Raw genomic sequence first — 60,948 nt, 5'->3', positions numbered from 1 at the left:
TTCACAGATATATTACTGAAATGATTTCTGAAAATGCTCAAAAACTGCCAGAAGGAAACTAGAATTTAGACATTCAGATGTGGATTAAAAGAACTTGGATGGGAGAACTAATCTAAATTCTTATAGCAAGAGCCAGATCTATTTCCTTTAGTTTCATTTGATGCTATAAGCTTGCTGGATTACAAAATGAAACACATGAATTTTCCTGTGTGCATAAATGAGAATTAAAAATCATTGACTTTGGGTTTCGCTTTTATATGAAATAATCTTAATAAACAGGTTTGTAAGATCAAGTTGGTAATTTTAGGAACCTCTCCAAAAGTTCTCAGATAAAAAAAATAAAACAACAACAAACTTCAGCCAAGCAAGAAGATACCTTTTTTACAGGGACTCCTACAATTCTACTCTTCATAGAGAATATATACAACCCCCCAGGTATCTTTTTTTTTTCCTCCCATTGCATTATAAGGTCTAAACATAAATGATTTAAAATTACTGATATCTTGTACATATCCTTGATAACAGATTATTACAACTTTCTAGGGAAAAAGTACAGCAACCAGCATGCTGAAACAGTGATGCTTTGTTCATATTTTGGCTATAGGTTTGGCTTAAGAACTAGCACACCCTTCAGAATGGAAGAATTAATCTGCCTCCTATTTGATGGGGTTCAGAGCTAAGAAGGCTAACTAAGCATGGGGGACTGGAATTTCCTTGGGGGCATTCTGGAGGAAGTTCACATCCACTCCACCATGATTGGAAAGATCTGGCTCACCATCCTGTTCATATTTCGAATGCTTGTTCTGGGTGTAGCAGCTGAAGATGTCTGGAATGATGAGCAGTCTGGCTTCATCTGTAATACAGAACAACCCGGCTGCAGAAATGTGTGTTATGATCAGGCTTTTCCTATATCCCTCATTAGATACTGGGTTTTGCAGGTGATATTTGTGTCTTCACCATCCCTGGTCTACATGGGCCATGCTTTGTACCGACTGAGGGTTCTGGAGAAGGAGAGGCAGGTGAAGAAAGCTCAACTGAGAGGAGAACTGGAGGGGGTAGAGCTTGAAATGCCTGGGGACCGGAAGAGACTGGAGCAAGAACTTTATCAACTGGAGCAATGGAAACTAAATAAAGCTCCGCTCAGAGGAACCTTGCTTTGCACTTACGTGATACACATTTTCACTCGATCTGTGGTTGAAGTTGGGTTCATGATTGGACAGTATCTTCTATATGGATTTCATTTAGAGCCTCTATATAAATGCCAGGGCCATCCGTGTCCAAATATAATTGATTGTTTTGTCTCTAGACCTACAGAAAAGACGATATTTTTATTATTTATGCAGTCCATAGCTACTGTCTCAGTTTTCTTAAATGTTCTAGAAATTTGCCACCTAGGTTTTAAAAAGATTAAAAGAGGGATTTGGGGACAATATAAATTGAAGGACAAGCAAAATGAATTCTGTACAAACAAGTCAAAACAAAACCTTGCCAAATATCAAAACACATCTGCAAATTCACTGAAGCGACTCTCTTCTGCACCTGATTACAGTCTGTTAGTGGAGAAGCAAACACACAGAGCAGTGTACCCTAGTTTAAATTCATCTGTATATCAGACAGATCCTGATAGTCACCGTGGAAATGATGAGAGAGGCATTTCGAATGAACAGGAAACTGTACTTTCCAACAAGATGTGCACACTTAGTACTGCCTGTGGTCATCTTCAAAACGTCAGCTCAAGTAATAAAGAAGACACTCATAAAATCTCTGGAAAAGAAGTTAATGGTAACCAGGTGAGGGGAAAAAGAGAAAGTGACAGCGAAGACAGCAAAAGGAACCACTACCCTAGAGGTTACCGTTCTATTCCAGGTGATGCTATAGATCTGAATGATCATACCGGACAGTCACCCCAAACAGCTTTCTCTTTGCCTGCTAACTGCACCTGGAAACCAAAGTGGTTTTGTGCTACATGGGGTCCCTCTGCAGAAAATGAAAATCAGGCATTACCTCCTAAAGGTAACCTCAAGGGCCAGCTCAGAGAGAATCCAGTTAGAACCCTTCCTCCTTCACCGGGAGACTTCCAACCACCTGACATTCCAGACACTCCTGATTCTTTGGGAGTGTTGTCCTTTGAATCTGAGTTGGTCAGAACCTGTGACAACCCTGCTGCGAGTCCTCCACAACATTCTGTGTCACTGACAAACAATCTCATTAGTAGGCGGGCTCCCACCGACCTTCAAATCTGAATAGCTGTTGGCTTTTAGACAGTCTACATATTACATTATTACAGAAGTAGCCTAGTGACCGTGAAGCAGACAGAACAGATAAGGGCAGCTAGGAAGACCAGATGTTTAGCCAGACAACTGCAAACCCATTTAAAAAAGGGAAAATGGCTCTAATTCTGAACTGGGAAAGGAGTAGTTTCAAGTGCAAACACAGTTACCAAATTGGGATTACTTTTTCACGGGCTCTCTTCAAAATATGTGATAACTAATTTTGGGAAAAATCACATGTTCAGAATCGAAGCTAAATGGAACCAGGTTTTTCCTTGAAGGGAGCACAGCATTCAGAGACTGTCCTTGATCTATGTAATACCCTCTTTTAGTTATTCATCTTTTATTTCTGGATACCAGTTAAATCTTGCCCCTGGGACTGTAGTCTATAGTTTCCTTAGAGACTGCAACCTAATGTGTCTTGAATATAATCATAATGTTGCTATCTAGTAAATAAAAACTTAAAAAGATTGGTTGCTTTCTTTCACCAGTTTATAGCATCGTGATTCCATGCCAGGATCAGAGTCTTGGCTCTACAACTCACTGGTCATCTAACCTCGCCAGTTTACTAGCAGAACCTACCTTACAGGGAAGGTGTGAGGATTAAAATAAGAAACATAGGTGTTTAATGCACTGCGGGGCACACAGTAAACGCTCTAAAGCCTAGCTCTTATTAGCATATTAATGCTCATCCTCCGTAGGCCCACGTCCAGCGGGCACAAAACAAGGAAACTCCAAGCATAAAATCTGGAGCCGAAACATACGATTCTAAGCAGTCTTCAAGCCATTGGATACAAGGGTTGCCCTCGTCGGTCGCGTGCAATTTTTCTAGACGAGTCGACAAGCCAGCACAGATAGGCTGCCGCAGCACTTCCGAGGTTCCATTTGAGACAGGTCCGCCCACTCTCGGTGTCCAGAGACCCTCCTCTCAGGAACCAGTCCTAGAGCGCCAGGGCTCCGCAGGCCCCGCCCCCTGGCGCCACGCCTATCTTTAGCCCCACCTGGACTCCAGCTCTTTTCCAAAACCTAGCCTCCCGCTAAGCAACGGAATCTCTGGGAGACCGGAAGAGGAAGGAGAGGTGCTGCTTCATTAGCCAGAAGGGCGGGCGTACGCAGCCTCGTTCGGCTCAGCCCACCATGGGGCATTCAGAGCGTCCTGGTCGCCATGAAAACAGGCCACACCCCGGCGATCCCAGACCGTGCTTCGCAAGTGCGCAGGCGCATCCGCTCTTCCGCGCATGAGCAGTGCTGCTCCGAGCCCGCCAGCCACGGTCTCAGGCGCCAGCTACGCCGCTGCCGCTGTCACTATGGCCCATTACAAAGTGAGGGGGGCGCGGCGTGGCTGGGGGCGTGCGGGCGGTAGCCAGCCGCTGGTCGGCTCGGGTGGGAGTGGGGGTGCGCGCGCAGGTTTTGGGGGCTCGAGGTAGCGAGGCGGAGGCGGGGTTGCCGGACCCCCAGCGCCTTCTTCCTGCTCCGGCCCCCCGGCTTTGGCCACTGACCCGCCGTGTCTTCTCAGGCCGCCGACTCGAAACGCGAGCAGTTCCGGAGGTACTTGGAGAAGTCGGGGGTGCTGGACACGCTGACCAAGGGTGAGCATGGGCCAGGAGAGGGTTCCTCGTGCCCTAGTCGTGCTTCTCGGCGCTGCGTCCCTGTCGGGCCATGGCGTGGGGAAGGAGGGGAACAGGTGGGACCCGTCGAGGTCCGGAAAGGTGGGCCTCGGGGTTCAGCGGGGACCGACGCATGTCTGGCTGTAGGACGCCGCCCGGGTAGGGTAGCCGTGCTCACGCTACCACTCTCCCCGCGGGGAGTGAAACTCTTGCAGCTGTTGCAAAGTCCCTCCAACTTCCGTTGCTTTGCCTCGAGCAGCCGCAGTGAGCCTGTTTGCTAAAGACCTTGAGCGCCCAACTCCCCCCTGACAGTTTTTGCGGAGTCTTCAAAATCCTGTACAGAAGCACTTTTTGTCGAACAAAGGGCAGGTGGGAAAATAACGATTTGAAAGCAGGCTATAAAGTAGTTAAGTGCACCTAATACTCAAAAGTAGCGGTTTGGTTGTGGTTTTTCAAATCAACCCCATTTCGTAGTACATATAAATTCCTACTGTGTGCAGACTTCATAATTAAAGTAGAATTAGTTTAAAGAGCTCGAAAGCACATCAAAATGTTTATACTGTTTTCACTTTTTAAAATGGAAGCTGTTAAACTGTATCTCTTACTCTCGGGTTCATGATCCAAATAGATGAATAAGGTGCTTGAAACCAGACGGTTCCAAGAAATAGCGATTTCATTAGCTAAGCAGAAATGAGAATGCCTGTTATGGCTCCCTCAGCTTATTGGCTGGGCCTTTAAAGAGTGCAGGAGAGAAGATTTGGCAGGGATGATGATCTGGGTCCATATGAGAGGTAGAGTAACTATCTGGGAAATAATTTGATAACTGTTCTTTGGCTGGAAACAAAGGTTAAGGAAAAATTCTGGGAGAATAACAACTCTAGGTCTTCGGAGAAAGCAGGGCTTTTAATTCCCAAGGATGGGCTGGTAGTGTTGAATTGCTACCTACCTTAGGATCAGGTACCATTTTCCTACATCTTTGCAAATAAATTTCAGTAAACATAAAGGAACTACATGAAAGCACTGTGCTGTCATCCTGGGAAGTACCAGAGACTCTTGGAATTTCATCGACCTTCCCCTCTCCTCAATAAACTCCATAAGCTCATTTTTTTCATTTGTTTAACCATTTTATTCAGGTCTTTGTGTTAGGCACTGGGGATACAACAGTGGGAAAACAATAAGTCCCTGCTCTCAATGAGCTTATTTCCTAGCTGGGGGAGACAGATAACACTTAGCGTCAGCCAGTAGCACGTTATGAACAAAAATTAGCAAGGGGGATAAAGAGGGATGAATGCGCCTTTTTTATATAGAGGGGCAGGAAGAAGGCCTATCTTTAACAGTTGAGCAGGGACTTGAATGTAGCGTGATGTCAAGAGTTTTAGGAAGTGTATGGAGGCCAGAATGGCTGGATAGAGTGAATGGCACTGGTAAAGGGCAGAGAAGTGACTGTTTCCGGAGGTAAATGAAGATATTTAGATATTTGTGGCCATACAAGGATTTTCCTGCGTGAGAGATTAGAAACCACTGGAGTCTTCTTTTGCCTTGCTGACATCTATTGTATTCCCTCAACCTCCCTAGATTTCCAGTCTCCTAAATAATATCAGACAGAAGAGTATCTATTAATATGAGCTTTTTAAAGCCTGATTCTGTGTACTTCATACAGATTTAATTTATAATCCAGCTTATTTCCAAGACAATTTGGAACTACTAACATTAAAACGATCAGGAAGTGTTCCTGTTGTGGTGCAGTGGAAACAAATCCGACTAGTAACCATGAGGTTGCAGGTTGGATCTCTGGCCTCGCTCAGTGGGTTAAGGATCTGGCGTTGCTGTGGGCTGTGGTGTAGGTCACAGACGCCGCTCGGATTCAGCGTTGCTGTGGTGTAGGCCAGCAGCTGTAGCTCCGATTGGACCCCTAGCCTGGGAACCTCCATATGCGGTTTGTTGCGGCCCTAAAAAGCAAAAAAACAAAAAACAAACAAAAAAACTGATAAGGAGGTGTAAAGATAAAGATTTAAGTCATTTGGAAGAAGAGGCATTTTAGTTATTTTGAGCACTATATCAGCCTCTGAAAATCCTGGCTGCTAAGGCAAAAAGGGAAACACTGGGTAGAGAGTTCTTGTCTGTTTAAAAGGAAGTATATTTCGTCTACAGAAAAGCACAGGAAACTTGACATGGTCTGTAATTATCACCCTTGTAAGTACCACTGATAGAAATTGAGAAGCTAAAAGAAAGGGTAGGGGGAGAAGAGGGTTTTAAGAGTATTCTTGTCTTATAAAATTAGGATTTGGTAGAGATCATGGAAGAAACAGAGGTTTGAATATATAGTTTGAAGAAAAAGGTAATAGTAGAGGGATTAAAGTATATTGTAACATTGAGAGAAAACAGAAGGAGAGGAGAGGGAAATAGTGTGAATACACCAATTACTCAAAAATACCGCTCTAAGTACGTTTAGAAGAGCAACTATCAGAACTTAATGTAAGTTGTTAGTAGTAGTTTTCCATTTAATTTTTTATACTGTCTGTATTATTTTACTGAATCATTAAAACTTAAATAAAAGGGAAGCATGTAAATTGGTCTACCATAGTAGTTCTTAATTTGGTGTCTAGATATGCATATTTTTTTGTGTGTAGTTTTTGTCTTTTTCGGGTTTTTCAAAGAGGTCCATGCACAAAAAAATGAGCAATGGTTTAGAGAGATTTTTATCTAAATAGTGCATCTAAATAGTGTAATAGGAATTTGTTTAAGATGAAAAAGGTAGTGCTGACGTGAACTACTGGATATGAAACCACTAAAGTATTTAATATTGATTTGAGCACACTGATTACTGGTAAAGTTTTTGGTTGGTGGTTATTTAGCATGTTATGTGTGAAACTTCATTATTGAAGAACATTTTTGAAGTCAAAGCTTCCTCCTTCCAGTAATTAACCATAGCCTTCCAGAATTTTTCTCTACTGTACCTACCTTGTTTTCATCCCTCTATCACTTTAGTGCAGATCACTAACTTTTAATTAAAAAAAAAAATTTTTTTTTTGCTTTTTTTTTTAGGGCTGCACCTGCAGCATATGGAGGTTCCCAGGCTAGGGGTCTAATTAGAGCTACAGCTGCCAGCCTACGCCACAGCCACGCCAGATCCAAGCCCTGTCTTTGACCTCCATCACAGCTCATCGCAACACCAGATCCTTAACCCACTGAGCAAGGCCACGGGTCGAACCTGCAACCTCATGGTTCCTAGTCGGATTTGTTTCCACTGTGCCACAATGGGAACTCCAATTGCGTTCCTGCTTTCATTTATTTATTTTTTGTTTCTGTTTTTGCTTTTTAGGGCCAAACCTGGGGCATAAGGAAGTTCCCAGCTAGGGGTGGAATCAGATCCAAGGCTGCCAGCCTGCACTACAGCTCACAGCAATGCTGGGTCCTTAACCCACTGAGCGAGGCCACAGATTGAACCTGAATCCTCAGGGATATCATATCAGTTGGGTTCGTAACCTGATGAGCCACAACAGGAACTCTGCTTTCCTGCCTTTAGATCCTTGTCCCACCTGTCAGTCTTCCACACAGGAGTCAAGAGTGATCCTGTCATTCCGCTGCTTAAAACTGTTAATTACCTGCCATTTTGTCCTTAGGTTCAAGGGCTGACTGAACTTGCAGGATCCTGTAGTCTCCCCCACACCTCAGTTTTCCAGCTTCCTTTCCTGCTCCGCCCCCTGTTCACAACACCATCTAGCCATACTTGAATTTTCAGTTCCTTAATATGTTGTGCTTTTGCCCCTGGCCTTCCCTTTTTATCTGAAACCTTCATTGCCTAGGTTTCAGGTCTTATTTCCCTTCCTTGGGGAAGGCTTCCCTGCTGCCTTAGGCCGAGGTAGGCATTCTTCCAATGTGCTCCCATAACCCATTATCCTATATTGCTGCTTGATAACTTTTTTTTGGTCTAGTTCCTTGCTTATCTCTTGCACAAGACTTTAAATTCACTGAGAGCAAGGACCTTGTCTGTCTTGTTCACCATGGTATGGACAGTCCTGGCAGTGTGCATGGTGTATAATAGGCACTTCATATTTACTGGGTTATGGAATATAATTTCAAACATTTAAAGACTTTAATTGTTGTTTTTTCTGCTTTTTGATTTGCAGTATTGGTAGCCTTATATGAAGAACCTGAGAAACCTAATAGTGCTTTGGAGTATCCTTTTCACCTTCCAAGTCAGAAAAAGGCCTTCATTTTTTTTGAACTCTGATTTTTAAACATAGATAATAACTTTTAAAATACTTTCAATTTTTGAAAAAATTTGAGTATTTGGATTTTGATCTCTGGGTAAATATTGGTGGCAGGGTGGGGTGACTCTCATCAGAGAGTTATTTCAGAGGGCTATTTCACTAGTTTCATTCAGCTCAAGTAAATTCTTAACTTGATATTAGTTTTTTAAAGCATCACTTAGGAGCTGCTACCCCAGAAAACCCAGAAATAGAGCTGCTTCGCCTAGAATTGGCAGAAATGAAAGAGAAATATGAAGCTATTGTAGAAGAAAATAAAAAACTGAAAACAAAGGTAACATTTTTGAAAGAATTCATGTTAAAAATAAGTTCACCTTTAGTGATCATATGATCGCAACCTCACTAAAATGGACAGTAGGGGAGGGAGGAGGGTGAATATCAATCTCAGTTAGTTGCAAGGCCAAGTTGACGCCCTGTCGAGAAAACCACAGGCAAAGTGTAAATAGGATGAGCAAAGTGTGGTCAAGAAAAGGTTCTTGGGAACCTTCAACCAAAAGATGAGAATATTGGTTTATAGGTAAACAGAGATTTCTCAGAGTCTTAGGCAGCTGGTTTGAGTAGGACAGTACAAGGCCCCTGCTTTGTGAATGTCACCTTAGACTGGGCAGTGCATGTAGTGCACAGTCATATGTGGTGGCCCTGTAATGGTAACTCTGTAAACTTGTCTGCCCTTAAGTCTCTGTAAACTGGTTTGCACTCTTTGCCTAGTGCTGAAGTTTTTTCTTTGTTTAAACTCCTGTGAGAATTTTCATAAACTTCAAATGAGTCAACTTAAAGTCTTTGAGGTTTTACTGCATTCTGAATCACATAATGCATTTCACCTGACTCCAGGCATTTCTCATAATGTGTCTGATCTTCTCAACAAGTTTGTGAGATAAGTGAAACAGGCACACAGACTGTTTTATAGGTGAGGAAACTAAAGCGCAGTGAAGTCTAACTTCTCGAATCCCACAGCTAATTGGAATAACTCAAATCTTAGTTTTTGCAGGGAACCACAACTCAGCAAAGATTATGCATGCATTACTTTAAATTGTCCACAACGTGTAAATGCCAGATAACTTTTTCACATCCTTTAAGTCAAAGATGTTAGCTGCTCTTCATTGACTGGCTAGATTTTTTTTTTTTTTCCTGTTTTTTTTTTAGGGCCATATCCATGGCATATGGAGGTTCCCAGACTAGGGGTCAAATTGGCGCTGTAGCCACTGGCCTACACCACAGCCATAGCAATACCAGATTTGAGCTGCATCTGTGACCTACACCACAGCTCACGGCAACACCAGATCCTGAACCAACACCAGATCCTGAACCCACTGAGCGAGGCCAGGGATTGAACGTCCTCATGGATACGAGTCACATTCATTTCCGCTGAGCCATGACGAGAACGCCAACTGGCTAGATTAATATATGTCACATGATTCTTTTTTTTCTACTTTTTAGGAGAAAGTTCAGTAAACATATGGTGGAGAGGAAGAAAATACTATAAGCTACAACATCTTTTGGAAAGATATAGATTACTGGACATCAAGTATTTGTGCAGTGCAGTCATGACTGGCAATTAAATTTTAGTTTCCCAGTAATTTTAAAGGCTTAAATAAAAAGAGCTTTCATTAGGTTTAAACCATCACTGGGTGGTTTAAAAAGGATAGGATTTTAGTATAAACTCACTGATTCAGTAGTTAAATTGAATATAGTAGTTAGCTCATTTTGTTACTTTTAAGCTTTTTAAGTTTTTAAGTTCTTTACCCAATTTAGAATAAAATTCACCTAAATTCCTCTGTCTTTGCCCCATAGCTTGCTCAGTATGAACCACCTCAGGAGGAGAAGCGTGCTGAATAGGATTCTTCTCAGTTGAAAAGACCCTGAAAAATGGTTTTGTATGACTTGAATAGTTTGTATAGTCTATAATCTTTTCTGAACAGATGCTATAGCACTCTTTTAATATGTTAAATTCACCTATCACACTTTAACTGTTATAAACACATATACTTAGAATCACCAATAAAAACTCAATATAACTTTCTTTGGGTCTTAAAAGCAGGAGAATCAAAAGTGAATCCTGGAAAAAAAAAACAAAAAAAAACAAAAACAAAAACAGAACAGAGCCATCTAATTCATTACCTTAAAAGACATTCTGTTTATTAGTCTGACTAGGAATGATGGTACTGGTTGTACTTTAGCCAAGGAAGTTTAGCATGGAGCAGTTCCTTGGTTTAGCTCAGGATATGAGCACAGGTACGGTCATTCTTTAAAATGAAGATGCCGCTGTTGTTTATCTTCTCCATAGGCAGCTGGAGAGATCTGTGTGACATTGATGCTGTTGCATGGGGTCTCATGAATCTTCTGCTCTAGTTTATATTATGTGGAACAAATGACTCTTCTTTGCCACCACTTTGCCTTAGATAACTGTGTGTGTGCCAGTGTGGACTCTGACACCACCTTTCCTTCTATGCAATCATGCCCTATCTGATAATGTTGCCTTGCTTTGCTGTGTGCTTCAGCGGGTCCCAGTTGCACCTTGGCCTTTCTGTGTTGTTCAATTTGCTGTCATAGCAGTTACCCTTATTGTAATTTATATAACTTTAAAGAGGATCACACTGTTCCCCTGCCTTACTTAGTTGCTTAGTTGAACACAGAACAGAGGCAATATAAAATTCTGAGTTCATGCACAAGCTGGGATGAGAAGGGGAATGAGCCATATAATGTGGAAAATTATAGTTTGCGGGTATAATTATATAGTGCTTTTTTCCCTCAAAGTATTTTTCTAGCCTTGAATTCATTTTATCTTCATTATCCCTGTGAAGTAGGTAGGCAAGTATGAGGGGAGGTTGGGTGCTGAGTTTTTAGGCCAAAGACTGATATGAATACAAATTATTTGCTAACTGTAGAACCTTGGGCCCATCAGTTAATTGCTCTGAGATTCACTTTCCTCATCTGTTAAATAAGAATAATATCTGTGCTGCCTACCTCACAGGGTTGTTGTGAGGGTCAAATGGAATGTATGTGTAAGATTTGTAAATGGTAAAGCACTATATTCTTATTTGTTAGTCCTTTTTCCTTTCTTGGAAGACCTATAGTCAGATGTTTTGTGTAATACGGATCACTTAACTTTTCTTATTGATTGACTGGCATTATGAAGAAGTACTCCTACTTCATGTATTGTGTCCCTGTTGTTAGAGAACTGCTTTTATTTTTTGGTCAAAACAAATGCAGAATACAAAACAATCCAATGAAAGCTGGTTTAACTAGCAAAAGCTTCAGCACCTGCTGGACGCTGTGACTAAGCCAATTATAAGAGCATTTCAATCAGTCATGTTGGCAGGAATGTGGCAATGGTCTGTGCCTCTTCTAGTCACAAGTTTGTTTTTGGAGGGGAGCCAGATACTGTTGGAAGAACATTCACCTGAATTTTGGTTTATCTTTTACCAGTTTGAGTGCCTCCTGCATGGACAGCAGTGGGCTGAGTGCTAGGTGTTATAAAGATGAATGACTTGAAGTTAGTCATAAGACATGTATATAACCAATTACAATGTAGCATAGGATAGAAATAACAATAAAACATGGCCCCATGGGGGTTTTGGAAGAGAGGGATACTTGGCTTCCTTAAGCAATTGGTAATGACAGTCCCTTTGTGGATACAGGCAAGTAGAAACTTTTTCTGACAACCAACCCTCATTTGCTTTTTTCCCCCAATGGGATTGCCATTAGTATTTATGTAAGTCAGGTGACTGTTTCTTGAATGATCCTTTTGAACAGAATGGCAACCTGTGGGTTGGATAATCAGACTTAGGGGGAACTGACCTGCTTAAACTCCTTAAACCAGTCAGTGCTATATGTAAGAATTCAGGGTCAGCCTGGCCTCTGGAGGCCCTCTTCAACATTTCTGTCAAGGATCTGGATGAAGATAGTGTACAAGAAGATATTCAGTGGAGAAAAAAGGATCCGATCCATTCAGTTCCTGCTGTGCTTCAGCTGTCTTATCTATAAAATGTAGATTTCATGTCTTGCCTACCTCACAAGGTGTTGTAAGGATCAAATTAAATATTACGGATGTAAACAGTACCTTGCAAATTGTGAAGGTCTACATATGGGTCAGATGGTAGTAATGCCAATTCTGTAACTGCTGCATGGATTGAAATGAGCTTGGAGGTATTAACAACTTAGAGCACTTAAACTTCTTCATGGCCTAAACCAAAAAAGTTGAAATATCAAGTCTTATATTTAGGTTAAAAAATGCAGCTATACAAGTTTAGGCACTAAGATTTTTGACACAGTGCTACTAGATGCAGTGATAACCAGTGTGAACCCCTTATAATCTGGATATTTAAAAAAAAATTCGGAGTTCCCATCGTGGCGCAGTGGTTAACGAATCCGACTGGGAACCATGAGGTTGCGGGTTCGATCCCTGCCCTTGCTCAGTGGGTCCGGCGTTGCCCTGAGCTGTGGTGTAGGTCGCAGATGCGGCTCGGATCCCGCGTTGCTGTGGCTCTGGTGTAGGCTGGTGGCTACGGCTCTGATTAGACCCCTAGCCTGGGAATCTCCATATGCCATGGGAGCGGCCTAAGAAATAGCAAAAAGACCAAAAAAAAAAAAAAAAAAAATTCCGTTTGGGAAAACATTGATAGAAACATTACCCAGCTGCTAAGCAGTCACCCTGAAAGCTGTATTGGTTAGTACTGTGTTGTAGATGTCAGACATTTCATGATATTGATGAGCTGAACTGCATATAAAGGAGAGTACATTTGAAAATAGAAGGCTGGAGTTCCCATCGTGGCCCAGTGGTTAACGAATCCAACTAGGAACCATGAGGTTGCGGGTTCGGTCCCTGCCCTTACTCAGTGGGTTAACGATCCGGTGTTGCCGTGAACTGTGGTGTAGGTCGCAGATGCGGCTCGGATCCCGCGTTGCTGTGGCTCTGGCATAGGCTGGCAGCTACAGCTCCGATTCGACCCCTAGCCTGGGAACCTCCATATGCCACGGGAGTGGCCCAAGAAATGGCAAAAAAAACAAACAAAAAAAACAACAAAGAAAATAGAAGACTGTGCTGTTCATTATGGTAGCCACTAGCCACATCTGGCAACTAAAATGCCATTAAAAATTCAGTTCCTCAGTCACACTAGCAACATTTCCAGTGCTCAATCCACATTGGCTACTATGTTCAACAGTGTGGAGGTAGAACTTTTCTAATACAGAAAGTGCTACGGGTCATTACTGTAGAAGGAATGGCCGAAGGAATTGAGTATGGAATGTGGAACAGAAAACTTAGTGGGTAATGAAGACTAATATCTGAGATGCTGTCATGAAAAGGATGAAGCCCAGTGCTTCTACATTCCAGTGTTTAAGTGGCAGAGAGTGTAATTTGGGGCCTCAATAAGAGACAGACAAAATTTTACCACAGTGGAATTGACTGCCCATTGAGATAGTGAGCTCTCTTCCCTTGGAACTACTGAAGTGTATGCTGCATAATATCCATCAGTCAGACGCTGTGGAGTGGATTCTCTAGGTGAGAGGTTGGACAAGATGACCTCTACGGATGTGTCCCATCTTTAACTTGTAGATTCAGACATAACCAAGTCCCAAATTTGCATACATGCTTTCCTTTCATAATCAAAAAGTTAGTTTGCTTGGAACACTAGCATCACCACCCCCGCCCCCTTTAAGAGGAAGATCCTCTTTTGACAAATTTCCAGTTCTAAAGTCTGACTGAAAATTCCTCCCTCTAGCTTTCCCAAACATATCTGGTGACAAGCATTTGCTCCGGTTTGCTTTCATTATTCTTTCCTTTGGTCTCCCATCTGAACGAGGTCATAGAAGGGGCAGTGTTCTGTGGGAGGATAGAATTAATGAAGAAGTAGACTTTGACTAAGTGAGAAGCAGAGGGAATTAGGTCCTGTTCTTGAAGTGGCAGCAGTATTCATTGCCAGTGATTTGCTGAAGAAAGAGGATAAAACATTCTAGCTTGCTTGCGTGTGCTTTCCTATCAGGGTCCGGGTACCTGCTAAAACGAACTGTATCTCACTCTGGACTGCCTTGGTTGAGGCTGTGCCCACATTCTGTCAGGCTCCTCCTCTATACTCTTGCATATCCCAACCAGATCCACCCTTTTAGACCAGCTCAGACGCCAGCTCCTAAGAGACGTTTTCACCCACCCAACTCCCCGAGCTGTTTTATCTGTACCTTTGACCTTCCCAGTTCATACCTAGTACTGAAGGTACTTACGCAGAGGCCCAGGCTCTATTAATCTTGGAGCAACTTGAGGACAGGCAGGGTCCGAGTCGGTTCCAGTTTTGTGCCCCAGGACTTCGCGGGCATCAATAAATACTGGTTGGGCGAGCACAATAGTAGGAGGAGGGCAATCGTTTTTTTCTCCCAAGTGTCCAGAGAGCATCTGCTATTGCGATGGCCTCTGGAGCCCGAGGCAGGCAGGGGAGCGGTGAGAAGCAAGGCTGGGCAGGACCGAGGTGCGCGTCGGGGCGGAGGGCAGCGGGCTCGGCCCGGGCCGAGCCACCCTCCTCGTGACTCCTCCTCCCCCCTCCACAGCTCCGAGTCAGGTGATTCCGGGCACGTGACGGGCACCACCTACCCTGCTGCTCCCGAGTGGCAGCTCGGGTAGCCAATGAGAGGCTGGGCCCGGGCGCGGAGCCTATGAGAGCCGGGCTCCGGGGGGCGGGCCGCACGGCTGTGGCGGCTGCCGGGGGCGGCGGCGGCGGCAGCGGACTGGGGAGGCGGCGGCCTGGCTCGGCCTGGCCTGGCCTGTCAGGGCGCGGGCGGCGGCGGCTCCGGCTCCGGCTCCGGCACCATGTCCCTGCAGTACGGGGCAGAGGAGACGCCCCTCGCCGGCAGTTACGGCGCGGCGGACTCGTTCCCAAAGGACTTCGGCTACGGCGTGGAGGAGGAGGAAGAGGAGGCTGCAGCCGGGGGTGGCGGGGTTGGGGCGGGGGCCGGTGGAGGCTGTGGCCCGGGGGGTGCTGACAGCTCCAAGCCGAGGATTCTGCTCATGGGGCTCCGGCGCAGCGGCAAGTCTTCCATCCAGAAGGTGAGTGGGGCCGCGCCGGCCCCTCCGCCCCTCCCCCCTCCCCTCCCCGGGGGCGCGGGTGGCCGCAGGGCGGGGAGGCCCCGAGGAGGGCGTAGGCCGGGGTGGCCGGCTGGGCTGTCCCAGCGCGCTTTCTCTTCTCTTCTGGGAGCAGAGCCCGGGCGCGGCCGCAGCGGGGACCCCAGTCTCAGAGTCCACGCCCAGGTCTGCCGAGGCCGAGTGGGTCCCGTATTCCCCGAGTGGCCAGAGCGAGGCAGGTGCCTGTGGCTCCGCCCGGGATCTCGCCTCCTGGGACCCAGCCCCTCTTCCATTCACGAAACTGAGACGTGCTCCATGGTTCTAACTTGGAGAACTTCCTGGACTCCCTCCCTGGCCCTGGTTGAGTGTTCCTTTCACTTCAGGTGACCTCAGTTTGCAAGGGCTTCCCAGGTGAGCCCCAGGGAGCAGCATCAGAAAGAGTTGCGACTAACTCCCTAGCCCTTGTAATGCCCGCTCTTGTTACTAGTTTGAAGGAGACTTTACTGTGACGTTAGTGGGAATTGGGGGCACTTTTCCCACCTATTTTAGTATCTGTGGCCCGGTGAGCATAGTTACTAGTGATGTTGCCCGTTTGTATGTGGCTACAGGAATTTTCTGAGACCTGGAGAACATCTGCAGACCTATGCCAACTTTCACTTGGGGTCTGTCAGGAACGGATGGAGGGCTATGCACTTTTTGGTCAGGAGGACGTAGGGGCAGGATTGAGCTCTCAGCTATACCTCTTACACACAAAGTGAGCTGGTAGTAAAATGCTAGATCCCTGGTGTTTTGCCCTTTCCACTCTGTTGCAAAGGTCTCTCCAAAATAAAGGTCTCTGCGTGATATTATGTAGACATGATATTTTTTAAAAATAGCCTTCCGAATTGACTGAATTACTGTGTTTTATCTTGTCACCTTTATGGAGAAATCTGAGTACATTTTATGGTAGGTTTTTAGCAAAGTGATTTTAATTCTTTTCACTTGTTGCTCACTGCCTAAACCTTGGGAGTAACTGTCTGTTTTTCTTTTCTAGAAAGTAACAGTGAGGGGAAAATTAGTTTTGTGTTAGAATTGTATTGACTGTGATTATTTTAATTAACAGTTACCTTTACCATTTTTCTCTCATGGGAACTGTCTTTTCCCTGTCAACTCCCAAACTTAGCCCCTCCCAAATATATTCCTCCTCCTCCAGTTTTTGTTTTTGTTTTGTTTTCATTTTTGGTTGCCTCTGGACATATGGAGCTCCTGGTCTAGGGATCAGAGCTGAGCCACGGTCTTGACCTGAGCTGCAGTTGAGGCAGTGTTGGGGGTCTTTAACCCACTGTGCGGGATTGGGGATTGAACCCATGTTTCAGCACTCCCAAGATGCTGATACCATTGCACCACAGCCAGGGCTCCCCTCCTTCCCCAGTAACGTCACTTTTTACTTGGTATAATTTGCCGTAGTTTTATTTTCTTCCACAAGGCTGCAAATCCATTGAGGGCAGGAGTCTCGTCAGTTTCATTTCTGATTATTCCTCAGAGCCTGAAAGTTTTCAATGAACAAAACTTTTTCAACTTTAGCTATATACTTTGGTAATCTTAAAGTAGATTTTGGCAGAATTAATGCAGTTTAACAGAAAAAAAAATTGAACTGAGACGAGAGATGTTGCTTCTCCTAGTATCAAATACAGAGAAAATAGCAGAGAAGTTTCAGTTTTTCTGGTGATTTCATTTCATACTTTGGTGTCTTCTGTTGGAAGTTAAAGGATAATAAGTACTAGTGGATACACCATTCACTTTTTACTCCTTTTATTTTACTACTATTTTTTATGGCCGCACCTGTAGCATACAGAAGTTCCTGGGCTGGGGATTGAATCTGAGCTGCAGCTGCAACCTATGCCAGATCCTTAACCTACTATGCTGGGGCTGGAGATTGAACCTGTGTTTCAGCAGTAACCCAAGCTGCTGCAGTTGGATTCTTAACCCACTGAGCCACAGCGGGGCCTCCACTTTTTACCTCTTTTAAAATTTTTGCTTTAGGATGAAATTCTTTAAATTATGTTAATTCAGGGTGGAATTTTGTACTTTAAATACAAAGTTGGGTAGCCGTTAAATTGTCTTCTTTCTTTTAACAGGTGGTGTTTCATAAAATGTCGCCCAATGAGACCCTCTTTTTGGAAAGTACCAACAAGATTTACAAAGATGACATTTCTAATAGCTCCTTTGTGAATTTCCAAATATGGGATTTTCCTGGGCAAATGGACTTTTTTGACCCAACTTTTGACTATGAGATGATCTTCAGGGGAACAGGAGCATTGATATATGTCATTGATGCACAGGTAGTTAGAAATGATGATGTTTACTTCTCTGGTGGCAGAAGATATAGGAACAAAGGAAAGTTGTTTCTCGTCTTTGTCATGCGCTTCTTGCAGCTTATTTCTTTGCCAGTACGTTCCCTAACAGTGTGAGAGATGTACCTGCACAGGTGCTTAGGGAGCAGGTGTGCCATTGTATAAGTAAGGAATATCAAATGATTAGGGATATGGCTTACATCCCTGAGTTCCAGTGAATGGGTAGCCTTCCATTTTTGTTAGTGGTAGATATTGCTGTACTCTCTTAACTTCACCACATTGATGTCAGTCACTGAAGAGGTCTCATCAGTGCCCATAATAAAAGGAGGAATGTGAGAACCAAGTCCATAAATGTTAAAGTGCATAGTTTCTTTAATTGCCCAAATTGAGTTGAGTTTAACCAGTACTTGTTGAGGGCCTAGCCTTTGGCAGGCACTCAGACAAACGGGACATGTCTCTGTCCTTAAGAATCTTACGTTTTCTGAGCTTAAGCATTAGTTAGGAATGCTTTCTGAGTGACAGGCTCTGTAATGGGTGCTTTCACATACATGGTCTATTTACTTTCTTCTTCACAATACTGTGAGGTAGGTACTGTAATTCCAATTTTATGTTCGAGTAAACAGATCAGAGTCTAAGCAACCTGCTGAAAGTCACACATCTAATAAATGGCAGAGCTGGGATTACTTAAAAAAAATTCTATTGGGAAGAAATGTCCATTCCCCATTTCCTTTCCTTATATTATCCGTTTAAAAAATTACAAGTATTAACTTGGTAGTTGAATTTTTTTATCCTGAGAGATTGAGGATTTAGTGGTATAAGTTAATGTGTTTGGATGTTTGAATATTTCTGAATAATTAGGATAATATATTTTCTGTGGTTGGGGAAAGAGGTGGTTTGAGGCTTTCTTAATGCAAGATTTCTTTTTAAAAAATATTTTGTTCTGACTTACAGGATGACTACATGGAGGCTTTAACAAGACTTCACATTACTGTTTCTAAAGCCTACAAAGTTAATCCAGACATGAATTTTGAGGTTTTTATTCACAAAGTTGATGGTCTGTCTGATGATCACAAAATAGAAACACAGAGGGATATTCATCAAAGGGCCAATGATGACCTTGCAGATGCTGGGCTAGAAAAACTCCACCTTAGGTAACAACCTGTGTGTTTGATATGAGAGCCCTGAAAAGTGTGTAAATGTATTCCCATCTCTGTCATTACAAACACGTAGCTCTCTGTTACCCGTATACCCTCCCCAGATCTATGATGTTTTTGATCTTTTCTTTGTTGAATTCAAGCGGTTTTGGGAGCCCGATGTTACTGAAAAGTTATTTTTCCACTTTTTTGTATTTTCCCAGAGGTTGAAGTCACGTGAAGTGTTTCTCTTGGTGCGTTTACAAATTCATCTCAAGAGACTGGAGTCAGGCTGTTTCCTCATGGTGTAAATCTGCTTTGGGACTCCCCTCTCTTGGTTTCATCATTTTTTTTTCCCTTCTTGCTTCAGTTCAGGGAATCTCTGTCTCGTTGATTGGAGAACTCTGTAGCTTGAATTTTCACAGTATCTCTTTCAGTAGGAAGAACCTTTTAAAGAGGGTACAGTTTTAAGTCTGGATTCTTATGTATCTGGTTTATGTTTTTGAAAACATTGTCTGCTTTTATGCATCTCTAAAAATTGGGTTAGGCGAATGTGTCCTATAAATCTGCTTAGGGCTGCTATGAAGTTTAAAGAACTGCTGATTCATAATTAAATGTCATTAAGAAATTTATTATTAAACCATATCTGCTAGAGAGATTTGATGATTTGTGTACTTGCATTCTAAAAGTGTGTGAAGAATATCTCCTACATCCTTTGTATTTACTTTTATGGTTTAGGTAGAAATGAGTAATAAAAAGTACCTAAGAAAATGTTCTTTTGATGATATAAACAGCTTAAAGGGGAAGCAGTGGAGAGACAAACCATAGCTATTTCCTTATCCCTGGTCTGTTACAATGACTTCCCTATATAGACTCAAGCCAAGCCCCATCCCTACCCCTAATATTCTCTAGGGCCCCTGGCTCAAGAGCTTTCTGTTATTCTCTTAGGAAACCACATGGAAAAGCTCATTGACCTCTTGTTTGCCTGTATTAAACTATGTACAAGTAATTTATGCTTTAAAAAAATTCAGCAATATTTGTAAGAGGAAATGAGAGTACCTTCCCATAAAATTCCTCAGTCTTGTTTTTTTCCCACCATGAATAATGGATTTTAAGCCATGGTTGTGCTGTTCCCCAGAGCCCATGGGAACCCTTCTGATCCTCCCTAAACTTCATCTGTGTCTCTTCCTGGGGCATCCCACCTCAGTGGTACACACCATCCCTTCCCCCCAGTTCTTTATGGGGCTCCAGGCCATGTTAGTTTTGCATTAAGCTTTTATTAATTACCAGCAAGCTTATGGATGAGGCTTGAGTAGATTTTCAGTTTCCAGAAACTCAGCTTACTAAATTGCCCTGTGCCTTGGAGGTTCTTCCTGGTCCCCATCCACCTCCAAGCTGCACATTTCCTGCAGGACCGTCTTGAATTGCTCGTCTAAAATATTCCTTTGTCCTTAGTGTCTGAGGGGAGATCATTTTGGTCTCACCTGTCCTGTTGTTCTAACATCTAGATTAGAGCCCCATCCAGGTTGGATTTTTAGGTGTGCTCTTTGAAAGTATCTTTAAATTACCCATGAAGTGTGATATAAACAGTTCTATGTCTCTGACTTTGTAATGCGTGTTTTAATTACATCATGGATACAACTATGGATGAAGAGTATACTTCCTGAGTGACAAGGCAGGTAGAATTAGCCACGCTATTTAAACTGTTAAAGGCCTCTCTCGTTTAAATATGTGTTTTGTTAAATCTACAAAATTTACTTCGCTGTATATCCTTTTCAGGCCTCCAGATAGCTGTTCCATTCTCTATAGAGCCTCAACTCCCATCTTCCTTAATGTGTTATTTACATAAAATTCTAAGCACCAATTTAATTTTTCATTTGTTCAGCAGATGTTTATGAGCACTCTTTAGGGCATTGGGGCTGCAGCTGTGAGCAAGGGCAGCAAAGTTTCTGCCCTCATGGAGCTTACATTCTGAAGAATGTGACAGCTCAAAAACACTTACAGATAAATGTATAGTAGGGAGTTCCCATTATGGCTCAGTGGGTTATGGAACCTGACTGGTATCCATGAGGATGTGGGTTTGATCCCTGGCCTTGCTCAGTGGGTTAAGGATCCAGCGTTGCCATGAGCTTTTGATGTAGGTCGCAGGTGTGACTCAGGCGTTGCCATGAGCTGTGGTGTAGCTTGCAGACGTGGCTTGGATCCTACATTGCTGTGTCTGTTGCTTAGGCCCGCAGCTGCAGCTCCAATGCGACCCCTAGCCTGGGAACTTCTGTATGCTGCAGCTGTGGCCCTAAAAAGAAGAAAAAAAAATGTATAGTGTAATTTTAAGTTCTTAGTGCTATGAAAAAAAACAAGCCAGGGGAAAGGGGCTGAAGGCACTGGGTACAGGGGTAGTATTTTAGGTGAGGGAATCAGGAAAGAACGTTCTGAGGAGGTAACATTTTAGTAGAAACCTGAATAATACTCTTATGTAGTAAATATTATCTATCTCCTCTGAGCTTTTTCTTGGGTTTCGTCAGTGATGGCCTTAAGAAATCAAGCTTTTTGGATCAGATTGTAAAGACTTAGGTGAATATCAGGTTTTTGCACCTGAAAATGCATTCCTAGGTACCACCTCAGTTACCTCAGTTTGAATGCAATAAAGGGATGGAGAGCTACAGGCCAGGTGGGGAAACTGCATTTGTCATCTTGAATGTTGTGGATGGTGCACAGGAAAAGAGGCTTCATTTGAACTTGATGAAATCAAATGTTAAGAAATTTAAGCTTTTATATGTTAATGACAATTGTCACTGGACTTAAGATAGTTTTCAAATTAATCAAACTATTGTGTTTTTCAGCTTTTATTTGACTAGTATCTATGACCATTCAATATTTGAAGCCTTCAGTAAGGTGGTGCAGAAACTTATTCCACAACTGCCAACCCTGGAAAACCTATTAAATATCTTTATATCAGTAAGTGAGCTGTTTACTTCACTGTAGTTACTGATTCTGTTTTTGCCGAGCTGTATTCGTATTATCAAAGTCTCCAAAAAAAAAAAAAAGGGCTTGAATTAGTCTGAATCAAGCTTAGAGACTAATGATACACTTAAATGTAAAGTAACTAATAAAAACAGTTAAAAAAGGGCTTGCTTGAGTTATTTTCTGCATTTTCCTTAGAAGTCCCTTCCCCCTCCTTTTTGTCTTAAAATGACCTGGTGAAGAATTTCCTTGTGTTTTCCTAATTGACAATGTCTTCATGATACCTGTTTACTGAAGGAAGAGTAGAAACTGGAATAGACAGGGTTTTGGGAATTCGGCTCAACTTAATCTCTGCCTTATTGGAAGTCACATTGAAAAATTGATCCCTTCCTTGTTAACTGTAATCTCAGTGTCATTTTTCACATTTCGTATTTTGAGGATTCAGCTTAATAAAAAAGGATAGTCCTACAATAAATTTAGCATTCTGCCAGTCTATTTTCCAAACATTGCTTTGAAGGATTCAATGTGTAGTGATCCCCAATTCTCTGGGCTTTTGGCTTATGTTAGATGTTGTTGTCAAACCATTCTTTTATGGTTTGCTAATTGCCATATAAAGCCTCTGTGGTAGCAGGTCATTCGAACTGGAGATTGATTATTGCCACAAAAAAAGGATTGTTGAAAATGTAGCATGGCTTGATTCCCCCCCCCCCCCGGAGGATTTTTTGGGTAGTTTTCGGTGGTGTCTTAAAAGTTAATTCATTTTAAGAAATAGGAGGAAGGAAAAAACAAGTGCGACTGGTACAGTTTTGTCAGTAAATCAGAGCAGAGAAGTAATTCCACATTTATTCTTGAGTTAAGAGAACTGTCCCCTAACCAAGTACTATTTGTTTTTTTGGTATTCAGTTGTATAATCAGTATGTTAATCAGTGATTCAAGATATTCGATAAGTTTCCAAATTGTGATTCTTAAAAAAAACTGAACAGTTCCTTAATTTTGTTTTTTCAAGAATTCAGGTATTGAAAAAGCTTTTCTCTTCGATGTTGTCAGCAAAATCTACATTGCAACCGACAGTTCTCCTGTGGATATGCAGTCTTATGAACTTTGCTGTGACATGATTGATGTTGTAATTGATGTGTCTTGTATATATGGGTAAGTGGTACCTGTATTTCTGCAAGATCTCAGACAAGTGGAAAACTTACCAGCTTGATTTGTCCTGGGGATTCATTTCTGAGGCATCTGTCAAGTACTGTATGAAGAATTGCTCTGACCATAGTACTTCAACTTGGAGATGGTTTCTCTGTAGGTATGCTGCTGGGTCCTCCTCCTTCAGACTGGAAGAGCAGCTGAAAAAGCGTGACTAGTGCCAGACTTAGCACTGGAAGTTTTGCCTGCTATTATTTGGGAAGTTTGTATTATGTCTTCTCACCACTGCAACTTAGATCTAAAACATTCTCAATTACAAAGTATGTACTGGTCCCTAATTTGACCTTAGGCTTTATGGGATTGAGGGATCCTTAACCTTTCGGAGAGCTCAGAAACAAAGAAATCAGAATTCTGGATGTCATGAGGTCCCACAGTGGCACAACTGGATCAGCAGCGTCTTGGGAGCGCTGGGATACAGGTTCGATCCTCAGCCCGGCACAGTGAGTTAAGGATCCGGTGTTGCCACAGTTGTGGCTTAGGTCTTGACTGTGGCTTGGATCTGATCCCTGGCCTGGGAACTCCATAAGCTGCAAGGTGGCCAGAAAGGGGGAAAAAAAAATCCTGGGTGTGAGATGAACTTAGATTGGATCCTACTGTATAGCACAGGGAACTATATTTAGTCACTTGTGATGGAACATGATGGAGGATAATGTGAGAAAAAGAATATTGTATATACGATTGGGTCACTTTGCTGTAAAGTAGAAATTTGACAACTCTGTAAATCATCTATAATGGAAAAAATAAAAATCATAAAAAAAAGATGTGACCCATACACCTAAGTTTCCAAAATAAGTCTCTGAAATATAAACTCTTCTTTTATGTAAATTCACCAAACTCTATACAGAAATTTGTAAAAGCTAGCAAAGAAGTGATTTTGTAGAAAAGTCCAAAGGACAGGTGGAAACTTTGCAAAACTTATCGGTATTTCAAAAGCCAGTAACCTCTGCAGCCTCTCATAGCTCTGATTCATCTCATGTTTTAATGCCAGCACTCTCAAGGCACTTTTTTTCTTTTTTCTTTTTGCTTTTTAGGGCTGCATCTGTGGCATATGGAAGTTCCCAGGCTGGGGGCTGAATCGGAGCTGCAGCTGCTGGCTTACACCACAGCCACAACCACTTGGGATCCGAGCTACCTCTGAGACCTACATTGCAGCTTTTGGCAACACCAGAGCTTTAACCCACTGAACGAACCCAAGGATCGAACCCACGTCCTCATGGATACTAGTTGGGTTCCTAACCCACTTAACCACAATGGGAACTCCCCCAAGGCACTTTTCTTGATGCTCTGACATTACCTTTGCTTTCTGAAACCTTTGTCCTTTATCTGTTGTTCCTCTCTGCTCCACCTGGTCAAAATTCCTCTCATCTCTCTGTCCCTACCCTTCACCTTGGTTTTTCTGCCTAATTTGTCAGTGTTTCTCTCCAGCTGCCTCTGAGTAGGAAAATGCATTTGTTTTATCTGTTTGTTACCTGTCTGTTCTTCTCTTCCATGCCTATTTTTCACTCTTGTGATTATGCATTCTCCTTTTTTTAATCCTTTCCATAGTGAAAATGAGGTGTTTCTGTAGGTTATGCAGGAAAGTTTTATGTTCCCGTTCCTAGTTTTAAAAATAGATGAATAGAACATTTGCTCGCTCCTTCCTCCCTCCCTTCTTTCCTTCCTTCCCTCCATCCTTCGCCCCCCTCTTCTTTCTTTTCTTTTTAAGGCTGCACCTGCAGCATACAGAAGTTCCCAGGCTAGGGGTTGAATTGGAGCTGCAGCTGCCAGCAGCCACGACTACACCAAATCTGAGCTGCATCTGCAGCCTACATGCGGTTGTGGCAATACGGGATCCTTAACCCACTGAGTGAGGCCAGGGATTGAACCTGCATCCTCATGGACACTGTGCTGGATTCTTAACCTACTGAGCACAGTGGGAACTCCCAGAACATTTGCTTTTTCTTTAAAATAAATCAAAATTGTATAAACCAGTTTTTATAATTAAAAAATTAAACTTAGTTGTTAAGTTCATTTTCAGTATAAGATACATTGAAACCACATTTTACATTATAAAGTACAATATTAAGGAGTTGTTGCTCAGTGGGTCAAGAAACTGACATAGTGTCTATGAGGATGTGGGTTCAATCCCTGGCCTCACTCAGGTGGATTAAGGTTTTGGGCTGCTGCAGGCTGTGGCATAGGACACAGATGTGGCTCAATCCAGTGTTGCTGTGGCTGGGGCCTAGGCCTCAGCTGCAGCTCTGATTCCATCCCTAGCCCAGGAATTTCAAGTACAGAAAGGAGAAATAGCCATCATTTCACTGTTCTTCATGCAGTCTACGTATGCAATTTGGTGTGCTTTATTGAAGTTCAGTTTGCTTCTTACTTGACTCTTGTTTTACATTTTTTAAAGGAGGACTCTGTGTAATTCAGACAATTCTAGTCTAATAAATGAAATAGTTTTCAGACTCTGTATGGTTCACTTTGCAGCCATGAGATTTTCACAGGCTCTTTGGTAGACTGTATTTGTTTTAGTTTTTGTACTTATGCCTTTTTTACTAATAGTGGTTTTCATATTTGGGGTCCTTTCTTATTGGGAGATGGTGTCAGCACAGCTGAATATAAGGGAAGATTGGAAGCCTGCTGTGTTCTATGCATCCTAGTAAACAGGATGGTGTGAACACATGGAATACTGCAGCAGAGTTTGGACACCTGTACCTAAACCCGATTTCTGTTCCACTGTGGCTGAGTCAGCATTCTTCTTTCTCAAAAGATGTTCAGGAAACTGGGTGGAAAGATTTGTCATTGTGCAAACGTGACAAAATGCCTAATTGGGAAACCTCTAACGACCGGTACTTTGTTTTAAAACAGGTTAAAGGAAGATGGAAGTGGAAGTGCTTATGACAAAGAATCTATGGCCATCATCAAGCTGAATAATACAACTGTTCTTTATTTAAAGGAGGTGACTAAATTTTTGGCACTGGTCTGCATTCTTAGGGAAGAAAGTTTTGAACGAAAAGGTAATGGCATTTGAAAAAAAATGTCTTTAGGATTTCCCTGGTGGCTTGGTGGGTGAAGGGTCTGGTGTTGTCGCTGCTGTGGCTTGGGTGACTGCTGTGATGTGGGTTTGATCCCTGGTCTGGGAACTTCTGCATGCTGCAGGTGTGGCCAAAAAGCTGTTTTTTTATATAAGGTCTTTGTCATAATTTCTTCGGTTCTTGAAAACAAGAGGCTTTACCAGCTCAAACTACTTTGGCGCCTTTTCGTCCATGTAGAGTCCAGAATTTCTCCGTCTTTCTTTGGTCTTTTACTTTAAATCAAGTTTTTTATTCCAGCCTCTCTCATTTCAGACCCTTCTGATACCTGTCTAACTGCCTGTGGTTTGGTTTCCACCTGAACCAGTCTGCTGAGACTGTTTGAGAGGTTTCCAGGTCACTGTCCTGCTGCCTTCTGTGGCCTCTCCAGCCTTCCGAAGTGTGACCCTGTCAGTCCCGCCTTCTTAAAGCTTTCCTCTCTCTTTGCTTCCCTGAAATGGAACTCTCTGGGTTCTTCTATGTATTTGTGTCTCTGGCCACCTGTCCCACAGTTTCCATTTTCCTTTTGCTCAGTTCTGAGTGTCCTTCGGAGCCAGGTCTCCCACTCACTTTTTCACTTGCTGTCCTGGTCAGTGCACCTCACCAGGCTTTGTTTAATCTCCTCTGTGGAGTTGATTGAAACAGTCACACCTCCAGCTCTGACTTGGACCAGTTTCCCCATTGGGATCTCTTAGTAAGACATCTTCGCTTAAATGTTTGATTGCTCTCTTGTCCATGGTGTCACAAACCGATGAATGTTTTCCACTTTCTTTCACGACTCGCCTGGCTGCCCTACTTCTGTTACTAGTTATGCTGTATTTCTAGTGTCCAAGCTGGGATATGTGGTAGTCAGGTAATTGTGTGGTATAATTGCTCAAGAGGCCCTTGCAGATGATTTCAAAGTGGGGGTTCTGTGTTGCCCTTTTCCCATTCTTTTAATTTTAACCAAATCTTTTTTTTTTTTTTTTTGGCTTTTTAGGGGTGCACACACACATATGGAAATTCCCGGGCTAGGGATTGAATTGGAGCTGCAGCTGTTGGCCTGTGCCACAGCCACAGCAATGCGGGATCTGAGCCGAGTCTGCAACCTACACCACAGCTCACAGCAACTTGGGATCTTTAGCCCACTGAGCAAGGCCAGAGATCAAACCTGCATCCTCATGGATACTGGTTGGGTTCATAACCTGCTGAGCCACGATGGGAATGCCTAACCAGATATTACCATTTATTTCTTGTTTCTCGGGTTTCCTTTCCATTTCCTCTGTCAGTGACTCCAGGTCCTCCTCCCTCCAGGCCTGTGGTACTGCATTCATTGCATATATTGAGGGCTCAGTATGTGTCACCTTTTATTCTAAGGGCAGTCTCCTGTTCAGAAAGTTACTTTTACCATGTTTTTAACTACTCAAGGATCTACTGTAGCCCTCTTGTGTTCATCGCAACCAGCCCCTGCTCTTTTGCCTGGTTGTAATATTAATATTGTATGAATTAGTATTATTTCACTAATGTTGATAGGAACAAAGTATTCCAGATATACACAGTTCTTTGGGTTAAAATAATGTGTGTGTTCATCTTTCAGCTTAAGAATTGAAACATGACAAATACACATTTGTCCACTGTGTGTTTCTCAGTTGAAACCCCCTCTTGCGCTCTGTTGAATGCGGTGTTTTGTTTTTCCTGTGCATGATTTAGTCTTTTACTTCATATCTGTCCTTAAACAATATAAGGTATTGTGTATCTTTGTGTAAATGATGTCAAGTTGTAAATCGTCTTCAGCTTACTCGTTCTTCTTCCCTGGAGGTTGCTTTTGATATTGTTCCATGTCCATAGCATGTAGCTCTGGTTCATTCATTTTCACTGCCCCACAGTATTCTGTGGATTGCATATACCACAGTTTATTTTCTTCTTGCTGGACATTTAGATGATTTTTAAGTTACAAATAGTTTTGCAAGAAATGCTCATGCACCAGCTTGTCTTTGCACATACGGAGTCTTTCTCTAGAGTAAGCATTTAGGAGTGGAATTTAGAGAAGACATACATCTTCCACTTTGTTAGGCATGACTGAATTGCTCTCCAAAGTGGCTTTATCATTTTCATCCCTGGCACTGCTGCTGTTCTCATTACTTCATGTCCTTCATAATGTTTGATACTGTTAGACCTTTTAGTTGTCATAAGTGTGGCAGGCATGAAATGGTATCTCATTTGGTTCTGATTTTTACTTTAATTGCTGTTTAGAGCAAAAGTCTTTTTCATTGCACGAACCTTTTTATGCCAGTTTAGGTGTTTTCTCTGGTGATTTGCTTGTTCACATATTTTTTATCTCTTTTGTACTCTATCTTTTCTGTACTTCCTAGGAGTTCTTTGTCTCCATTTCTAATTTTTAAAAATTTTACAAACTTTTAGTTATGGAAATTTTCGAATATATACAAAAGTAGACCAGCACAGTGATTCTCCATGTACCTATCTCCCTGCTTCAACAGTCAGCAGCATGTGGTCAGTCTTGTGTGTCCTGTATATCTTCCCCACAACTGAATTGTTTTTCTTTTTTCTCTTTAGGGCCACAACTGCAGCATATGGAAATTTCCAGGCTAGGGGTCAAATTGGAGCTACAGCTGCCCACCAGCTACAGTTGGCTCCAAGCTGTGTCTGTGACCTACACCACAGGTCATGGCAACACCAGATCCTTAACCCATTAAGCAAGGCCAGGGATCGAACCTGCATCCTCATGGATACTAGTTGAGTTCCTTACCGCTTACCACAATGGGGACTTCCACACAACTGAATTGTTATCTTCTACTCTATTGTTGTAGAAACTATCTAGCATATAAAAAACTAGAGAAAATAATGTAACAAACCCCTTTTTACCTATCACCCAGATTGAGCAGTTACCAGAGTCCTAGCCATTCTTATTTCATCTCTATACCTTTTTTCCTACTGGGTTATTTTGAAGCAGATTTCTGATATCAAATCATTTTGTCTATACAGATTTCAGCAGATATCTCTAGAAGTAGTGCTCTTTTTTAAGCATAACTATGACCGTTAAAAAACATAACATTGATGGTGATTTCATGATATCACATGTCCAGCCAGTGTTCAAGTTTTTGTTTTTTTTGTTTTTTTTATCTTTTGTCTGTTTAGGGCTGCACCCTTGGAAGTTGCAGGCTAGGGGTTGAACTGGAGCTGTAGCTGCTGGCCTACGCCACAGCAATTCGGGATCTGAGCTGCATCTGTGACCTCCACCACGGCTCATGGCAATGCCAGATCTGTAACCTACTGAGCGAGGCCAAGGATCAAACCCATGTCTTTGTGGATCCTAGTCGGGTTCGTTAACCACTGAGCCACGACGGGAACTCCTCAAATTTTTCTGATTGACAATTTAATTTTACCATTTGCATAAAAGTCAGTGTGGTTGAACTTATCAACACTTTAATTTTTCCCTGAATCTGAAGGACCTCCTTAACTTGACTCTAACTTGCTTATTCAGACTCTATTCCCAGTACATAATCCCAATAATTCTCTTCTCCTATCTGCAGTCAGACCAGTTTCTTTCCTGTCTTCCACCTGTGTGCTGTGTTGTCCTTGCCAGCTCCCTGCTGTTTTGTGACTTTGGTCCTCTTTCCTGCCTGATTAAATCTTGCCTGTATCCTCAAAGTCCTGCCTCACCCCTGACGCTTTCCTTGCTGTTTTCACGCTGCACTTGGCTCTCCCACCTCTGGCTTGCTTTCACGTCTGTAGTAGATTTAACCTCAGGTTATTGTAATTTGTTTCTTGTGTTAATGTCTTTATGTCCCCATATCGTTGAGGATGTAGGTGCGTTTCTTTTCTGCTCTGCCGTTCTCAGCACTGGCTTTTATTCTCGAGTTCACCTTATGGTCTGGAATGGCTCCTGGAGCTCCAGCCATCTTAGCCATGTTCTGGCCATTAAGGAGGAATGGGGTGGAGGAAAGAATAGATCCCCTTCCTTACGGAAGTTGCATACACTTGCATGTATCTCCGGGTCCAGAATTGGTCGTGTGTCACTATGTACCTGCAAGGAACCCTTTGTTTGACCAGAATCTTCTTTGGGAGTCAGTTCCTAAAACAGATGAAGAAGGAGTTGCCCTGCCTGAAGTGGGGAGCAGGCTTCCTGAGGCCCTGCCTGATGGGCCTCCCCGACCCCTCCCAAGCCCAGGGCTCTGCTGAGCAGTTTGCCAGACTATTGTTCTAGCTGTTTCCTTCAGCTTTTCGTTGGCTGCCCTGGAGATGTGTAAAAGGGAGAAGCTTTCGAAATCAAAAAGTATTTTGCTTTCTCCTTAGGTTTCATTGTAAATTTTCTTAGCAAATTTGTCTTCCCAATTGCTTTTTTATTTCCCCTCTTCACTCCCAGGCCCCAGAGGTAACCCGTGTTAAAATTGGGTATGTGCTTTTCACGTTTCCAGCATAAAGAATTCCTCAGTTGGATATATGTTTTTTAATACATATCAATTATTTTTTTCTGTCACCAAATGTCCCCTAGTAGGTAGTTTCAAGATTGACAGTCTTTTTCTCTCCTGTGCAGGTTTAATAGACTACAACTTCCACTGTTTCCGTAAAGCTATTCATGAGGTTTTTGAGGTTGGTGTGACTTCTCACAGGAGCTGTGGTCACCAGAGCAGTGCCCCCAGCCTGAAAGCGTTGACACACAACGGCACGCCGCGAAATGCCATCTAGCCTGAATGCCAGCGGTCAGGGCTCCGTGCTGGCTTATTCTTCACTCCAGGGTCAGAGGCCATGTGCTACAGGACATGGAAGTTGCCGCTTGTGGGAATCTGGTGCCTGTCCCACTAGAGACAAGGGGTAGAGTTTCTCATTCGGATGAAAACTCCTTCAACCAGTGGTGTGCAACTGAAGATACTCTCTCTCTCTTTTTTAAAAAAAAAAAAAAGAAAAGGCAAAAAAGAATTCTAGACACCACAGAACTGAAGTGTGTTTTTCTCCTCTTTGGTGGCCTACTTTAAGTAGTTGGGATGTTTTGGACCTGGAGATAACACCGCTTACCTATCCTTACCAGGGAATGTTACCAGTTGAAAATAATAGAACTGAAGTTTTCTATGCTTTGCTTAGATTTTCATTTGAGTAGTCGCTCAAAATTCTGCCTTGCTTAAGTTCTAACCCTGCCTCCCAGAGTTCAGTTTTGGACCTTGCACACCTCAGACCTTCGAAGTGCATTTGCTCGCTAATTCAGAGGACACGTGGTCTGACTGCAGCAAAGGACAGTCCTGTATGTTTCTGCAGGAATGAGAAAATTTTACGCTGCATCAAGTCGAGAGCAAGGCTCAACAGTGGCTGCTGCATTAGGTTTCTTGAAAGTATCGGGAAACAAACTTTTGAAACAGAAGAAAATTTTTGCACCTGTGTTTTGGGTACCAGATACCTGGGTTCCTTCTCATGTATTAGATAAATGATTCTGATCACTGTAACAAAGGAAATTAAAAAAAAAATTGTTTTCCCCACAGTCTCCTCCTAGGAGAGAAACTCATGTCATTGAAATACTTAGCTCACTTTTCTTTAAAACTTGTTACCAGTTGCCACATACTTTTTTATTCTGAGCTATCAAGATCCTTTCAGAATTGCTGTCCTGTTGACCGTGAGTGACCCTAAGGCACTGGCGGACTGTCCACTGGATGTGGCGTCATGACTTGTGTCGTTAAAACCTTCTTCATCTCCAGTATTCAGATGCCAAGTGTCAGCTGTGGTACTTTCTTCACCTAGGATATTAATTCATAATTGTTTCTTTTTGTTGAAAGTTGATACCCTCCCCATCGGTTTAAACTTCCATGTTATTTTTACTTCACATGCCCAGTAGTCCTATCTTCCAAAGCCACTGGACCACTTGAGTACATAAGTGCCACTGTTTAATGAAATATGTATATTCAGGTCTGTAAACCTAACTGTGTGACTTGGAGTGCTTCCTGCAGACGATTCTGACTGTTGAGTATTTACATGGACCATGGTGATATCCAAAAGAGAAGTGCTTTTATATTTATAGATTATTTCATTGAACTATATGAAATGGGTATCAATAAATGTATTTACTCCAGAATCAGTTTTTTTTTTTTTTAACCTAAATCACAGGAGGTTGGGGTGATGAAACGTTATCTTGTCCCACTGTCATTATCCATTTCCAAACGCCTTATGTTTTAGGACCTGTTGCAGGAATTTCATGCCCTGTGTGCAGGCATCTCTCTTGGCCTGTTTCTCTCTAGGGTAGAAGGTCTAGGCCTGGGTAAAAATGGGTGTTTTGGCTGTGGTATTTCATACCAACAGATCTCACTATGGTGGGGAATATCTTGGGTCAGTTGCATCCAAGCCAGGAAGCAGGTGAGGAGATGAGTCAAGTATCATTATACAGAATATGTACCAATCCCAGCTTGTTTTTCATTTCTTGTGATTTCTGAGATACTCATTACTAACGCTTAAATAAGGTCAGTTCTGCCTTATTTAGGTTGGTCTCAACTGGTTGGAGTAAAGTATACATTAGTCTATAGAAAGGAGGGAGGTAGAGGTTGAAAGATTTTTAATTTTGCTGTTGGACTAATTTTATTTTATTTTATTTTTTGCCTTTTCTAGGGCCACTCCCACGGCATATGGAGTTCCCAGGCTAGGAGTCTAATCGGAGCTGTAGCCGCCAGCCTACACCAGAGCCACAGCAACGAGGGATCCGAGCCGTGTCTGCAACCACAGCTCACAGTAACGCCGGATCCTTAACCCACTGAGCAAGGCCAGGGATCAAACCTGCAACCTCATGGTTCCTAGTTGGATTCTTTAACCACTGCACCACGATGGGAACTCCTAGACTAATTTAGAAGTTAAATTTTGAAACTGAAATGAAAGTCATAGAAACAGATTAAAAAAAAAAAAAACCCTCTTAAAATACCATGCAATCCCATATCCTTTTTCGAATTATGGAAACTGAAGTCCAGGGGAATAAAAAGCCTCGTCTAGGGGATTCTTAAGCCCCGAACCAGGATGCTGTTGAGAGTGGAGGAGATGCCGTTAATGGCTATGCCAGAGCAGTGGCTCTAAACCGTGCTGTTCTGGGTATACCAGGTGGCCAGCCCATTCGTAGATCTAGTTGATGGTGAAGGGGGGACCTGTGCTCCGGGCCTGGCAGCCCAGTGCTGCCTGCCTTCATCTCCAGCATCAGGCACCCATTGGCCCAGTGGAGATGATGCAAGATGAGTGTACCCTGACCCATATGTGACCAAGAAATATTTTTTTCTACTATTATGGAAAATTATAAATTCAGGGAATGATTAAAGAGAACAGGCGAAATGAAGTAAAGTTAATGAGGAAAGGGGACAATTCAGGAAAAGGAAATAGAAAAATCAGAAAACGATAAAGGGTTTGCCTGAAATGTTTTTCATCTGAATGGATGTTTATCTGTACCAGGCTACCTCCCAGAGCTGGGTGAGGTGGTAAAGTAAAACCCTTAAAATCTTTTGCAGCAAAGTGAGCTGTTTCCCATACCATTGCCTCTCCTGTTTACACACATGCGTACGTACACATGTTCACATATGTGCCCATGTGTATACACAGACATGTATGTAATGTCCCAACACAAAATGCTCAAAGTATTTGTTAATTTACCTTCTCCATGTACACAGAAAATTTTAAAGATAAAATTACGATGATCACAAGCTTAATGTGTATTATTTGTGGGCTTTGTTAAGCTTCTCTGTGTCCTGTTTTGCAGATGCTGTAAAGTTCTCCCACTTATATCCAAAAGAGGTTAGTGAATATCATTATTGTTTTTCATCTAAGCAAAGTCAATTTAAACACTCCCCTCCTTTCCCCCCAGAGATCTTGAACACAGTTTTTTTGTTTTGTTTGTTTGTTTGTTTTTTGCCTTTTAGGGCTGTACTTGAGGTGTATGGAGGTTCCCAGCCTAGGGGTCTAATCGGACCTGTAGCCACCGGCCCACGCCACAGCCACACCAATGCCAGATCCGAGCTGCTTATGTGACCTATACAGCTCACGGCAATGTCAGATCCTTAGCCCGCTGAGCAAGGCCAGGGATCAAACCCGCATCTTCATGGATCCTAGTTGGATTTGTTAACCGCTGAGCTATGATGGGAACTCCTTGAACACAGTTTTCTAAGGCAATGTAGGTGGCAGCTGGAGTGTGTTTCTGTTAATAGCATCTTTGTTGAACTGTTCCTACGGGGCTGAAAGACTGGACATAAAGAGCATGCAGGAAGGATATGAAGGGACAGCAACTTCTACTGATTGTTTTCGGTGGTTTCTGTGTTTATTACCTCACTCAATCTTCACGATACCGGGAGAGGTAGGCCCGCTATTCCTATTTGCAAATGGGGAAGCTGAGCCCTGGAGAGGCGCAATTGTCAGTGGTGGCGCTAGAATTGGAATCTATGCAGTTTGATTCTAGAATCTGCATTCTTAAACCGCTGACCTTGCTTCCCTAGTAGGGAGGGATGGTTTTCTCATGAGGTGTTTTGCAGAAAACAAATTCTAACAGTTAAATTTTGGAAACGGCATTCTGCAGTCTCTGCTTGGAGGTTTACTATGTACGGTCAAACATTAAATTCTTTGAGAAGACCTGCAATAGAGAAGTCTGTTTGCCTTGGTTTATATCCCACGTTCCTAAGTTTATTAGACTCCTTTCTTTAAGAAATGCCTATTCGAGCAGAATATAATAAAAATACACTGAAGGATACTTTACTGGAACATTTTCAGTGGGATTGGAAATATGATTTTTATTTCTTTTTCCAAGTGTCTTAAAAACACTTGCAGTGAACAACCTGTAGTGAACTGGTGGTGAAATAAGAGTAAAGCTTGTACGTGTTCACAGTTGAGATTAATAGCTCATGCTTTTCCTTCAGCTTGGAATCTCCTTCCCTTGGCTTGTAGAAATTCTGTTCATCCCCCCAAGGTCAGCTTAAATGTCATATCTTCTACAAAAGCCCTCTAACCACTCTCCCTCCCCAGGACCTTGACATTGTGTGTGGGAAGGGCTGTTCTCTGTTCCCATTCTTGGTGACGTGCTCAGCACCTGTCCTTGAAGGTAGTGATGGGGGAAGCATATTTTCTGTGCTGTAGCATTTCTCCAATATTCTGTATCCTGAGGAAAACTTGTGCTCAATTAAATGTCTCTCATTGCACTTTGATGCAAAGTCAGTGATGCTTTTCTGATCTGGGCTTTTCACCCAGTGCAGTTGCAGCATCCAATTCCTTAGTGCTTGACCTCTAGGTGGCGGTGTTGTACTATTTAAATTCCAGCTTTCTGGCTCCCTGCAGTTGTCTGTTCTGAAAGTTTAAACTGCCTCTATCACCCTCGTGTATGTGTAACTTAGCCAGAGATTGAAGTTATTTCCCCTGAAGTCATTCATATTCGATGCTGATTTGAGGCATTGTTTTGGAAGCGAAGCAGTTTGTGATTTTTACTTTTTCTATTCACTATCAGCTTTTAAGCAAGGGGTTGGATAGGATGAAGATTGTAATAGCCTTTGCTTCATAAATTATGGGTTGCAAGGGGGCCTTAAGAAGACCATGGTATCGTCATGCGGAGTGACTTGCTCCCTAAGCCATCTGCTGTAGATGTGTGTGCTCTTAAAGACACCCATGGAAGGAAGGGAATGCCACATATTTGAATGATAATATCTGCTTTCATCACTTCCTTTTGCCTCAGATGAGGTTTGTTGTAATTATTTCCCACTTGAGAGCTAAAACACTGCAAAGGAAAAGGAGGCAGCACATTATCCTTCCATGGGCACATCATCTCATGATTCCCAGCTGTGACTTTGTTCTGCAAAGACACATTTTAATGTAAAATGAACTAGATACATCAATGCATCTTCAGAACTGTGTAAAAGATAACTGAGAAACTAGCTATAATGCAAAAAATAAAAATCTTTTAAAATAAAAATTCAAAAAAAGTAATTTGGAAAAAAAAAGATAATTGAGAAAATTGCAAAAGGACAGTTACAATGAGGAACTGAGTGGTAGGGAACTAGTACTTCCCCACCCCGACCCCCAGTGACCATTACTGCCAAAGTATTGCCCGAAAAGTGCTGTAACTTCCACTTTAAGATCCTTATACTTTTAAAAGCATCTTTTTGCTCATTATTGCTAATTATTAGAGATATGCAAATCAAAACTATAATGAAGTATCACCTCACACCGGTCAGAATGGCCATCATCAAAAAGTCTACAAGTAATAAGTGTGGGAGAGGGTGTGGAGAAAAGGAAACCTGCCTACACTATTAGCGGGAATGTAAATTGGTGCAGCCACTATGGAAAACAATATGGAGTATCTTTAAAAAACTAAAAATAGAGCTATCCTATGATCCAGCAATCCCACTCCTGGGCAAACATCGGGAAAAGATGAAAACTCTAATTCAAAAAGACACATGCACCCCAGTGTTCATTGCAGCACTATTTACAATAGCCTAGACATGGAATCAACCTAAATGTCCATCAACAGATGAATAGATAAAGATGCGGTATGTGTAAACAATGGGATATTAGCCATAAAAATGAATGAAATAATGTCATTTGCAGAAACATGAATGGACCTAGAGATTTTCATACTAAGTCAGAAAGAGAAAGACAAAATACTGCATGATAACACTTATATGTGAAGTCTAAAAAAATGATACAAATGAATTTGCTTACAAAACAGAAACAGAATCACCGACTTAGAAAACAATCTTGGAGTTCCCGTCGTGGCGCAGTGGTTAACAAATCCGACTAGGAACCATGAGGTTGCGGGTTCGGTCCCTGCCCTTGCTCAGTGGGTTAAGGATCTGGCATTGCCGTGAGCTGTGGTGTAGGTCGCAGACGCGGCTCAGATCCCGCGTTGCTGTGCCTCTGGCGTAGGCCGGTGGCTACAGTTCCGATTAGACCCCTGGCCTGGGAACCTCCGTATGCCGTGGGAGCGGCCCAAGAAATAGCAACAACAACAACAACAAAAGACAAAGGCAAAAAAAAAAAGAAAACAATCTTATGGTTAACAAAGGGGAAGGAGGGAGAGGAATAAATTTGGAATTTGGGATTAACAGAGACACACTATTATATGTCAAATAGATAAAGAACTGTGTGTATATATATATATATATGTATATAGCACAGGGAACTATATTCAATATCTTATAATAACCTATAATGGAAAAGAATATATATAAAACTGAAATACTTTGCTCTACACCTGAAACTATTACAACATTGTAAATCAACTACACTTCACTTTTCTTTTTTTTTTAAAGCATCTTCTGGGATTTCCCTGGTGGCCAACTGGTTAGGACCTGGCACTTTCACTGCCGAGGCCCAGGTTTTAATCCCTGGTCTGGGAACTAAGATCTCACATGGAGCTGCTGCATGCCTCAGCCAATAAATAATTAAATAAATAAATAAGTACATTTTAAAAGAGCATCTCTTGAAACAAAGTGATCAAATATCAGAAGGCATGTGGTAGATAATTAATTTGGTTTAGTACATCACCTGCAGAACACACAGAAGCTTGGGCTGTAAAAAGTGAATATTTGTGGTCTACGGATTTTTTTTTTTTTTTGTCTTTTTGTCTTTTTAGGGCCACACCCAGGGCATATGGAGGTTCCCAGGCTAGGGGTCAAATCGGAGCTTAGCTGCCGGCCTACGCCAGAGACACAGCCGAGTCTGCGCCTACACCACAGCTCATGGCAACGCTGGATCCTTAACCCACTGAGTGAGGCCAGGGATCGAACCCGCAGCCTCATGGTTCCTAGTCGGATTCGTTTCCGCTGCGCCATGTTGAGAATTCCTGTTTTTGTTTTTTTAAGAGAGGTGTTGGTACACTCATTTTGGTCCCTTGTATATTTTCCTTCCTTTCCTTCTCCTGTCTTTACTCAAATAGGCATGCAAACTTGATGTTCCAGGTAATGAGTCAGCTGAGAAGGGAATGTTAATTTACTTGTGTCTATCTTACTCTAAAAAGCAATGCTGGAACTCTCTGTACTGAGGCCTTGCCCTAGAAAAGACACTGTCTTTACAGTTTTGTAAGGTGAACTAAGAAGCGAGCCCAGAGACCTACTGACCATCTCCCTAATACCTGTCTTTTTTTTTTTTTTTTTTTTGTCTTTTTAGGGCTGCACCTGCAACATGTGGAAGTTCCCAGGCTAGGGGTTGAATTGGAGCTGCAGCTGCTGGCCTGCACCATAGCCACAACAACTTGGCATCCGAGCTGCATCTGCAACCTATACCATAGCTCACAGCAATGCCAGATCCTTAACCTGCTGAGAGAGGCCAGGGACCAAACCCATGTCCTCATGGATACTGGCCAGATTCATTATCACTGAGCCAGGATGGGAACACCACCATTTCCATGCTAGAGGATGCTTTTTTACTACATGGTATCTCTTCCTGGTGGGATGTCTAAGACTGAAGGTTCTTTGGGCTCTGTTTCCTGACTGCATGACCCCTGTGTCAGCGTATCAATGGAAATGGGATAATTGAGAAAGGCAGGCTTTTTGGCAAAAAGGAACACAGTTGGGTGTCAGAAGTACTGGGATCTTAGTGGAAATGTTCTCTGAACCACTTGAGTGATGAGGCTGGAAGGAGGGGAAGGAGGCTGAGCTGAAGGTGGAGAGAACGCGCTCAGGGGGTGGGGGCAGAGCGGAATGAAGGCCAGGGTCCATCAGTTGAAGGAGAGCTGGGAAAGAGGTCAGAACCATCCTTGCAGCGAGAAGACTATGAATGTGCAAAGCAGTGAGAGACCTGCAAGATGAGAATGAACAGACCTTAATTTTGCCTAGGCGTGCTGGGGACCTTGAGAGCCTCTGAAGTGGAGAACTGGACCATTTTCTACTTCTAAATGTCCTACTCTCTCCTCTCCCAATGTATTATTTAAATTAAAAAAATTTTCTTTTTAGGGCTGCACCCAAGGCACATGGAATTTCCTGGGCTAGGGGTCAAATCGGAGCTGCAGCTGCTGGCCCACGCCACAGCCAAGCCACAGCAAAATGGGATAGCAGCTTTATCTGCGAACTATGCTGCAGCTTGTGGCAACAAGGGATCCTTAATCCATTGAGTGGGGCCAGAGATCAAGCCTGCAACCTCAAGGATACTAGTTGGGTTCTTAATCCACTGATCCACAATGGTAACTCCCCAATGTATTATTAAATCCTGAAATGACTTGTTCTCGATTGCTTTCAGATTCAAGATAATGATTATAAGAGTGCTTGTTGAACACTGGTATTCTTTTTTATTTTACTCCAGGCCAGACCCTTATCACATTTTATTTCAATTCTTACACACAGCTTGAGGCTCCTCTCTTAGATTCTTTTCTTCATTTTCAAAATCTGAACTAGCCTAGAGTTCCCATTGTGGTGCAGCAGAAACGAATCTAAGAACCATGAGGTTGAGGGTTTGATCCCTGGCCTCACTCTGTGGGTTAAGGATTCGGCTTTGCCATGAGCTGTGGTGTAGGTCGCAGACACGGCTCGGATCTGGCATTGCTGTGGCTGTGGCATAGGCCATCAGCTGTAGCTCCGATCAGACCCCTAGCCTGGGAACCTCCACATGCTGAGAGAGTGGCCCTAAAAGGACCAAAAAAAAAAAAAAAAATCTGGACTAGCCTGTAATAATAATAATAGCACTATTTTTGTTATAACTATTATTAGCAGTAGCATTGGTCTTAGACTCTTTGACTGCTTACAACTTGCCAGCCATTGCACCATAAGGGCTTTATTTGGGCCTTCTCATTAATCCACCTATGTCATGAAGTTGAAGCTATTGTTGTGGTCCATTTTACAGATGAGAAAACTGAGGCAGAGAGAGGTCCAAGAACAAATTAGTGACAGGCAGAGCTTGGACTTGAAGTCCCATCTGTCTGAGGCCTGAGCAAAGGCCTGCCTTCTTGGTAGAGCAGAACTCCTTAGAGGCTGAGTCTATGAAAGGAGGAAGGGAAATGACTAATGGGGACTCCAAACAGCTTGCCCAAGATCTCTTTCAGAGATGCTGTAGATATCTACTGTGGCAGACACAGAATTCCTCTTCCCCCAATAGGCCTTCTCTTCTTGGACTCAGGGACAATATTTTCAGCCACCCTTGCAATTAGGGATGGTGACATGATTGAATTGCAGCCCTAAGAATGTGAGTGCTGTGGTACGTAGAGCGCTCCAGGCCTGGCCCATAAATTCCTTTCATGCATCATTCTTTTCTTCCACCAGATTGCTGCCAGTGAGCACAGCAACAATGCTGAAAATGCAGAGCCTTGGAGCTCCTACTGTGGCTCAGCAGGTTAAGAACCTGACATAACGTCTGTGAGGATGCAGGTTTGATCCCTGGCCTCATTCAGTGGGTTAAGGATCTGGTGCTGCCGTGAGCTGTGGTGTAGATCGCAGATGTAGCTCGGATCTGGTGTTGCCGGTGGCTGTGGCTGTGGTGTAGTCTGGTGGCTATAGATCCGATTCGACCCCTAGCCTGGGGACTTCCATATGTCACCGGCGTGACTGTATAAAGGGAAAAACAAAGAAAAAAAGAAAAAGAAACTGCAGAACCTTGATGTGGAAGGAACCTGGGTTCCCAGATATTCTGTGGAAAGCTCATCTGATGACCAGAAATAGTGGCACTGGAAGGTCACACAAGCTGTGGATAAATGTCTCTGATGTGAAGTCTTTTAAGATTATGGACTTGAGTTGTTACAGCAGCTGATGTTACCCTAATTTATACACCTACACATTCTGGGGGTCAGGATTCTCAGCTAGGAGCTCAGGCAGGTTATGAGCAAGAAAGGAAAGCATCTCTGGAAAGAAGTGAACCAGAGGGAGCCAGATTTTGCGGCCAGTCAAAAAATGCCAAAAATGCTGTTTTTCAGGCCAAGGAGATTATAATGATTGCAGAATTTGAAGTCTGGGGTTTGCTGGATACTCTTTGAGGCAAATTTCTTTTTTTGGGGGTGGGGGCACCCGCGGCATATAGTGTTTCCCAGGCTAAGGGTCGAATCAGAGCTGTAGCCGAGGGCCTACGCGCCAGATCTGAGCTGCGTCTGCAGCCTACACCACAGCTCGTGGCAATGCCGGATCCTTAACCCACTGAATGAGGCCAGGGATTGAACTTGCATCCTCATGGTTACTAGTCAGATTCATTTCTGCTGAGCCACAGCAGGAACTCCTGCTTTTCCCTTCTTGATCTCACTTCTCCAGCTCCCATTCTGGACCATCTCATCTCTCCTCTTTCAGTTATTTTGTGTGTATCATGAAACTCTTCAAGAGCCGTCACTAAGCTGAAGGCAGAGTCTGCATTAGCCCCCTTTCCTATCTACCAGGGATGCTCAGAACAGGCCTGTCCTCATGTTACACTCAGTACATACCTTACTGTGCTGGGGAATGTGGGACAAATGGAAACAGCAGGACTAGAAGACGCAAATGTTGACCCTTTAAAGACAGTGCTGTTGGGGCTTGCTGTGGGGGACCCATGTACACTGACTGCCTGCTCTGGGCTAGGATCTGAGCCAGATGCTTAGTCACTCATTTAACAAATATTTATTGAGTGCCTACTGCATACCAGCCTCTGTTCTAGGTTCTAAGGGCGAGTGAACAAGATGGCAAAGTTCTTGCCATTATAGTGGTGACTAAATTTCTTTGTGTGTGTGTGTGTGTTTTAGGGCTGCATATGGGGGTTCCCAGGCTGGGGCTGAAATCAGAGCTGCAGCTGCCAGCATATGCCACAGCCACAGCAACACTGCATCCAAGCTGCATGTATGACCTACACCACAGCTCATGGCAATGCTGGACCCTTAACCCACTGAGCGAGGCCAGGGATCGAACCCACATCCTCATTGTTCCTAGTTGGGTTTGTCACTGCTTAGCCATTACGGGAACTCCAGTGATGTCTGAATTTCATCCTGACCAAAGCTGGGATGAAGATGAAGGAAAATAGAGTCTCAAAGAAGTGAGGTCAGGTGCCCATAATGGCATAGCCATGGGTGAAGTTTGATCTTTTGATTCCGAGTTCTGGGGGGGGGGTGCAGTGCCAACACACACAGAGGGTAGGGAGGAGAGATATGAAAGATATTAGGGAAAATTTAACAAAGAGTTCTGTTTATTGTTCTCGCCCCTCCTATGGATAGAAAGCTTCTTTAGATCAAAATGTACTATAAACAAGAGACACCAGGAAAAACGTTTGCTTAAACAAAGTTAGTATCCCTAATATAATTTTACAAATCCGTAAGAAACACATTCCAAAATAAAATGAGGCAAAAAAAAAAAAAAAAAAAAAAAAAGGAGTTCCCGTCGTGGCGCAGTGGTTAACAAATCCGACTAGGAACCATGAGGTTGCGGGTTCGGTCCCTGCCCTTGCTCAGTGGGTTAACGATCCGGCGTTGCCGTGAGCTGTGGTGTAGGTTGCAGACACGGCTCGGATCCCGCGTTGCTGTGGCTCTGGCGTAGGCTGATGGCTACAGCTCCGATTGGACCCCTAGCCTGGGAATCTCCATATGCCGCGGAAGCGGCCCAATAAATAGCAAAAAGACAGAAAAAAAAAGAAAAAAAAAAAAGAGTTCTTGTCGTGGCATGGCGGAAACAATCTGACTAGTATCCATGAGGACACAAGTTCGATGATCCCTGGCCTCACTCAGTGGGTTAAGGATCCAGTGTTGCGTATGCTGTGGTGTAGGTTGTAGACGAGGCTCAGATCCCGAGTGGCTGTGGTGTAGGCCGGCAGCTATAGCTCCTCTTCAACCCCTATCCTGGGAACCTCCAAATGCCGAGGGTGCAGCCCTAAAAAGACAAATAAAATAAAAATAAAATACCCTATAGAAATTGAAGGGAGAATGAGGAGGAGAAACTCATTGATTTTTAATGAGCAGTAGAGCATGGTCCTAGACTCAGTAGGGGACCAAATTTATGCCTGCAGTTTCCAGTGCATCAAATTGCCCTTCTTTTTTGCATCCTCACCTAGCCTGTTTGTGGCTCTCTCATTTTTTGGCGGTGCCCGAGGATGCAGACATTCCCGGTTAGGAATCAAACCTGCACCACAGCAGTAACTTGAGTCACAGCAGTGACAATGCCAGACTCTTAACTGCTAAGCCACCAGGAAACTCCCTTTTTTTTTTTTTTTTTTTTGTGGTTCCCTTCCTTTCTCCTCCTACTTAGAGTCTGATTATCAAGTCTTCCAACTGTCATCATGATCTGCGTGGTTTCTATTGTTAAGCTGTTGGACTTTTGTTTTGTTTTGTTTGTCTTTTCTAGGCCTGCACCCTTGGCATGTGGAGGTTCCCAGGCTAGGGGTCAAATTGGAGCTGCAGTTGCTGCCTGCACCACAGCGACAGCAATGCAGGATCTGAGCCTTATCTGTGACCTACACCACAGCTCATGGCAACACCCGATCCTCAACCCACTGATTGATGCCAGAGATTGAAACTTCGTCCTCATGGATACTAGTCAGGTTCGTTTCCGCTGAGCCATGATGGGAACTCCACTGTGGGCCTTTTTAGCAGTGTTTGGTTTTTTTTTTTTTCATTTTTGGCTCTGCAGCATATGAAGCTTCTGGGCCAGGGATCTGATTCGAGCCACAGTCCAAATCTAAGCCACAGCTGTAGTAACACCAGAGCCTTACCCCACTGTGCTGAGCGGGGGATTGAACGCAAATCCCAGCACTCCCAAGATGCACCTGATCCCGTTGCACCACAGTGGGAGCTCCTTAGCACTGCTTCGGAACCCTAGCTACCCTCTAGAATCACTTGGAGCTGATTTTAAAAAATAGCGATACCAGGTCCTTCCCAAACTAATTACACAAGGCCATTCCCATGTGACTCACTGTCAGCGGTGTTGTTGAGACCCACCACTGTATCTAACCACACCTAGTTACTTGGAGTGCCCAGGCCTAGGTCATGAGCGTAATATACGCTCAAATTGTGTTAAATAGGCTTGGTCTCCCAGCTCCAATCAAAGAATTCTGATTTTTGCCACTTTTTTTTTTTTTCTTCTGATGCTAAGCCAAAGAGTCAATAGAGGTGCAGGAGAGGTGTCAGATAGATATCTGTTAGTTGGTACACTTTTCTTTTTTTTTCTAAATTCCCGGGCTGTAATAGCTCAACCTATCTGCAGTTAGTACCAGGTTTATTCAAAATTTCAAAGCAAGATGCATTTTGATTCACTTGGTCAAACAAACATGTTGCATCGCACCATTTGATGGAAGCAATAGGGTAGTGACTGTACGTATTCATCTCTGGTGCCCAGTAAATAGAGGATGAATGAATGACAAAACTGAAACCAGGGAAGTACAGTTTCTCTATACCCATCTCTTATAAGAGTCTCTAGGAGTTCCCTGGTGTGTGTCAGGTTAAGGACTCAGCATGGTCACTGCTTTGACTCAGATCACTGCTGTGGCCAGGGCTCAATCCCTGGCCTGGGAACTTCTGCATGCTGTGGGCTCAGTCAAAAAAAAAAAGGGTCTACTCCCAGGTTAATCGAACCCTTTTCACCACTAAATTATTATTTTGGAATTTCAGTTGAATATTATTGCATTGGTGATGTTTACCCCAAACAACTTTCAAGCACTAAAAACTCTTCAGAGGAGACCAGTTCGTGAGCTAGGACGATGCTCGAGAACATTCTTTCCAGAACTGGGGCTCCGGGAGAGAGCCTGTCATTTTCTCAAAGGCTGGCATTTGCTCTCCTACAAAATCCCGTGGAGTTTTCAGAGACTGAAGACTCTGGAACACAGGTAGGAGCCGCACCAAACTTCTCTTGTTGCATCTGCTCCGTCGGCAGACACGGTACTGTGAAAGCAAATGTCACTGCAGCAGCCATAATTTAAGACGTCCTTTTAAAAATTCCAATTTCATCATTTCACAGAAGAATAGATCAATATTTCTACAGTTAAGAGTTTAGTTAAAAACCCTGCTGTGCAATGAAATAATGCATCTGCTATTGGCGTAGAGCGACTGGGATGTTAATTCCCTGGTTTTGTGTCAGTTAAGGGCAAATTAGCCTTCCAGCACCAGTCATGACTCATTATGTCATTATGTAGAAGGCACTTACTGTACCTCCACTACTATGCAATTTAGATCCAATAAAAATTGTGACAGCGTTTTTATCCACTTCATTAAGCTACTAATTTCTTGTAAAAAAATGTACATTAATCTTTTTATAGCTTCATGCAGAGTGGCATATTTTTAGACTCTAACATTGATTAGGTCCTGGTTAAGAATAATTTTCACAGTACTTTTAAGAAATGTAAATAAAGTTACAATAATTTAATTTTTCAACATAGTTATGACAGTATTGATCTTAAAATGAACATGTTGGCTGAATTAAATGTGGAGCCCAAATGAAATACCGACTGAATATTTAAACATGCAACAAATTACAAAGCATGGCTTAACAATACCCTGCAAACAGAATGAAGAGAGGGAGCGTGAACCTCTGTGGAAAATATTAATTGCTCATATTTTAAAAAATGTAAATGGGGATTTTTTTTTGACATCTGACTTTTCTTACCCAAATGTTTAAAAAATATAGTAAAAAATCGTCTTCCTCCTTTGATTTTTCATTCCTTGTGAAGTATTAATGACTCCTCTGCCTGAATGCATTATGGAAAAGTAGGAAAGGGAAAGTTCCTTCTGTCAAGGTTGTGATATGAGTAGTTGGAGTCAGAGAAGAGGCGTCCAAGGTTTTCAAAAGGTCCAGGGGTCCAGCGGTCAAGGTCAGGGCTTTGGCACCCAAGTACTTGGTGGCAGGAGTTGCTCCGGTTCACTCCAAGCACCCATCCTACCCAGGTCTCTTTTGCACAGGGCTGACCAAGTCACAAGCCACGTCCTTACTGGCTGTGAAGGTGAACTCTAAATGCTTCTTGGCACTTGATGCAATTACACAGATTTCCCATTAGATCCTGACCTGCCGCACTGGACTTATCTGCGTGCTCGGGACTCTGGGCTGCATTCTGACTTTGCTTCCCTCCGGCAGTGATGTCTCCTGCCTTCCTAGGCGAGCGGCCCCAGCTCTGTCCTGGTTTCTGAACCCACCCCATGCTAGCCTTTGACAAGTGTCCACCACTCTGAGATGGGGAGTGAGAGGGGAAATGGGACCATTTGACTTCATCATAAGAGCTATGCAGAGAGTGAACTGTACTGTATTTGGTGTCAAAGACTTAGATTCTTCCAGAAAATAGCTGTGTCCCCTCTCCAAGTCTGTCTCGGTCTCTGATATGAGGGCTTTGTGCTGGGTGTTTACAAAGGGTGGGTATAGAACTAAATGTCTAGGAGAGAAGACCTCCCTCTCAAAGAAGGGGTTCCTTCCTGGGACACTCCTGGTGGGCTGTGCAAGGATGCTGCCAATGCTGGAGAGCTCATTTCTATCTTGAATTATTATTATTTTTTCTTTTTAAGGCTGCATTTGCGGCATATGGAAGTTCCTGGGCTAGTGATGGAATCAGAACTGCAGCTGCCAGCCTATACCACAGCCACAGTCACAGCAATGCCACATCTGAGCTGCATCTGTGACCTATGCTGCGGCTTGTGGCAATGCTGACTGCCATGAGCGAGGCCATAGATCAAACCTGTGTCCTCATGGACTACTAACTATGTCGGGTTCTTAACCTGCTGAGTCGCAATGGGAACTCCCTTTTTTAAAAAAAATTTATTGAAGTATAGTTGATTTACAGTGCTGTGTTAATTTCTGCTGTATGGCAAAGCGAGTTGGTTTTTAAATATGCATGTAATATATACATATATAATATATATATATATACTTTTCCATTACGGCTTATCATAGGATATTGAATATAGTTCCCTGTGCTCTACAGTAGGACCTAGTTGTTTATCCCTGTCCTATATATACTAGTTTGCATCCCATACCCCTTCCCTCTGCCATCCCGCACCCTCTTGACCATCACAAGCCTGTTCTCCATGTCTGGGAAGCTCACTCTTTTTTCATTTTGTTTTTTGAATTTAGTGAATTCTGAGTCTCTCCCAAAAGGATTTAAACTGTGGTTAGAAAAGAGCTTCCTGGAGTTCCTGTTGTAGCTCAGCAGCAATGAACCTGACTAATACTTATAAGGATGGGGTTTGATCCCTGGCCTGGCTCAGGAGGTTAAGGATCCAGCGTTGCCATGAGTTGTGGTGTAGGTCATATACACGGCTTGGATGTGGTGTTGCTGTGGCTGTGGCTGTGGCCAGCAGCTGCAGCTCTGATTCCAGCCCTAGCCTGGGAACTTCCACACGCTGTGGATGCGGCCGTAAAAACAAAACAAAACAAAACCAAAAGCTTCCTGAGTTAATGGCCTTTTCCACTTTCACTGCGAAAGTACCAGTCAGAGCAATTCTAAGCTCTGTGACCAGCCAGTCACATCTCAGCATGGACGACGCTGCAGCTGCAGCTAAAGGTAATTAATTATGTTCCTGTCACCAGGGTCCAGGTCCCTGGTTAGGGAAGTGTGTTGTCCCCGATAGGCTTGTGTGGGGCCAAAAGCCTGTCCTTAGCCTATAGCCCGGCTTGCATCTTTCCAGCCTTTGGCTGCTATCTCAAGAGCCCACAGTGGCTGGAAATAGTCCTTCTGCTTTTTGGCTTTCTCACACCCTGGGCTCAAACAGAGCCTCTTCTCTGGTGCTTCCCCAAAGCCACTTTTCTTTGCAGTTGCTGCCGCTTCCCAAATGTTGGCTGCTGGTCCACGCTGCTCTCCAAGGAGCGAGGCTGGTTGTGGCTGCCCTTTTCATCTGTGCAGTGTTTTACCCACTAGAAAGAGCAGTTCAACTCAGCCCTCATCTCCTAAGAGCATCACTGCCACTCTGTAAGGCAGGCAGACAAACTGAGACCCAGAGAGGCAATGTGACCCACCCAAGGTCGCACAGCTAGGAATCGGCAGAGCCAGGACTGGAACCCTGGCCTTCTAACTCAAGATCCTGTGCTCGGTGTATCAGAGCTTGCAGAATTTTGGGGGGAGTAGGGGCAGGATACCGGCCAAGCACTTGGGCACTAGAGTTGGGTAGATTTGGTCTCAAACTCCAGCTTTCCCGTTTACTAGTTTACTTAGCTTGGATAAACTTACATAGCTTACCTAACTTCTCTGAACCTCTGCTTCATCTTGTATAAAATAGAGATCAATCCCTTTTTTTTAGGGTTGCACCTGTGGCATATGGAAGTTCCCAGGCTAGGGATCGACACAGAGTGGCAGCTACCAGCCTATACCACAGCCACAGCAACGTGGGATCTGAGCCACATCTGTGACCCATACCCCAGCTCACAGCAATGCCGGATCCTTAACCCACTGAGTAAGGCCAGGGATTGAACCCGTATCCTCGTGGAGCCTAGTTGGGTTCATTACTGCCGAGCCATGACGGGAACTCCTAGAGACCAAAACTGTGTAACCTCACATGGTTGTGGTGAAGATTAAATGAGATAAAATGTGAAGCATTCAGCCTTGTACCTGGCACGTAGTAAACTCAACAAATATAAGATAGGGAATATATATATACAATTGGATCACTTTGCTGAATAGCAGAAATTGGCACAATATTGCAAATCAACAATACTTTAATAAAAATTCCAATTCCTCCCAAAATAAATTCAACAAATGGTAGCCACCATCATCATCACCTCCACCACAATCATCACCTCCACCACCATATCACCACCATCACCACCACTATCATCACCTCCACCACAATCATCACCTCCACCACATCACCACCATCATCACCACTATCACCTCCACCACCATTATCATCACCTCCACCACCATATCACCACCATCATCACCACTATCACCTCCACCACCATCATCATCATCTCCACCACAATCATCACCTCCACCACCATCATCACCACCATCATCACCACCACCATCATCATCACTAAATTTTCACTTGAAATCTCACCATGCCCATGCAGCAGGTGTGTATGGATTCATTTATAGATATTCACAATGCTAACAGCTATGGTTGAGAGGGAAAGATGAGGCTAGGCATGGTTTGTGAGAATCTCCTTGGAGGCTGCTCCTGTATTTCTTTCTGCCCATGCTCAGCACCACTTTGACAAGCCCATACCTACCCGGCTCCTGCCTTCTCCCTTTCCTTCACATGCCCACACTCAGGGATGATGGCCTCCTGGCCAGGTGACCCCTGGTTCTCAGGAGGCCACCCGGTGACACGGATGCAGCAGCTGGGGAAACAGGATCCAGCCCAGAGGAGGAGTTGAGCTGTGCCCCAGGCACCCAGGCTCTCTCTCTAGGAAGAACTTGTGTTCTGGGGTCACCTAATTACTCCTTGCAGAAAGCTCTTTCTACTTAAGTATAGGGTTCTGGATGTGACGCTGTCTGCAAGGCAACCCTGAGGACCGGCAGGCGGATAAGTTCTCTTTCTCTTCAAAGCAATGATTCCTTCGAGCTTTGTATAAATACTCAATCCTCAATCAGTTTCCTATTATGACAATGCAAAGGAGCAGTTAGTTGCATCTTCACAATTAAGACTTGGAGTCAACAGCAGTGAATAAATTAAACTTCCTGTCCTGCTCATCCTCTCCCAGGGCCCTGGATTCCCAGGCAGTTCTGTCCTGAGCATCAGGCTGGGAGAAGAGGAGGGCTGGGGGCTGCCCTCTCCCCACCAGGCTGCCAAGTCCCAGAGTAGGAGGAGTTTAGGTTAGCAGCCTCCTTTGCCAGATGGCATTTGATACGAATATTGACATTAATGGCGTTTGGATAATGACGCTGTCTGTGGCGGGGGCTTTATTGCTTTTATGAACGGCGTGGTCCTGGAGGGAACCATTCAGATTAGTTACCTTTGTGTGTGAGTTGCAAATGTTTAACAGACAATTATCAGGAGACGGTGTTCTAGGGGATTCGGGTGATTCCTCAGGCAGGTTCTGCCGTCAGTCTGTGCCCTGGAGCTCAGCATCTTGGAGGAGTCAGTGGGGGCCGCTGGAGATCACTGCCTTCCGTGCAGAAGCCAGTCACCCCAACCTTTCCCATTTGTCCTCCAACGAGCCTTTCACATCCTCGGGGGTCCTGCTTTGTTGCAACCTCTCCAGATCAGATACATCAAAACCTTACCTTTTACACTTCCTGGGGGAGTTTGAGCCTCTTCCTATTAAAAATGAATAATAAAATCCTCCGCTTTCATCCTAATGGGGTTAGTAGGAGGTGTTTAGCTTTTTATAGCTACCTAGATGATGGAAGGAGGCAGATGAAGCCATCACAAAATTAAGGAAGAGGTCATCATTAGAAGACCAGGGACTGAAGTCTTTTAAAAGCATTTCTGGTCTTAATTCAAAGCATCTCTCTGGAGAGCTTCAGTGAGCAGAGGCTGTGGGTTTCCTCTGTTGGAACCAAAGCTTTGGCAAGGTGGGGTCCAAGGGTAACAGGCTGCTCTGCAAGTCCTGAGGAAGGACCAGGAGCAAATGGATTCAAGGATTATCGGATGGAGAGTTAGGGCTGTTTCCCTATATTAGGCAAAAGCCTTCTGCCCTTGCGAGAAACGAATGAATGAATAAATGAATGGGAACTTAGGTATCCTGGGGGTCCAGGGAAATGGTTTCAGAGGCCGGGCTGGCTGTTGCAATGGACCAGATGCTCCTGGGATCTTAGCTATACGGCAAAGTGGGAAATCAGGAGGCTGAACTGAAGTTCTGGAAACAGCATAAAAATGGATTGTTGTGTGTGCTCCCAGTGCAGTTCTAAATCTGAATACAAAATAGAGATGATGCTCCTTTGCTCCTTTCAGACTAATGATTTTGTCCTTTTTCCCTCTCCTCCTCGTTTTATTTCTTCATCTATAACATCTGCAAGAGGGCAGCCAGACTAATAAAACTGTGCTAAGCTCGCCTAATGCCAGCCATTGATCCAAGGGTGGGACCCAATTAATCAATGTGGAATTTTAGCCGTGTTCACGTCCCTAAGGGACATCAGGCCCAAACACAGCTCCGGCTGCCACCAAGGGGAGGCATCTGAAAACCGACGTCGCTGTGATTCTCTGGGTTTGACTTCTGCGAGGTGGTGAGGGATGGGGTGCCTGCCCCCCAGGAATAGCCTCTGTGGACGGCCACCTTGGGTGTTTGATGGCCTTGTTTTTGGAGATGCTCTCTGACTTCCCCTGAGTATGACGTCACTGCAGGATTTGCTGGGCTCCATGTCCTGCAGGAGATGGAAGGGGGTTTCTAGAACAGAGAAAACCCCACCCAACAAGGTACTTCTCAAGTAACTGCAGGCCTGGAAGATCATGTCCTCTAACCCACTCCTTGTGCACTAGAGGAAACAGGCCCAGAGAGGGAAGGGACGTCCCCAAGGTCACGGAGCGAAGTCGTTATGCTGCAGAACTAGAATTCATGTCTCCTGGGCCAAGCTCGTCTCCATCCCTATACCTAGAAAGCTGAGTCAGGATTAGAACTTGCTGCAGTCACACGAGAGCATCAAAGTGTTGATACAGCAGTTGCAGAGGATTTAGGCAGGGTCGAGACACCCAAACTGAAGAATTCAGTTTGAAAAAATTGTAATACCTTAAAAAAATAGGCCGGATATTCTTTTTCTTCCTTTTTCTTGAACATGTTTTTTTAATTGAGAGCTATTACATACATATGGACACGTGTATACAACAAACACAGACATGATTTGACAAATAACTTTTTTTGTCTTTTTAGGGCCGCACCTGTGGCATATGGAGGTTCCCAGGCTAGGGGTTGAATTGGAACTATAGCTGCCGGCCTAGGCCACAGCCCCAGCAATGCCAGATCCAAGCCCTGTCTGCGACCTACACCACAGCTCATGGCAAAGCTGGATCTTTAACCCACTGAGTGAGGACAGGGATCGAACCTGCGTTCTGGATGCTAGTCAGATTTGTTTCCGGTAAGCCACGGCTGGAACTCCAGACAAATAATTTATTATAAAGCAAATACCTTTGCAACCACATTTCAGGTTAAGAAACAGAATATTGCCAACTCCCCCAAAGCCCACTGTGTGCCCCCTCATCTCAACCCCCTCCCTCCTAGAAGTCATCCCTACCTGGACCATTTCCTTGCCTTTCTTCATAATTTCCCCATCCACATAGCTTACCGCTGCCTGCTTTTAACCTTTGCATATATGGAATTATCTTATATGTGTGTGTTCTTTTGTGTCTTGTTTCTAGATTCCATCATTGTGAGTCCACATTGTTTCCTCTAGCTGGATTTCATTCATTTGCTGGCTTTTTGTTTACTTGTTTTTTTGGGTTTTTTTTTTTTTTGCTCTTTAGGGCCACACTTGAGGTATATGGAGGTTGCCAGGTTAGGGGTTGAATCAGAGCTGCAGCTGCCGGCCTACACCACAGCCACAGCAACATCAGATCCAAGCCGCGTCTGCAACCTCCACCACAGCTCACAGCAATACCATATCCTTAACCCACTGAGCAAGGCCAGGGATCGAACCTGCAACCTCAGGGTTCCTAGTTGGATTCATATCTGCCACACCACAATGAGAACTCCTTCTTCTTGTTTTTTTTTTTAACATGAAAATTATCTTAAAGAAATGTATTAGAATCCCGCCCTATGAAATAAAGCGTGATCCTTGACATAGCTCAGACTATAGGTGTTGGAACCAGGGTGCCCCAGAGAGGCTGCTTTTTGGACTTTGGTTCTCAACCCCCTGATCAAATGCCATCTTCTTTTTATAGCTTAGGTAGGGCCTGATTTTTTATGAATCCCTTCAAATATGTATTAATTTAAGGGACACAGAATTGTGCTGGGGTCCAGATCTCCCCACAGCCAGGTTAGGGGAGGGAATCCCAGAGTTCCTTGCTTTGCAAATGAGGAGCCTGACCTAGACCGTGAGCCCCCTGGGGGCAGGCGCTGTGTTACCTTACATCCCTACCACCCAGTATAGATCAGTCCACAGTAGATCAGTAACATTTGTCCACCAAAGGACAGAGTAAAGGTCATTCAGAAGAGCCCTCCGCAGGATGCCTGTATTTTCTCAACAAGATGGTCTTCAGTGACCAGAGGAACCATTTCCTTGGTGGGCTGATGGAGGCCCCCCACCAAAGGCAAAAAACCAGTTTAGTTACAGAGGCAGGAATCTTGATTATCTTCAGCACATCTGTGTCTTATATTCAAAAAGACCTTAGAGAGGGGTGGGTTAACCAGACACGCACCATTTCTCAAGAAATTGCATAAAAGGGAGTGTGGGAAGAGAGGATTTATTAAAAACAAATACAGCCTGCAAATGTGCTTTTGCAGGGAGCTCTGGAGAGCTGGGTGGGGCTGCTCTAGGTCTCCTGCTTTGAGGTGTAGGGTTTGTAGTTACTGAAGCATCTTCAGCTGGCCTCCTGCTTTGTCGGGAGAAGGAGCTGATAGTGGGACTGTCCCTGCTGCTTCGTGGGTTGGGCTGGCTGGACAGCACTTTGAGAGGCCTTCTGTGCTCTCCTCTTCCACGTGGGGGTGCTCAGTGACCCTCACCTTACCCAGCCAGGTCAGGCATCAGAATGGCTACCATGGCAGCAGCGATGCCTATGCATATACATTGTTGAATTTTTTTAAGTGTTTTTTTTTTTTTTTAAGTTCTTCTGTTGAAGAAATATCTTAAAATATTTAGGACACTGAAGGCGTATTACAGGATCAACCTCCAGCCCCACCCCCCAGACACCCTGGAAGCTTCCAGAACTTTTATGGAACCCATCCTGGAAGTTAAAAATCTCTACTTTTCTTCCTCCCTCCCTTTCTTCTCTTTCTTCCTCCCTTTCGTTCTTTCTCCCCTTCCCTTCTATCTTTTGGCAGCACTCACTGTAATTTGCATGGATTTATTTCTGAGATTGTTCCTGATGCCAGCCTTCCCCAACCAGATGTGAATTCTACCTTGTTTGGATCACCAGTATTCAGCTAAGGGCTTGGTAGGTACTTGGTGATGGGTAAATATTTGTTGAATAATGAATGATGGGTGAATCCTGAGGGTCTGCCTCAGTCGTGGACTAAAGGATAAAAGACCAGTCCTTGAACCTGGTCCAGGTCTCAGTCAAGGGCAGTTCGGAGCTCTCCACCGAGAACGACCGCCTGTAAGCCCCCAGAGAGCCCTGGAAGGCGCCGCGGGGAGGCCCGCCTTCCTGGAAAGCTCCGCTTGGAATTGTCTTCAAAAGCTGCGACGCAGCCCCCGGAGTTTGAGCACGAATAAATCATTAGCATTTTATTTACAATTCTGGGTTTACAATTCCTAGAAAAGGATCCTGCTGTTCAGTGCGGATTCCTGCTTTGCTGGCTTTTCGCGGCGCCGCCTTCTTCTCTCGTCTTTGGGGGACAGGGTTTGCTCAAAGCTCACTTGGGCACGAGTGGGGTGTGGAGCGGGCGCGCGGAGGGGCTGGCCTGGAGGAAGGGGGATGCTCCTCTCTCCCCGTCGCGTTTCCCGACGACCCTGAATGGAGAAGTCGTACCCTCTCCGTTTCACCGGGAAAACAGGTTTGATTCAAAGAGGGCTGGGGACTTGTCCAAAGTCACACAGCTCTTGCAGAAGTTTGCAGGTCTTTGGAGCTCTAAACCCGGCTGGGGTGAGGCAGACCCCGGGAACCTTCTGCTCCCCCGCCCGGCTCTGGTCGCCCACGGTGACCGCCCGCCGCGGCCGCTAGATGGCAGCCTTGGTCTCCGCCGGGCGGCCCGCAAGGGCTCCGCGGGCGCCGTGGCCACGCTCTGGAGGGTCAAGCCGGTGGCCCCGCGGGCTGCTCCTGGGGAGGCCCTGCCATTGGCACCCAAGCCCGAGATGATTGGGTCCAAGTGACCAAAAGAAGAAGGTTTCTGGAAGCAGTCCAGGCTCCCCTGCCTGGAACGAGCAGGGTCTTGTTTGGGCTTTCATGGCGTGGGGTCCGAGGGCGCGGCGGCGGGGGCTCCGGGATCTCTGTAGGGTGGCGATGCTTTCAACCCTGGCAACTTGGGACGCGCGCGCAGGGCCTGCAGAGGCGGCGCGGGGTGAAATCGCTGCGGGAGGCCTGTTCTGTCATGTCCCTTAGGTCGAGACCCATGGTTAAGCCTCCTCTCGTCTCTCTGCTCCAGACTTGGGCGTTCTGAGCCTCTCACTAGGGACGTGGTGACACTGGGTCAGTCACTGACGGCCTCTTAGCCACAGTGATGCTATCCCACCCAAGACCCGCAATGACTGGCCTTACCACCCCCCTGCCCGCCCATCCCCATGACACCTTTGGGAAGCCACCAGTGACTGGCACACTCGGAGCACTAGGCCCAGCCACTGGTGATATGTTGGTTTGTGTAGGGAAGGTGGCCTTGGTCGTAGCCGGACAAATACTGTTCCTCCCAGAGTAGGGGGAGGTGGGGGAGGGGGCCGAGGCTGGGACAGTCCTGTTGTCTCTGGAGTGTATGATATGAATCGTTTTATTGACCTTTTTCTTTGGGCTTCAAGTCTCAGGGTCTCCACGTTCAAGGGTGCTGAGTTACTCTGTTGGGACCTGCTTCCTGGGAAGGTGAGATTTACAAACACCCTCTCACTTCCCTTCTCAAGTTCCTTCTCTCCAGGTGGCTTCTCTTCTTTCTAGAGGAAGGGGCTCCACCTGTATTTATTTTGCCCTACGGACCATCTCTGTGCAGGGACAGCCCTGATCTGCTTTAGTTTCTGAGAAATTAGGTTCTGAGAATTTTCACAGCACTTGGAGCTGGGGATACTGAGGATCCCTGGGGAAGGCCTTTGTCAAGGTTACTCCCAGGCACCCAGGTGTCTGACACCATGACTCTTGTCTCTGCAAGATCTGCTCAAAAGATTTTTCTAGACGTTTCCATTGTGGCTCAGTGGTAATAAACCCGACTAGTATCCATGAGGTTGTGGGTTCAATCCCTGGCCGCGCTCAGTGGGTTAAGGATCTGGTGTTGCTGTGAGCTGCAGTGTAGGTCGAATACGTGGGTCAGATCTGGCATTGCTTTGGCTGTGCCTTAGGCCAGGAGCTGCAGCTCTGATTCCACCCCTTGCCTGGGAACTTCCCTATGTCTCAGGTGTGGCCCTAAAAAAAAAAAAAAAGACCAAAAAAAAATTTTTTTTTTCTACTTTAGATCTGAGAGTCCTTATAAAATTCTGCAGTTTGCATTGGTTTTGAGAAGCATCTGAGGCTTCCTGGTAGAATGCATGGGTCCTTTGTCCCTAGGGCTTGGGTCAGGCATTGAAGGGACATTGTGTCCCCTCACTGTGGGTCTCCAGGCCATGCCTTCCCCAGTCCAGGCTCTGCAGGTCAAATCCAATGAGGACAGGTCTGTGGAGTTGGGATTGGCTGTGTGAACATCCCCTGATCCCATCAGTCACACAGGCAAAGGTGCCTGCCAGGCAGTGTAGGTGGGTGTGAGTAATTGGTATCCACCACATACCCCTCTGTTAAGATCACAATTTCCATGACAGAGCAGCTCTCTAATGGAGCCTGTCAACTCGGCTTAGGCCGCAATGGCTCAGAGCACAGCCGCCCCAGAGCCTTGCGGATGTGGGATCCCAGGCGTTAACCGTGCCTTGCCCACGGCCGGACTCAGAAGGCGGTGCAATTCGATTTGAGGAGGACCCGGACCCGGCACCTCTCAGGCCCGCCGTCAAATTACTCGGTAATCATTCCGCACAGCCGTGCAGTGGGGGTCGCCGGCGTGCCCGCCAGCAGAGAGAAGGGGAAGAGTGTCCCAGAGGCCCCAGCCCTCGTTCTGGGCGCAGAGGGCCTCTCCGAACCCGCTGGATAAGGCCCCTTTGGCCGTGTGCCTGGGTCTAGAGCCCCGGTCTTCATTGGCAGCCGGAGAGGCTGTTTGGGGAAATGGAAAAACTTGTGTCGGCTGCGTCTATCTTGCAAAGGGGTAGCCAAGCAGTTTGCAGCGCGTTGCGTTCCTCGCGCGGCCGCCACCGCCTCGGCTCCTCGGAGCCTGCTGGGGAGGGGAGAGGCGGAGGAGGTGACCGAGTTCACGTCCCCACCGCTGCCTCTGCTGGAGTGATGGATGGCTGTCTACTCCGGCGGGGGAGCGCCTGCACAGCTCCCTCTGCAGGGAGCCGCGCTCAGCCTCCCACACCCGGCGCTGCGGCTCCGGCAAACTCCCTTTCCCAAAATGCTGGGGGAATCCGGGCTTTGGGTCAGTTACCTCGACCGGTTACTTTGCATTAATGAGGCCGTCCTTTTCGGTCTTTCCGACCTGGGATCTTTCACAAACGTCCATCTCTTCCTCCGGGCGCTCCTGACCCCACCCTTTACAACAAACCCACGTGGGTCTTCCTCCTTCAGATGTTCCAGGCTCAGGAGGTGCCCGGACTCCCCCGAGTTTCCTTCAAGTGGCACTTTGCCCTTGGGCTGGGGAACAACTCACCTCTGAGAAGACGGATCTGAGTCCGTGGGTATCCATTCCTCTCTTCTTGAAAAGATCCCATTAATCGAAAGCTCTAGTTAATCAGTTAATCACAGGAATAGACTCTATTTTGTCTTCCTTTCTCCCTACCCCACAACGGCCTTAGTATATCTTCAGTAGCTGGGAATTTTGAGATCAAAACCTGTGTGAGTGTGTTTGTGAGGGGCAGTGAGGGGAAACTCTTCCTGTTAGAGGGGGCATTTATTTTGCAGTTTGCCACGGATCAGGGGATCCTTGGGTCTAGTTCATGATGCAAAACCAAATCCCAGCTGTTGGCTTCTGGACAGGATGTGTGCCTGCTGCTGCATCTGGGGACTGAGGTACTTCAGAAATGATCTCACCAACAATAATGACGATGCAAATAATAATAGGAGGCAGCTAACATTTCTTGGGTACCTAGTAGGTGTCAGGCATTGTGTACTGTGTTTCCACTGTCTTATTTAATCTCCAGAGCAGACCTATGATATAGGTGCTATCGTTATCCCCATTTGGCCAGGGAGGAAATCGGGGCTCAGACAGGTTAATGAACTTGCTTATGGTGACACAGCTGGAAAGGAACAGAGGCAGAATTCAGCCTAAGTCCTCCTGATGTCAAAACCCTGGACTTAATCACTCTGCTCTATTGTTAAAGAAACCTGAGGTTATTTTGCTGCAAAGCACATTTGTATGTTGGGAAATACCCTTTAAAATTATTTTACAGTTTTGCAATGAGTGGCTGTTTGGTTTTGCTGTTTCTCTTTCTCTCTCTCTTTTTTCAAAAATAGAGTGAAAAACAAAAACAAAAAATCCCCAGCTCTTACTTTCCAGTGGGTCAGCCAGATCAAAGGAGGAAGAAACTGCTGAGTTTCATTGCTGGCTTATGAAAAAGAGAAGTTGCCTTAGAATGATTTGTCTTAAAAAGTGATCCGTTAATTTAACTAATACTTAATGCACTTACTGTGAAGTCTTAGGGAGTGTCTTCCTCTGGCCACTGTGCCCTCTTCCCAGCATGCCCAGCTGGAGCTGGACAAATTATCCTCCCTGGGTACCCACTGTATTTCCCCTTCATCCTCTGTGAGGATGGAGAGCGCTACCCAGTGAGAAACCTCTGCCCAAGCTGCTCAGCTGAGTTGGCTGTGAGTTGGCCCAGAGCCAGGGAGAGTGAGAAACTTTCAAATTTCAAAACTGCCCTGGGCCGATTTAATCAACTTCTGCCACCTCCATCCTTTCCACATTTTTGAATTCTCAAAAATTCACTCCCATCTAAGATGCGTACAGGAGTGGAAGGATTTTTGGAATGTTAATAATGCAGACTTTTACAGCACAGCAAGGTGAATTCTCAAGGGGTCGTGGTTAACATCTGCCTTCTCTTTTCCCAAGATAACAATGGGGCAGCCTGTGCTCTGTGCGCACACATGCCAAGCCAGGATTGGGAGGGCTGAGTTTTTCTCCCTCTCAGCTGAGAGGTAAATGGTCCCCAGATCCGGCACTAGGAACAATAACCGGAAAACTTGGATGGAGCAAGAGTGACAGTGATAGGAAAAAAATAAAATAAAACAAAGCCAAATCTCTCACGGGGCTGTGAACAAGACCCTTTCTTGCAGGGGGTCTGAACGATGGCAAGAAGCTCTCTGCTTCCTCCCAGTGGGGCAATTCTTAGCAATCAGCATCAGAGCCTTGGTCCTGACATGTCCCCTGGGAAGCAGCAGGATGTTTCGTATCAGGAAACAAACCGAGAAAGCTCAGCCTCTGGTTCTAGATACAGGGTCTGGGGCATTCCCTGGGGTGGGGGTGGGGGTGGGGTCTTGTGCTTGTCTTCTTTGAGGGTTTCTGTGCTTTTGCCAGCATCTCTGCTTTCCACAGTAAAGGGTAGTGGCCACCAGTAAGCTCTGGAAACAGAAGAACTTGGCTCCCAGTGATCTGCCCGTGTGAACAAGCGATCTTTCTGAGCCTCAGTCTTCTCATTTGTAAAATGGGGATAATTATACTAGCCCAGTGGGTTGTGGGTTGCTTAGCACAGAGTATAGCTCAGGACATGGTGACTGTTTTGTTTGTTTGTTTGTTTGTTTAAAAAAAAACACAGGGAATTCCTGTCATGGCTTAGCAGAAACAAATCTGACTATTTTCCATGAGGACGCAGGTTTGATCCCCGGCCTTGCTTGGTGGGTTAAGGATCTGGTGTTGCCATGAGCTGTGGTGTAGGGTGCAGAGGCAGCTCAGATCTGGCATGGATGTGGCTGTGGCATAGGCCAGTGGCTACAGCTCTGATTCGACTCCTAGCCTGGGAACCTCCATATGCCTCGGGTGTAGCCCTAAAAAAAAAAAAAAAAAAAAAAAAGCAAAAAAGACAAGTAAATAAATAACATATAAATAGCTGTAGTCCACACTTGTTTTCTAAGACCCATTTCACACCCTTTGAGCTGCTTATTTTAGGAAGTAAAATGTTCTGTAACTTGGAAGGAACCAGGTGACCCAGAATATAATATCTGATCTGGCCTCACCCTATAGATTCACTCCAATAGCTGTATGGAAACGATCCAGAGTTGAATCTAGAAGTAGTGCAAACATCCTTTTTTTAAGGGAATCTCTTGGTTAGTTTTATCAGTTAAAAAAAAAATGACCCAGAAGTTATTTTTAAAAATGAAAGGTGCCAACCTTGTGCTTGCAGCTACCTAGGGATTTTTATCACGGGATTTCGGGGCTGAAACAAATGTTCTTATATGTTGCAGCAGCATCTTGCAGCTCAGAGAAATGTGAAGAAATGATCAGGCTTCTTGTACAGATGCCATCCTAGCCGAATATGGGAAGCCCTGAGCTGGTGCATGGCTTCTCGGCTTCTATCTTTTGCTTGCATAATGCAATTTAAATCCCTTGTTAATTTCCAGGTCGAGTTTCATTCATGAGGATAATCTTTAATTGATGTTAAATATAGGGATCAAGTTAAGTGCATTATTTCTTTTTTACAAAGTGCTAATTGTTCATGTTCTCATAAATTATTTTCTCTTCTCATGTAGCAGGTTTTATGAAAGAACTTTGCAGCCAGTGCTTTTAACCTCATTGTATGAATATTATCCTGTAATCAGCAGGTCGTTCAGATCCTTCCTGTGCTGATGATCTCCATGTCACCCTTCAGAGCAGAAAGGAGAAGAAAAATGAGCTCGTTTGGAGCATATGTATATATGGGTGGCTCGCACACACCAACACAATATACAATACAATATATTTTGAGTATAAAATACTCAAACATTTTAAACTTTAAGCGCATCAGTGCAACTTTTCAGCTGCCCTGTTCCTGCTGAAACCCTTGATGGATTCAGCTTAAATCTACTATTTATAAAGGTCTGAACATGTAATTGATTTTATTTTATTTTATTTAGTTTTCATTGTGGTAAAATGTACGTAACATAAAATTTGCTATCTTCACCATTTTTAGGTGTACAATTCAATAGTATTAAGTATATTCACATTGTTGTGCCATCGATTTCCGGAATGCTTTCTATCTTGCAAAACTGAAACTGTATCCATTAAACCAGTCCCCATTCCTCCCTAGGCACCACCATTTCCCCTTCCATTTCTATGGATTTGACCACTCTAGGTACCTTGTATAAGTGGAATCATAGGGTTGCTTTTGGCGACTGGCTTATTGCACTTAGCATAATGGTTCACCCATCCATATGTCAGAATTTCCTACCTTTTTGAGGTTGAGTAATATTCTATTTTATGTAAATACCACATTTTGTTTATCCATTTATCTCTTGATGGACACTTGGGCTGCTTCCATCTTTTGGCTGTTGTGAATAATGCTGCTAGGAACATAGGTATACA

General features: G+C 44.3%; 3 protein-coding genes across 4 annotated transcripts; all 3 read left to right on the top strand.

Annotated features, from left to right (window-relative positions):
• Window positions 660-2,738, top strand: GJA9 (gap junction protein alpha 9). The gene has a single exon (XM_021095982.1). The coding sequence runs from the start codon at window positions 696-698 to the stop codon at window positions 2,241-2,243; it is 1,548 nt and encodes a 515-aa protein (XP_020951641.1). The 5' UTR covers window positions 660-695; the 3' UTR covers window positions 2,244-2,738.
• On the top strand, window positions 3,400-12,194 carry MYCBP (MYC binding protein). Of its 2 annotated transcripts, none has more exons than XM_005665239.3 (5): window positions 3,400-3,592; window positions 3,787-3,859; window positions 8,008-8,056; window positions 8,293-8,422; window positions 9,586-12,194. In XM_005665239.3, the coding sequence occupies exons 1-5, from the start codon at window positions 3,509-3,511 to the stop codon at window positions 9,598-9,600; spliced, it is 351 nt and encodes a 116-aa protein (XP_005665296.2). In that variant the 5' UTR covers window positions 3,400-3,508; the 3' UTR covers window positions 9,601-12,194.
• RRAGC (Ras related GTP binding C) lies at window positions 14,826-31,937 on the top strand. Its single transcript, XM_003127801.4, has 7 exons — window positions 14,826-15,181; window positions 17,314-17,517; window positions 18,481-18,680; window positions 21,503-21,617; window positions 22,630-22,772; window positions 25,677-25,825; window positions 30,414-31,937. Exons 1-7 carry the CDS (start codon window positions 14,945-14,947, stop codon window positions 30,563-30,565), a joined length of 1,200 nt encoding a protein of 399 aa, XP_003127849.1. The 5' UTR covers window positions 14,826-14,944; the 3' UTR covers window positions 30,566-31,937.

The sequence above is a fragment of the Sus scrofa genome, chromosome 6, assembly GCF_000003025.6.
Source record: "Sus scrofa isolate TJ Tabasco breed Duroc chromosome 6, Sscrofa11.1, whole genome shotgun sequence".
Classification (NCBI taxonomy): Eukaryota; Metazoa; Chordata; class Mammalia; order Artiodactyla; family Suidae; genus Sus; species Sus scrofa.
The sequence above is the reverse complement of the archived record's forward strand: the minus strand, read 5'-3'. Positions and strand labels throughout refer to the sequence as shown.

Excerpts from the sequence above, each read along its gene's own strand:
- GJA9 (XM_021095982.1), top strand. The coding sequence starts at position 696 with ATGGGGGACTGGAATTTCCTTGGGGGCATTCTGGAGGAAGTTCACATC.
- MYCBP (XM_005665239.3), top strand. The coding sequence starts at position 3,509 with ATGAGCAGTGCTGCTCCGAGCCCGCCAGCCACGGTCTCAGGCGCCAGC. Across the intron at positions 3,860-8,007 it reads GCTGGACACGCTGACCAAGG|TATTGGTAGCCTTATATGAA; the intron begins GTGAGCATGGGC and ends TTTGATTTGCAG. Across the intron at positions 8,057-8,292 it reads AAACCTAATAGTGCTTTGGA|TTTTTTAAAGCATCACTTAG; the intron begins GTATCCTTTTCA and ends ACTTGATATTAG.
- RRAGC (XM_003127801.4), top strand. The coding sequence starts at position 14,945 with ATGTCCCTGCAGTACGGGGCAGAGGAGACGCCCCTCGCCGGCAGTTAC. Across the intron at positions 15,182-17,313 it reads GCAAGTCTTCCATCCAGAAG|GTGGTGTTTCATAAAATGTC; the intron begins GTGAGTGGGGCC and ends TTCTTTTAACAG. Across the intron at positions 17,518-18,480 it reads TATATGTCATTGATGCACAG|GATGACTACATGGAGGCTTT; the intron begins GTAGTTAGAAAT and ends TCTGACTTACAG.